The sequence below is a fragment of the Helianthus annuus genome, chromosome 4 (assembly GCF_002127325.2).
Source record: "Helianthus annuus cultivar XRQ/B chromosome 4, HanXRQr2.0-SUNRISE, whole genome shotgun sequence".
In the NCBI taxonomy this organism is placed as follows: domain Eukaryota; kingdom Viridiplantae; phylum Streptophyta; class Magnoliopsida; order Asterales; family Asteraceae; genus Helianthus; species Helianthus annuus.
In genome coordinates this window covers 172,054,271-172,126,359 of record NC_035436.2, presented here as the reverse complement: position 1 = coordinate 172,126,359, position 72,089 = coordinate 172,054,271, and the positions used below count along the sequence as shown (strand labels likewise).

The 72,089-nt window shown below is 35.7% G+C and overlaps 2 protein-coding genes and 1 pseudogene across 3 annotated transcripts; all 3 read left to right on the top strand.

Moving 5' to 3' along the window:
- The first annotated feature begins 41,951 nt into the window (after positions 1-41,951).
- Positions 41,952-44,441, top strand: LOC118491583. Its single transcript, XM_035989464.1, has 3 exons — positions 41,952-42,192; positions 42,404-43,672; positions 43,777-44,441. Exons 1-3 carry the CDS (start codon positions 41,952-41,954, stop codon positions 44,439-44,441), a joined length of 2,175 nt encoding a protein of 724 aa, XP_035845357.1.
- A 115-nt stretch (positions 44,442-44,556) lies between these two features.
- LOC110933353 lies at positions 44,557-45,437 on the top strand (annotated as a pseudogene).
- A 7,299-nt stretch (positions 45,438-52,736) lies between these two features.
- On the top strand, positions 52,737-62,691 carry LOC110936359 (probable glutamyl endopeptidase, chloroplastic). 2 transcript variants are annotated; one of them, XM_022178727.2, is made up of 15 exons: positions 52,737-53,034; positions 54,449-54,656; positions 54,742-54,852; positions 55,582-55,627; positions 55,771-55,880; positions 56,293-56,796; positions 57,472-57,600; positions 57,681-57,977; positions 58,122-58,580; positions 59,222-59,287; positions 59,387-59,447; positions 60,190-60,339; positions 60,412-60,549; positions 60,631-60,932; positions 62,406-62,691. In XM_022178727.2, coding segments are annotated over exons 1-15 (2,850 nt in total). In that variant the 5' UTR covers positions 52,737-52,766; the 3' UTR covers positions 62,407-62,691. The 2 variants fall into 2 exon arrangements, with proteins under 2 accessions (XP_022034419.1, XP_022034418.1); XM_022178726.2 differs by having other exon boundaries at positions 62,359-62,691.
- The last annotated feature ends 9,398 nt before the right edge of the window (positions 62,692-72,089 follow it).

Sequence of the window (72,089 nt, the reverse complement as noted above, 5' to 3'; positions counted from 1 at the left end):
AATATGTACGCCTTTATTTCGGTTACCTATACATGCTACTTATAACATGATCTAAAAAAAGATACATCGAGTCAATCAATTAAATCAAAACACTACCACAGTTTTGCCAAAAAAAATGACTAAAACGATGGCATGTAATTTAGAGCTGGGGGCAAAACAATAATTTGTTAGGACAAATTAGCGAGTGTTAGGCAGCTGTTTGGCACAAATAAAAACTACACTGAGTCAACCAAGTAAAATAAACATTACCATAGTTTTGTCTAAAAAAAACGATGGCAAGATTGCAATTTTGAACTGGGGTAAAACTGTAATTTTGAAATGGAGGCAAAATCATATTTTGAACTGAGGGCAAAACCATAATTTTAATTTGAACTGGGGGCAAAATCCTAATTTTTAACTGATGGCAAAATCGTAATTTTAAGTTGCGGGCAAAACGAAAATTTTATTTTGAACGGGGGTGAAACGGTAATTTTAAACTGGGGATAAATCGTAATTTGGAAGGACCATAGCTGGGGGCAAAAACCATAATTTTATGTTCAACTGGAGGCAAAAATTCGTAATTTTTAACTGTGGGCAAAATCGTACTTTTAAGCTAGGGCAAAACCAAAAGTTTATTTTGAAAAGGGGCAAAATCGTAATTTTAACTATTATATAGTAACTTAAAAAAAAGAACTTGTTGGTTGCCGCCATCTTTGGCCAACCAGAAAACAAAAGGAAAATATAAATGTAGTAAATAAATATGCCCTGCTTGTATGATTCTCTCTCTCTATATATATAATATAGATATTAAAATTAAAATTTGTTGTTGTTAATTGTTGTACTTAGTCTTAGAGACCGGCTAATTATATTTTATATATATATATATATATATATATATATATAGGGAGCCGCTAGAATGAGAACCATCTCGAGTTGTAAGAACCGCGAGAACTACACCCCACGGAGCGCCGTTCGCCGCGATTTTTTTTTACAAGTAGATGTGTGCATTATAAACACGGCCGTAAAAAATCACGGCGAACGGCGCTCCGTGGGGTGTACTTTTTTACACCTCAAGTTTGGTGAAAAAAAAAAGAAAAAAGAAAAAAAATTAAAAAACACCAAACTTGAGGTGTAAAAAAGTACACCCCACGGAGCGCCGTTCGCCGTGATTTTTTACGGCCGTGTTTATAACGCACACATCTACTTGTAAAAAAAAATCGCGGCGAACGGCGCTCCGTGGGGTGTAGTTCTCGCGGTTCTTACAACTCGGGGTGGTTCTCATTCTAGCAGCCCCCTATATATATATATATATATATATATATATATATATATATATATATATATATATATATATATATATATAAGTAGAGGATCCTGTAAAAAGTCCAACTTTTGTGAGAAGTGTGAGAAATAATTTGGGAATGACAAGTGTCCCTTATCTTAATTAATTCAAAAGGGTATATTAGTAATTGTCCATTCTTATCAATTAATTGATTTCCAAAGATAACTGCCAAAAATATCAGGCGATATATTAGGGATGTGATTCGAATTCAATTTGTTCTATACATTTAATTGTTTACGGTAAGTTCTTGTTGTAGTGTTATATTCCCCGTCAATAGTGTTATATTATGTACATGTATCTTTAATCTCCTTTTCATAGTGTTTTATCCCCATCAATAGTGTTTTATTCTGTATAGTGACTTACAGTAAACAGATAGTGTTATATCTTTCTATAGTGTTTTATCATGTAATATACTGTTCCTTTTTATAGTGTTTTATCCTCATCAATAGTGTTTTATTCTGCATAGTGTCTTACAGTAAACAGATAGTGTTATATCTTCCTATAGTGTTTTATCATTTAATATACTGTTCCTTTCCTATATTGTTTTATCATTTAATATACTGTTCCTTTTTATAGTGTTTTATCCTCATCAATAGTGTTTTATTCTGTATAGTGTCTTACAGTAAACAGATAGTGTTATATCTTCCTATAGTGTGTTGATGCACTACATCTGTCGACTTCGTCTTGTATCGAGTCTTAGATTGCATTGTATAGATTAGGGCACATTTTACGAGAAAATAGGAGAGTGTATGTGTATTATATGCTGATTTCGCTCCTGTGTGTTTAACAGGTGATTTCACCCGAAATCAACCTTGTGATTTCGCTCCTAGCAGCTGTTGTAGTTTGGGGCGAAATCAGGTGGCCTATATATAGGTCACCTGGAGCGAAATCTGTATCGATTGCCTTGTATTCCACGCCGAAGTGCTGCCGGTGTGAAGGCTGAGTGTAATTGCTTTCAGATCAATACAATCAGTAGTTAAAGTGAAGAATCAGTTGTTTCTAGCTTTGTTTCTTGTTTTCCGCACCTGAAACAGAGTAAAGCTCCTCTGAACGACTCATTCAGGTCAGATCACGATCCTACAAGTGGTATCAGAGCTCAGGAGGAGGAGTTCTGCAGAGATTAGCTGGAAATCATCAAGTTTTCTTACTTCTACACCTTCTTTCTTCACCAGAACGAGTTTTACCGGTCAAAATTGGATCATAATTTCACAGATTATAGATAATTGGACAAAGTTAAATCCCTGAAAGTTTGAGACTTAAAAACAGACTAAAAATGGACCAAATTGAACTCCGATCAGATTTCGCTCGAACAGGACACTCTTGAATTCGTTCATAGCTGCCAAAAACTTCCTAATTTCGCTCGAGATTGTGGTTAATTTCGCTCCTGGGAGACATAATTTGGTATTTCGCTCCTGTGCTAGTTATAATTTCGCTCCAGAGTGCAGGTTTTAAGGGATTTCGCTCCTGATAATCCTGAGGCTCCAAACTTGTTTGTCTAATTTCGCTCCAAGGGTGCTTAGATTCTAATTTCGCTCCAAAGTGTCTGTTTTTGAACAACGTGTTGACAAATCATGGATACCGAGTTCTATAACGCGTTTGCTACGCCGTCTGCTCCAACTGTTATTGCACAAACCATGAACTTAGAAAATGAGACGGGAACTACTCAAAAGCCCCCGAAACTGATGAGTATCGAAGAATACTACGGGTGGAAGGACAGATTAGAAAACTGGGTTCAGGCAAACCATCTTAGGTCATGGGAATGTATTCTGAAGAAATATGTATTGCCTCGAACAGATTTGCAGGTTATCAAAGATTTATCAGAGTTTACTGATCAAGAACGGAACATGTACAAAGCCGAAAAGATGATGATCAGTCTGCTTCAACAAGCCATCAAAGAAGACATCTTCATTCTGCTATAACATGACAAAACATCAAAATCAATCTGGGATGCTCTTCGTGTTAAATTTGAGGGTAGTGAGAACATGTAACAACTGCCACCAAAAACAATAGTTAGGACAATAATTAGTCAATAAGAAAACCCTAATTGAGACACCCAAGTAATTCTGCACTAGCCCTAAAATTTTCAGAACAATTGGAATCAGGATCAGGGCCCCTAAAACTTGAGGGGGGGGCAAACCCTACTTGATAATTATCTAAAAAATAACGTTGCTAACAGCTGATTGGTTGAAATTATTGATTCATGCAAGCTACTCCCGTGCATGGCATGTCTAGGGTCTATAGGTATCCCTTACGGACCGTAAGGGATCAGGCTTACGGTCCGTAAGCAAGGCCAAATTTTGGCTATAAATAGCCGACCTTGGGACTTGAACAGGGGACTTAGAACGACGTAAAACGCTTCTGTGTACGTCGAGTTCAGGCCAATATATCACAATTAAACACACACGATCACGAGGTGCTGCCGCAATCAGGGTAATAACTCGATCGCTATTACGATTCAACATCCGATCGATTATAACTATCCAACAATTGTCCGAGTGCTGCTCAAATTGAGCTTGTACTTTATTATTCATTGTGATTTCGACTTGAATGTTTGAGTGATGTTCGAATTCGGACTATGCTCTGTCATTCGTTGTGAATCCATTGAATTGTTAAGTATTGCACTTAATAATAGTTGTGAGGGTTTAATCTTGTGAATTGACGTAACTGCTGAATTAGTTACTAATCCCGTTTGTGTGTGCATTGTTATTTAAATTAGGTTAAAAGGCTAATCAGTAAAGCTTATACTCTGCTCGTAAATCGGCAATGTGAGTCATTCCTCTTTTATAAAACTCTTTTCTCACAGTTTGTGAGACAATGGCTTTACAAAACTCCAAACTATTTTCAGTTATAATTACAGGGATTAAGTCTATGTAATCACCAAATTACAGCCGGTATGTGGGGTTTTGTACACATTACTTATTTCCCGTCACACTTGGACAAACGGGTGGCCAAGGGGTGATCTGACCACAGTCACAGACACCATTGGACAAATGGGCTAGCCAATGGTTGGTCGAGTGACAAATACTGTGGGTAGTTGGTTTGATATCAGAAACATTGTAATTCCCCTTAATACTGTAGATTATAACAAATGTGTCGTTTTCAGTAAACTGAATGATTCACTCAGTATTTCCCTGCTGACAAAACCTTTTTCAAACATGTTTCAGGTGATCTGGTATGAGCAAAGAAAAGTGTCGTGGAGCACTCCCAGCTTAGAAAAGTGGCTCAATGTAAATAAATAAATGAACATGTTTTGAAAATAAAGATTTCCCTGAGGAATCACAATATTGTAAATTTTGGGAATTTATTCCTAAATTATGAAACGAGCAGTTTAAGTTATTAAAGAGATCCTGTTTTAAAAAGACTTCCGCTGTCGCCTAAATTAAATACCACGGGATTCCTGTCCCGCGGCTCCTGAAACGGGTCAAATCGGGTCGGGGGCCGTGACAGGAAAAGGTGGTATCAGAGCCACTGTTTTAAGCTTACTGATTAAGCTCACTATGTTAATTAGGAAAGTTTTATTTGTTATTCTGTGAATATATGCTTATTAACTGATTAATTGTTAAAATTACAGTATGGGTAAACAAAAGATTTCTGCTATCTATCGCAAATTAGATAGTACACCTACAGAACAGGGAACCTCTTCCTCCAAAACTCCCACCAATTTAGAAGAGAGAATCTTTGTCCGTAAGGCCAATTATGAAAACCCACTTACACCGGAGAAAAGGAATTCAATCCTTAGAAAAGGTCAAGAGAAAAAGAAACCCCGAACCAAGAGAGTGAGATTTAACCCAGAAATTCAGGAAATTAATAAAAATCCACCAAGGGAAAATAACTTAGATGAAAAATGGGCAAATCTGTATCTGCTCGCCACTGTAGCATAAAATGCAAATCTTTAAGCTTTAAAACCTAGAAATATTTACTTCCCAGTAAATAAATAAATAGATCTGAGTGTGTTCTGTTTGCTGTATGTTGTACAAATTGGTATGCAATAAAAATGTTTATTTGTTAAGCTTTGTTTCAAAGTTTTAACTTAGCATTTTGTGCATTTTGCATATATGCCGTACAGCATGAATGAGATGTCGGAAGCATTTCAGAATCTTAACCTCTATCCTGTGCCGATTGAAGTCTCCCACAACTTCACTGGTTACATTGCTGACATAGAGGAACCTCTGGAATTCCAAGCTCCACCGCTGGAAAAAGCCAAACCTAAAAAGAAGAGAAGATATGTAGGGTGGCGAAAAGTGCGTAGAAGGAAACCTAGGAGACTCCCTAAAATAGAAAATCCTGTGAGTGTGAGCAAGGGAAAAGAAATAGAAACCGGAGAAAGTTCCAAGCCAGCAGAACTAGGGATAGACCTAAAGCAAAAGGGAATAGAGATCGGAGAAAGCTCTAAACAGTCTGAGGAAATCACATTCCAGGACGAAATAGACCGCCTACTGGATAATTGTGATGTTCTAGAGCCTATCAACGATAATCTTTTCTCTTATCCTGCTACAGCCCAATTCCCAATAAACCTAGGACCAGCTATTCCAGACCCACTAGTTCACACCCGACCATTAGGCCAAATGGAGGAATGGTGGACCAATGACTGGCAATTCCAAAATATAATTAATAGTCCCTATAGTTTTCTCCCACAGTTTGATCCAGAACCTATCCCTAATCCGCCAATGAGCTATGAAAATTTAGCTGAGCTACGTCAGTTTGGTGAAGAACTGATAGGCACCGGGAATAGGATCAGGGAAATGGGGGAGCAGATTTCTTGGAAGTACGACGAGAGGGAGCGTCGTTACTGAAACTGCCAGCAAACCAAAAGATAGGAAAGGGTTGGAAAAGTTTGTTTGTACTATAACTAAAATAGTAAAACTGATTCTGTAAAATGGGCAATAAAACACTGTAAGATAAAAAGTGTGTATTGAAGCAGGTATAATATATGAAACAAAACAGAAGTCGAGGCATCGACAATTTTGACTATGCTTGCATGTTATGCTGATCTATGTGATTATATGTGTATGTATCTGTGATTTTGTTATTAATAATTAGACACTAATAATTTCTATTAATACTAATTAGCAGATGGAAAACGCTAATAGTGAACCAGTTAATGAAGTAAATCAGTCCGAGCAAAATCAGGAAGATCAATATATAACTAGACAAGATATTGAACACTTTATTGCTCAAGGGATAGCCAATGCTATTCCAGAAATTGTGGCTGCTGTTCAGAAACCTGCCGAACCACAATTAATTCCTAGTAAACGTATTCCGGAAGATAACGGCAGTAACAGCATAAATGGAGGCGGCAATTGTGACAACCGGTAATTTACGCTCTTAATTACGTGATTAACAGGAGATTTACGCGACATTAAATAGAGTTTACGACGCTAATTAACTTAATTAGGCCTTTGGAGTGCCTAGGAACGCTATCCGACTCTATAGTACGCGTATGAAGATTCGCGTGGAATCTGCGGAACAGCAAGTGACAACGGACTGAAACCGTACGAAATGCTGACGACACCGACAAATACGGATGTTACACGAATATTATATGCTCATGAAGCTTGGGTCGCGATATCGGGCCTCGCAGGAATTACGGGCCACTTACTCAGGAGGTGGACTTGTGGGCCCCGGGCCCAAGCCCAAAACCCACAAGCCTAAACCTACTCATAAATATTAGATTTTTATTAAATCTCTACAAAAGATTTTCACCCTAAAAATAAAACAAATGACCTGAATGTCATTCGTTTGCACAATAGACTTAAAAACACTGGGTTCTATAAATAAAGGCCATCCACCTCTCCTCACTTCACACCCAAACTCAAAGCAACCACAGACATAAGTCTGTGGTCTCTCCCTCTCGATAACATATACACAACATGGCAGACCAAACAAACACTCACACACCTCCCACTTTTGCTCTCTCTCTCCGGCGAACTGATGCGGCGGCGGAGCCACCGTACACGGCGGTGGTGGCCCTTTCCGGCAAGCCACCCCACACCGGTAAACCCCCCCTCCCCCCTCACCTTCTGTGTCCCTCCGATCTACACCCCCACCTCCTTTCTGGTTCTGAAACGAACCACCACCACCACTAACCGGTGGTGGTGCGGCGGCCACGAGCGGGAGAGAGAGAGACAGTAAGAGAGAAGAGATCGAGATGAGAGAGAGAGGCCAAGGAGAGAGAGCGGCGCCGCCGCTCACGGCGGCGGCAGTGATGCACGGCGACGGCGACTCAGACCGGCGGTCCGTGACTCGACCCAGCAGTCTGAGGTTTTATCCGACAAGTTCATCGGTTTGCTGAAGATGACGATGAATTCCGACACGAATCCGAAGATGGTTCGGCTCGACGGCAGGAGCTCCGGTAAGTCTCCTTGTATCGGATTTAGACATTCAAGTTCATTCATTCTTCAGGTGATGATGTTAGTTCGATTCGTGTTATGTTTGGCTCATGAGTCGGTTCGGATTACACAGGAGGCAACCGAGTCAACTCGGTCAAGCCGAGTTAACTCGGTTCGGGTCTGGTCAAACTTCAGTCAGCAGGTCGGTTCAGGTCAATGGCTCGGGTCAACAGTGGTCGAGTTTGGTTCGGGTCATGCGCGGATCGGACGGGTCAGATTTCACTCGACTCAACTCAGTCATCAAGAGCTGATTCGGTCAACTCGGTTGACCCGGTCAACTCGGTTGACCCGGTCAACTCAGTCAAATGGTTCGATGTTTCGACACGCGAAGACTCGGTAAAGGATCTATGACGATTATTATTCACTTGTTATTATTATACGCAAAACCGAGCTCGAACTGATTCATATTGATTATAGTTATATTCATGTCATGGAAATTAACATATTGATATTGATTATCTTGATTGAATTTTTGAAAAATAACGACAACTTGTGTTGTCGGGGCGTCCAAAAAGAGAGGAAACTCTGCCCGTTTTTCAAGAAAATCCGTAAAATAAAGCGACTTTTATAAAACAAATACAAATATAAATTTTTTTTTTCGACGACACTTTACTACATTCAAAAACAACGAAACAGAAATTATTTCGACAACAAATAAATATAGTATTTATATTTATTTTAAATATAGCGCAACATGAAGTTGTTTTACCAAAATAAACATAGTTTATATATTTATTTCAAAGATCGTACTACGCGAATGCTTTTATAAAAGAAATAAATATAGTTATATATTTATTTTCAAACACAATAACTCGACGATTCTTTTGAAAAATAAATATAACTTTTATATTTATTTCAAACGCCTAAACGGCATACGATATATAATACGAGTTTATTATATATTCCTTTCATAAAACACTCGTCACATACACGTACAACTCCTCAGGGCGATAAAGATTAACTTAATCATTAAGTTGACAACATACTGTCAAATCATTCGATTAACGACTCGGTAAAGCTCGGTGACACGTAGATTAGTTACCGCATTAATTCGAAACTTATTTAGATATTCTCTGTTAGGAATATTGTAGAATGCACGCTAGCGAGGCTCGTGTTGGAAACGACATCGCAAAGTCGTATATAGTTAGCTTTGCACAGGAATATTCAGGTGAGTTCATAACCCCACCTTTTTACGATTTTACATTTTTCTAAATGTTTTCGGGGTGGAAAGACATGCACTTTTTACAAAGCATACAAGGATTACATATTTTTAAACCATTTTACAAGCAAGTTTTAACTGACACAAATGGTTTACGAAAAGCTTATGTTTTTATACCGGTTTTTTTTTAAACAAGCATATTTTTCGAAGAATGCATACACACGAGTTCTAGTTTTCTAAACTACGGAAAAATACAAATACAAGAGTTTACAAGATACAAATGTTACAATGTTTACAAATGGTGAGATGGAGTACAAAAACATTCAAGTGAACCATTCTAGATCATGTCTCGAATAGGGTACCATAAGCACCATTAATCAACGTATACATTCAGTCCGCGGAACAAAAGGTTAGATCTAATGGGTTTCAGGCAACCCCACTCTTGGCCTACTTCTACCAATGAGTGCTTCTGTGTCTCACTCAAAGTCGACAAAAATGCCTAGGTTTGGTGGCTTCCTATGTCGTGACACATGTTAGTGGCCTTGCAAACCACTAGCGATCACAAACATTCATAGTACTCAGTTACAGATACATTCTACAGGATACATTCAAACAGTCATAGTACTCCATTACAGATGCATTTTACAAGTTACTTTCAAACATTCATACATTCTACAAGTTTCATATTATGTTTTCATTCAAGAAATTAAACATTCAAGTATTTAAACATTCAACAATACAACAAAAACCGGTCATTCAAAAAGACTTATTTCAAATCTTTTACAAATAAACTATGAACTCGCTCAACTTTATGTTGACTTTTTCGCATGTTTCTTTCTCAGGTTGCATTTTAAGATAAGGCACGGTTGGGATAGGAGGACCATGAAGAATCGAGTACTTAGTGGCGTTCAATTTCTAGAAGTCTTAGCTTTATTTGCTTCCGCTGTGCAATGAAGATACCCGTCCCGTCACGCCAATGCTCTGATATTTCGGGGTGTGACAGCAATCATGACGATCATGATCCGCAACAAGCCCCACTCCCTAAGAAAATGAAAGCTGGAACGCCTGGTTGCACTTACAAAGAATTTCTTGCCTGTAAACCCACAGAATTTGCAGGTAATGAAGGGGCAACTGCAACACTGCGTTGGTTAGAGAAAACCGAGGCAGTAATTGCAATAAGTAAATGTGCTGAAGAAAATCAAGTGATGTATGCATCAAACTTGTTCAAAGAAGGGGCGTTAGAATGGTGGAACACGGTGCTACAAGCAAAAGGAAGAAGGGTGGCCTATGCAATGAATTGGGAAGAATTTAAGCGTCTTGTCGAAAGAAAATTCTGTCCCGAATACGAGAAGGAACAAATGGCAAACAAGTTCCTGAGTCATCGTATGTTAGGTGTAGACTGTCGAGGATATACTTCGACATTCTTCGAATATGCGAGAGTGGTACCTTCCCTGGCTTCGCCAGAACCGGTACTTATTTCCCGTTATATTTGGGGATTAATTGGAGAAATCCGTAACATCGTTAAAGCTGCGAGACCACGCACGATTGACGATGCTGTGGAATTAGCTAATACCTTAACCGATGAATTAGTCCGCACCAGAGAAGAAGATCGCAAGAAGGAATTGGCTCAGAAGATTACCCAAGGACTTCGCGTGGGTAATAATAGCAATAAATTCAAGAAAAGAGGAACCGGGCAATACTCGTCACCTCCTTTCTGCAGAAATTGCAAAAAGAAACACTATGGACAGTGCAATATATTTTGCAACATCTGCAAGGCGAAAGGACATCGGGAGGAAGACTGCAGAAGGAAAACAAAAGTTTGTTATAACTGCAGAGAAACAGGGCATTTCCAGTCTGAATGTCCTAAGTTAGCTAAACCAGCAGACAGTAAAGCTAAAACGACTGAAGGAACTACTAAGAAAAATGCGCGAGCATTCCAGCTGACCACTCAAGAAGCCGAACTCATTCCAGACGTGATAGCGGGTATGTTCTTAGTGCATAACGTCTATGCAAAAGTATTATTTGATTTTGGTGCAAACCAAAGTTTCATTAATACTGCATTCTGCCAAGCTCTTAACTTACCTCTAAATACCCTTAGGCAGATCTTTTCTGTTGAAACGGCAGATGGAAATTCTGTCAACATAGACAAGGTTTTGCAAGAAGTAAGAATAGAATTGTTAGGTCATAAGTTTCTGCAAACCTGTTACCTATGTATTTAGCCGGATTCGATGTAGTGTTAGGAATGGATTGGTTAATAGCCAACCATGCTCGAATCCTGTGTGATAAGAATTCTGTAGAAATCCGTACTCCCACAGGAGAAGTAATTCTAATTATAGGAGATAGACCTCGGAAGCCACTGAAATTCATTTCAGTAATGAAATTGGCTAGTTATTCAAGGAAACAAGAAATGGTGTATATGATTTTTCAGTAATCATTAACACTAAAAGTAAGGAACTCCAGGACATCCCTATAGTTTCAGAATATCCAGATGTTTTTTCCTGAAGAATTACCTGGTTTACCACCTGATAGGGAAGTAGAGTTTAGAATTCATTTAATTCCAGGTATTGCACCAATAGCTAAGACACCTTATCGATTAGCACCTACTGAAATGCTAGAATTGAAAAAGCAATTAGATGAATTACTAAGCAAAGGATTCATACAACCTAGTTCATCCCCTTGGGGTGCACCAGTGTTGTTTGTAAAGAAGAAAGATGGATCAATGAGAATGTGTATCGATTATAGGGAATTGAATAAGGTTACAATTAAAAATCGATACCCATTACCTAGGATTGATGATCTTTTTGATCAATTGCAAGGAGCTAGGTATTTCTCTAAGATAGATTTAAGATCTGGATATCACCAGTTGAAAGTACAAGAGGAGGACATACCTAAAACTGCTTTTAGAACTAGGTATGGTCATTATGAGTTTACAGTCATGCCCTTTGGATTAACAAATGCTCTAGCTGCATTTATGGACATGATGAATAGGATCTGTAAACCATACTTGGATAAATTTGTGATCATTTTCATTGACGATATACTCATTTATTCCAAAAATCAGGAGGAACATTGTGAGCACTTGCATACACTCTTAACTTTGTTAAGAAAGAAAAAGCTTTATGCCAAATTCTCGAAGTGTGAATTCTGGCTACAAGAAGTGCAATTTTTAGGTCATATGGTGAATCACGAAGGAATTCACGTAGATCCTGCTAAAATAGAAGCAATCACGAATTGGAAAGCTCCACGAACGGCTATGGAAGTTAGAAGTTTTCTAGGCTTAGCTGGGTATTATAGACGATTTATTAAAGATTTCTCTAGGATAGCTGTACCTTTAACTAAGCTAACCTGTAAAGCCGTTAAGTTTGAATGGGGATCTAGACAAGAGGAAGCTTTTAGGATTCTAAAGCACAAATTGACAAATGCTCCAATTTTAGCTTTACCCGAAGGAATTGAGGATTTTGAAGTATACTGTGATGCTTCAAAATTAGGATTTGGAGGTGTGTTGATGCAACGCAAAAAGGTAATTGCGTATGCCTCTAGGCAATTGAAAAAGCACGAAGAAAATTATACAACTCATGATCTAGAGTTGGGAGCCATAATTTTCGCCCTTAAGATCTGGAGACATTATCTGTATGGAAGTAAGTTTACTATCTATACGGACCATAAGAGTTTAAGATATATATTTGGGCAAAAAGAGTTAAATATGAGGCAAAGAAGGTGGATGGAAATCCTAAGTGATTACGACTGTGATATTCAATATCACGAAGGGAAAGCGAACGTAGTAGCAGACGCTTTAAGTCGTAAATATCATGAAAAGCAAAAGCGAGTTCGTGCTCTTAGGTTAAATCTACAATTAGATTTAATGGAACAAATAAAGAAAATTCAAGAAACGGCAATCAAGGACGATGCCGAAGGAATGAAAGGTTACCTAAAAGAATTAGAACAAGGAAAAGATGGAATTTGGAGATTCCACAAGAAACGAATTTGGGTACCTAAGTAAGGAGAATTAAGAAATAAAATTTTAGAAGAATCTCATAAATCTAGGTATATTGTACATCCAGGAAATAATAAGATATACCAGGATTTAAGAAATAATTTTTGGTGGATAGGAATGAAAAAGGATATAGCCGAATACGTATCTAAGTGTTTAACCTGTTCACAAGTTAAAGCCGAACATCAGAAACCCTCAGGACTACTACAACAGTTAGAAATGCCTGTATGGAAATGGGAACTCATAACAATGGATTTTGTACTAAGTTACACAGAACCAGAAAAGGTAATGATGCTATTTGGGTAATTGTGGATCGATTAACCAAATCAGCTCATTTTCTACCAATGAAGGAAACCTTTAGCATGGAAAGGTTAGCCAAGTTGTATGTAGATGAAGTAGTATCCTTACATGGAGTCCCACTCTCCATTGTATCGGATAGAGATAGTCGTTTTACTTCCCGTTTCTGGACAAGTTTCCAAGAAGCAATGGGAACTCGACTTAAATTGAGTACCGCAAATCATCCTCAAACGGACGGACAAAGTGAAAGGACGATACAAACCCTGGAAGACATGCTCCGAGCATGTGTAATTGACTTTGGTGGTAATTGGGATAGCCATTTACCATTAATTGAATTCTCTTATAACAATAGTTATCATTCGAGCATCGAAGCTGCTCCATTCGAAGCACTGTATGGACGCAAGTGCAGAACTCCCGTTTGTTGGGCAGAGATAGGAGAAAGTCAATTATCGGGTCCAGAGATTGTGCAAGAAACTACTGACAAGATATCGCAAATCAAGGAAAGACTGAAGACTGCTAGAGATCGTCAGAAGAGCTATGCAGACAATCGCCGTAAGCCGTTAGAATTCCAAGTCGGAGACAACGTACTATTAAAAGTATCTCCTTGGAAAGGAGTAGTACGATTCGGTAAGAAAGGAAAACTGAGTCCTAGATATGTTGGACCATTCCCAGTGATCCAACGAATAGGACCGGTAGCTTATCGTTTACAACTACCAGAAGAATTAGCTGGAGTACATGATGTGTTTCATGTATCCAATCTCAAGAAATGTCTCTCAGACGAATCCCTGGTAGTACCTCTTCAAGATGTAGAGGTAAATGAAAAACTGAAATTCGTAGAGAAACCACTACAAATAGAAGATCGGAAGATTAAGTTTCTCAAACATAAACGACTGGTGTTGGTCAAAATCAAATGGGAATCCAAGAGAGGACCAGAATATACTTGGGAACTGGAATCAGAGATGAAGCAAAAGTATCCTCATCTATTTCAGTAAATCTCGAGGACGAGATTTTTCTCAAGGTGGGGAGGATGTAACAACTGCCACCAAAAACAATAGTTAGGACAATAATTAGTCAATAAGAAAACCCTAATTGAGACACCCAAGTAATTCTGCACTAGCCCTAAAATTTTCAGAACAATCGGAATCAGGATCAGGGCCCCTAAAACTCGAGGGGGGCAAACCCTAGTTGATAATTATCTAAAAAATAACGTTGCTAACAGCTGATTGGTTGAAATTATTGATTCATGCAAGCTACTCCCGTGCATGGCAAGTCTAGGGTCTATAGGTATCCCTTACGGACCGTAAGGGATCAGGCTTACGGTCCGTAAGCAAGGCCAAATTTTGGCTATAAATAGCCGACCTTGGGACTTGAACAGGGGACTTAGAACGACGTAAAACGCTTCTGTGTACGTCGAGTTCAGGCCAATATATCACAATTAAACACACACGATCACGAGGTGCTGCCGCAATCAGGGTAATAACTCGATCGCTATTACGATTCAACATCCGATCGATTATAACTATCCAACAATTGTCCGAGTGCTGCTCAAATTGAGCTTGTACTTTATTATTCATTGTGATTTCGACTTGAATGTTTGAGTGCTGTTCGAATTCGGACTATGCTCTGTCATTCGTTGTGAATCCATTGAATTGTTAAGTATTGCACTTAATAATAGTTGTGAGGGTTTAATCTCGTGAATTGACGTAACTGCTGAATTAGTTACTAATCCCGTTTGTGTGTGCATTGTTATTTAAATTAGGTTAAAAGGCTAATCAGTAAAGCTTATACTCTGCTCGTAAATCGGCAATGTGAGTCATTCCTCTTTTATAAAACTCTTTTCTCACAGTTTGTGAGACAATGGCTTTACAAAACTCCAAACTATTTTCAGTTATAATTACAGGGATTAAGTCTATGTAATCACCAAATTACAGCCGGTATGTGGGGTTTTGTATACATTACTTATTTCCCGTCACACTTGGACAAACGGGTGGCCAAGGGGTGATCTGACCACAGTCACAGACACCATTGGACAAATGGGCTAGCCAATGGATGGTCGAGTGACAAATACTGTGGGTAGTTGGTTTGATATCAGAAACATTGTAATTCCCCTTAATACTGTAGATTATAACAAATGTGTCGTTTTCAGTAAACTGAATGATTCACTCAGTATTTCCCTGCTGACAAAACCTTTTTCAAACATGTTTCAGGTGATCTGGTATGAGCAAAGAAAAGTGCCGTGGAGCACTCCCAGCTTAGAAAAGTGGCTCAATGTAAATAAATAAATGAACATGTTTTGAAAATAAAGATTTCCCTGAGGAATCACAATATTGTAAATTTTGGGAATTTATTCCTAAATTATGAAACGAGCAGTTTAAGTTATTAAAGAGATCCTGTTTTAAAAAGACTTCCGCTGTCGCCTAAATTAAATACCACGGGATTCCTGTCCCGCGGCTCCTGAAACGGGTCAAATCGGGTCGGGGGCCGTGACAGAACATGATAAAGAGCAAAAAGGCGTTGCTCAAGAAAGAGTTTGATCTGTTTAGCAGTCTACCGAGAGAGGATACGAAGAAGCTGATTGAACGATTCTGCCACCTAGTGCGATCCATGTCATTGCTGAGTATTACAAAAGATCGTGAAGAGTGGGTAGACAAGTTAGCTGATGCGTTACCACAGAAAGAGTGGGGAACGTATTTGATGATTCTGAAGAATACGGGTGTTTATGATGGGCTAACGATTTCTCAGTTTATTGAAAAGATCGAAAGTCAGGATTTGGAACAGCAGAAGATCGCTAGGATGAATAGTCCAAGTGGTCAACAGGACGTAAAGATGTACTACAAAGGTAGTGTTCCGGTTCCAGAAGCTGAGAGAAGTCCGAAAATCCAAACTGCATTTAGTGCTGGGGATTCAAAAGAAAAGGTTGATCAGGGTTCTAACAACAGCAGCAGCGGATTTTCATCATTTCCAAGTGTCAATCCAAAAGAGTCAAATACAAGCTTTCATTCTCATAGCACAAAGACAGGAAATGGTTATATGATTCAGTGCAACATAGCTCTAAATCTTCCAGAAGGTCAAAGTTTTTCAGAAGAAACTGCTAAAGACCACATGGCTTTACTTGGTTCTGTGTTACTCTCGTATGAAGGTCTAGTTGCTGGTCGGATCGGGAATCCTATGCTCACAAAGGAGGATTACGATCAGATAGACGCTGAAGAGATGGAATTAATGGATATCAAATGGTGTCTAGCGAGTGTTCTCAGACGAGCTGAAAAGTTCAAGCTTATTACTGGGAGAAATGACTTTCTCGATGCACATGTTTCTACTTTAGGTTTTGATAAATCTAAAGTTACTTATTTTCGATGCAGGGAGAAAGGCCATTTCAAGCGAGAGTGCAAGAACAGGGAAGCTAGTGGAGCTCAGAATCCGTTTGGAAAAGACGATTATTACCGGAAAGCCATTTATCAGCAGGTTGGTCAATCACAAGATTCACAGACGGCTCATGGTAGAAAGATTGAAGATTCAAAGAGAGCATGTTTGGTGGATTTTAACTGGAACAACTACATATCACCTGATAGCAAAGCTTGTTTAGTCGATCAAGATGATGAAAGATTACCTGAAGGCTTCAGCTGGGATATGTTTGTTGATGAAAAAGGAGAATTCAAAGCTTTCATCGCTAAGATTGTTAGAGAACCAGACATGTTTACTACATGGATGAAGTCTATTGGTGAGACTGTGAAGAATGTGGAGGAAGAATCTGTTGTTTCTGATGAAAATTCAGAAAGTGCTGATGATAACTCACAGAGTTCAGATGAGAGTGTACAAAACGATGTTAGCTCGGAAAAAGAAGTTGTTTTTGATCAAACACCATCAGATTCTGGTTTATCAGATGCTAGTTCTGAAAAATCTGTATAATTTGATCAGTCACCAACTGATGATAGCAGTAGTGATGATGAGGAGGAAAAACATATTAATGTTGCAAAATCTCATCTTTCTCCTGAAAGTTTCCATTTCTATTTTGCAGATCGCTTGGAGAAACTAAAGGAGAAACGAGCTATTAAAGAACAACAACAAAGGAAAACTGAAGATGTTGTTCAGAATGAGAATGTTGAAAGTGTTGCTGAGGAGATGGTTGAGACTGAGGAGATTACTGAAGCTGAAAAGGTGATTGAGTCAGAGAAAGTGGTAGAAGTGGTGAAAACAATCGAAGTTGAAAAGATTGTTGAAGTTATCAAGCCTTGCATGAAGTGTTTGGAAGCATGCAAGGAAAGTGCAGCAAAACAAAAGACGATATAACTGCTGAGTATGAAAAGAAGAAGGAGCAGTTGCTGTTCAATCTCAACTATGTAAAAGAATCTTATGATGTCTTGAACAAAACAGTAACTGGTCTCCAAAAGACAAATTCAGAAAGAGAACAAGCACTAACAATGATGAATGCTGTAATGATGACAAAGCAAAAAGCTATCAATTTTTACATCGAAGAGAGTGCAAAGTGGAAGCAAGAGTTGGAAACTGAAAAGATAGAGAATGAGAGAATCAGACGTTTATTGCAGAGTTACTCTAGTTCTGATTATCTTATTGATCGAATTTATCCAACTGTTGCAGGTATGGAAGCTTTCCAAGATGAAAAGTCAAAGAAGAAAGATACCGGTAAGAAACCGACTGTTAGCTATAACAAGTGTCCGCCTCCGATCTGGGAAGGTTATTCTCCTAAGAAACCAAATGAGGAACAACTTGAAAAAGCAGTCAATATAAAGCTTAAAACCGATACAACTGATGAATTACCAGAAAACATTGATGTCACGTTCACCTCGTCTGACACTGATCATGAGTCTGAGTTAATCAAAAAGGTGGTCGATCAGGTGTTGGATACTGATGAGGAGTCCGAGCCAAAGTCTGAGTCTGAAGGGTCAAATTCGTCAGTCAACAGTTCAAAGTCGTCGGTTAAACGGTCTTATAGTAAAGAATTTTTGTTATCAAAAGCAAATTTGGATGATGAAACATTTGAAGTCGCATACACTTTAAATGATTCGGACAAATTATACTCTGACAAAGAGTTTCCAATAAGAAGTGTTCGTTTTGACATGATCAAAAAGGTTTTCAAAATGACAGAAATTAATATTTCTGAAATAAAAGATTTAAATCTTATTGGAAAACCTAAAAAATACACTTCAAGAGTTCAACAACGTTTAAACAAGAAAAAGGGTTACAATTCTGGTCCTAGTTTTCAAAAGAAACCTAACCAAAATCGTAGCTACAAAAAGAAAGGTTTAGGATTTATTCCACCAGAAAATCATAAAAATATGAAAAATTCTAAAACAAAAACAGAATTTGTGTCAGGTGGAAGTGTCGAAGATGAACAGAAGAAACCATTCTGGAGACAATCAAACCAGGAGTTTCTTGCTGAAAAGAAGAGGAATGGAGCTGGCGTGTTTTATCCAAAGGAAACTCGAACCTGTTACAAATGCAATGAAGCTGGTCACATTGCATGGAACTGTCCAAAAAATGCCAAAACAAAACAGGGAGTTTCTAAAAAGTTGAAAGAAAAGGTTGTTGATGTTGAACCACCAACTGAAAGATTTTAAATTTTTGAAAATTCAACTTATGAGGTTGGTGAGTGTTCGGAAAAGAATTTTTGTAAAAAGAATGAAAAGAACAACCAAGCGTGGGTTGTTAAAAAGGTTGATGAGAAAGTCGGCGATGAATCTGGTTTCACAAAGCCAGAAGAGCCACATGATGAGGTAAAAATTTCAGTAAATGATGATGATTTTCCATCGCTGAAATATGAAGAGGTTAAAAAGAAAGTTGGAAAAGTTGAAATCTCGAATCAGTTTTACACAGAGAAAACTAAGTTTGATGTCGAGAAAACATTCAATGGGAGTGTAAAAAATTTTTTGGGAAAATGCTTAATGGGAAAGCAAAGGGGGTTAAAGATTTTTATGCAACTAAAAAGGCAACATACAACCCTACTGCGCAAGAATTAAAAACCATCAATTCTGAGAAGACTTGGATGGAAGTTTGTTTTCCTTGAAGTCTTAGGACTACGCCGGAGATCCCAAGTTTGTATCGTGGATCAGGAATCGGCATCTTTCATGTTTTATGAGTTTGTATGAAAATTTTTGATAATATTCAAATTTTACAGGCTGAATGACTACGCCGGAGCTTTCAGGTAGGTAATTGCAAAGCAGGAATCGGCATTCTGATTGGTAAAATGGTTTATGTAGATGTGACATTCCTACAGTTAGTATTGTGTGTATTTTCACAAGTGGTACAGAGGTTGCTGAACTGCAAATGGTAAATCAGGGACATTAAGTTGTACTTGATTTACTACATATGTGATTGATGAACAAGATGATGAACCATAACCCCAAATCGATTATTGATGATCCTACAAGTGTTTTGAGAAACAAACTCATTTTCCGGAAAAATCATTTTTATTAAAACAAACTTAAGTGTTTTGAGATCTAAATGAGAAAATGGTTTGTTGAAAGGGGGAGTTCTGATTGTTTATGTCTAGAGAATGGCGATTTGATGCGACTCGATGTCAGTTGTCAAGTTTCTGTATAGTTTATTTTACTTTCTGTGTTTACAATTGGGTCAAGAGTCTTGTCAAGTTTTCAAATTTCCTTTGAAATGTGTTTGCGTTTTAGGGGGAGTAGAAAATTTTCAGAAACTCCAAAAACATTAGAAAATTTGAAAAAGCCAAAAACATGATAAAAACAAAACTTGAGTTTTGTTGTGAAAAGAGGAAATGATAGTATATCAGTGAACTGTCACAGCATGCTAAAGAAATGTAAAGATAAAATGTGATAAACAATCTCACTGTGGATGTGTCGGTAGGTTTTTACACATTTAATAAATTGTGACGAGATATAAACCTAAAAATTCAAACTTGCTTATTCTGTGGGTTAACAACTTCTTGGATATATAGGCAACCCATGAAATCTTGTTTGAAAGGTCCCTTATTCTGAGATACTAGGTCTTTATGCTCAGTGATATCTGGGGTATTATCCCGGGACTTATGCTGTATGGAAGTACTGACCTAGTCCCCGGATAATACGTTCCGCAAAAGCTTGAAACATAGCTTCGCCCTCAGCATGTCGATGAAACAATAAAATTGATAGTCAGTGCTGTTGTAACAAAAGATCCTCTAAAGGGGACACACCGAAAAGTCGAAGCCGTCATCTCTTTGCGTATACGGAAGTATCGACCTGAGCTCTCACGGCCCTCGCAATTAACCCCTGAACATATATCAGCTGTGGTATACTCACCTGTAAGACTGAATATTGGGATCTGGATACGGGAGTATATTCAAGTAGTGGGACACACGGATAAGTTCAAGAAATTAAAACATTAACATCGTATCTCGGATCAATTGAAATTTGCGTGAAAATTTAAGTGGACAAATATACTGACAATCTAGGTGAATTGTTTAGAACTTAAAATGAAATCGCAGCTTAACGGTGTTAGTGACATGTCTCATAAACTGATATGATCCTCTTACACAAACTCACAAAATTATTGTTTGTAAATATTTCATTTCTGCATTCTTTTAATTTTTCAATTGGTGTCAGTTACTTTCTTTCAGAAAATCCAAAAAGATTTTGTGTGTGTTTTAGCATAAAGTTTGAAAAAGTCAAAAAGATTTTTGACAACTGATGTTAGAAAGCTGATTTTCAAAATTCCGAGTGCTAAACATGATGACATTGTTGTGAGGGGGAGTGTGTCTTAAACATCAAATGTGATTTTTAAATCAACAAGTGGTTCATCAAAGAGGAAGTTTTTCTGAGAGGGAGTCGTTGTTGGTGCATACGTTTATACTCAAATTGATAAATGTAAATCTTACTTTGAGGTAGAGTTTATGCAGGTTAAGTTGAGCCAGGTTAATTCAATCCTGAGATCTAAGCTAAACGAGAGCTAGGTTACGATACCTGAGGCTTCTGTGATTTTTACAAAGCCAGGCTGCGATCCCAGCAAATCGAGAGGGGGAGTCTGAAGATATTCAAGTAGCTATTGTTAAAGGGGAGTCTGTTGATGAAGATAGAGTGAGAGAAGCCCAGAGACTGATCAAGACTGAAGAAGTGAAGACATGACATTGTCAAAGACTCGATGGACGACTCGTCAACATCTGAGGGGGAGTCTGTTGGTGCACTACATCTGTCGACTTCGTCTTGTATCGAGTCTTAGATTGCATTGTATAGATTAGGGCACGTTTTACGAGAAAATAGGAGAGTGTATGTGTATTATATGCTAATTTCGCTGAGGTGATTTCGCCCGAAATCAACCCTGTGATTTCGCTCCTAGCAGCTATTGTAGTTTGGGGCGAAATCAGGTGGCCTATATATAGGTCACCTGGAGCGAAATCTGTATCAATTGCCTTGTATTCCACGCCGAAGTGCTGCCAGTGTAAAGACTGAGTGTAATTGCTTTCAGATCAATACAATCAGTAGTTAAAATGAAGAATTAGCTGTTTCTAGCTTTGTTTCTTGTTTTCCGCACCTGAAACAGAGTAAAGCTCCTCTGAACGACTCATTCGGGTCAGATCACGATCCTACATAGTGTTTTATCATTTAATATACTGTTCCTTTTCATAGTGTTTTATCCCCCATCAACAGTGTTTTATTTATGTATAGTGTCTTACAGTAAACAGATAGTGTTATATCATCCTATAGTGTTTTATCATGTAATATACTGTTCTTTATAGTGTTATAAAAAGTTGTTGTGAAGGAAATCGAAGAATTTATTTCAGTACGAGAAATTCGCTGATTTTTTAGGAGATTGATGGGGGTTTTGAAACAGTTACCATAAATTCGCTGATTTATAGGAGATTGATGGAGATTTTGAAACGGTTACCATATTTGAAACGTTGGAAAAGTCACTATTGCCCTTTAATTTTACATAAGGTCCTTCTAATTAAAACACAATTTACATTTTATGCCCTATTGATCTCAACCATTAGATCAAATATCCAATGGTTTAAAACACTTCGTACCCTTCTCACATTTTAGATACTTTTTACCATATCCCTACCATATATATATTAATTTAGACTCTTTATGAACAGTAACTGAAAAATTTTAATTCTTTTTTTTAGTGGTAATTATTTCTTAGTTAACTTGCTTTTTTATTAATACAAGTATCGATCTTCTTTGGTATGGTACGGTATGATTTCCTATTTTAATAAATAAGAAATCATAAAAATGACCACATACAAGTACCGATGTTATTCGGTTTAGTATGGTAGCGAGATGGGACGTGTTAGTTTATTGAAAGCAGAAACAAAAAAAATATCGACATAGATGTTGTTCAATAAGTTTCGATTCAGTTTGGTACGATAGAGGGAGAGTATCTGTTTGCATTAAAATTTATTTCGCAATGATGAAAAACATAAACATAAAAAACACAAACGAACCGAACTCATTCAAGTAAATAACATCGGTACCTAGCTAGAATGCAATATGAACAAAAAACATCGATACCGATATCGAGATTTGTTCTTATTGTTTTCGATCAATGTAAGGTTTTGTATTTTGATTACTATAGTGATTGTCAGTATCGCAACAAACCAAACTAATACCGATCGAATTCCTGCCGCGAAGTGCAAAGGAATCTCACTAGTTCAGATAAATTGGATATGCATCTAATGTTTTATTCTTATTGGATACGCATATTTTATTGCATAAAGTGAAGTAAGTTAAATGGGCTTGAAAGGGTCATCATGTGATCAAATTAGCCCATTTAAAACACTTATGATTTCACCAAAATAGACCACCAACTTAAGTATATACAATGAAATTAGCCAAAGATAAAGTGAATTTTAAACCTCTTCTTTCATAAAAGTAATTAACTACCTATGGTTAGAGAAGAAATATGTGACCGGTCTTTCAACACGAATTCTTTGCTTTTCTTTTGAGCCCCTGTTCATCATCAAATAAAAGAAGAAATCAGAAATAATCAAATCCAAATAAAAATTAAAGAATTGATTGACAAATGCATTTCATCAAACAGGTTGCTTGGATGAATATCGATGCTTTAAAGCTCCGGCGTGACACTCCTCACTATTTGGTCAGCAAAAGCATCTTTTGTTCCACCCTACTCTTAAAGAAACCATGCTCAACTTATCAACTGATGACAATAAAAGCAAATTTTTCCAAAATTTACATTACCGTCGGAGCGTTAAGGGGTAGCGGGGGCTACCCCTAGTAACATGCTAGGTCCGCCCCTACTTACTTCGTAAGTTTGTACCCAGGTAGTGATATAGTATAAATACTTTTAACATGCTTAAAACAATACACATTTGATGACCCCTTTCTTACCGAATATTAAAAATGCACGAATCAAGTATCTGTTTCCATTGCGCGTACCGAAGCGTACCGCGGTCCATGTGCCTATGACCCCAACAGCTCTTAGATTCATATGCTATACCTGTTTGGGATATACACTGCATTTTTGTGAAGTTTGGTCATATAAGTAGCTGCTTTTGTCCAAATAAACTTTTATTCCATAACTATAAACTTATTCCACTACTTTGATCTTCAAATTGTTTTGTTACGGTATCAAATCACTTAATTCATTAATTTCACATAAGCATATCAAATGTAAACTCCACTTAATCATGGAAATGTAATGAAATTCACAAATAGAAAGATAGTAATAAACAGGTCATTACATAAGCAAGAATTGCGTTACTAATAAACAGGTCATTGCAAATAAAGAAAACACATGGTATCAATTTAAATATAAGAAATATCATAATAAAAGGGGGTTTTACATATTACCTTCGTTAACAGAACCCTGTGAACATCTTGAACAGAGCAGTTAGCCTTGTCTTATAAGATCCAGGTGGCAAACCGTCTTCATATGAATGAACCACCCCGACCGCTTCAACTTCCCCCTCCTGCTCAAGAGAAAACGATAAAGACTGCTAATTAAGATTGGGTCAATTTGGATTGTATACATCGTTATCTGCAATAGATCAAGTACGTAAAAGTTTACCACTTAGCTAAAAAAGAAAAAAGTCAAATGGGTGAAATATTGTCCAAGTATTCTTATATGCTTAAAACCCTCTTAACAGGCTTTCTGAAGGAAGTAAAAGGATATAATGGTCATTGCACAATGACTTGACACATTTTTTAACGCCTGTTAAAAAGGGGCCAAACTTGCAATATGAACATACCATAATGACCATTCGTGTAATTTACTCTAAAATATATTAGATTTATATTTTAAGAATAACCATTATATTATCTCACATAAACATAAATATAAATATGACAGTAAGATTCTTTGAGCCTATCCAGCATCAACAAATCTATTGGTTTCGCAAGAGCATATGTACAAATAGGTGGTCGTGTCTGATGATGTCTCTGAGTCCACAAAAGGCATCTTGATACATCCTGACATGATCAAATAAATCATTATGTAAAATCGAGTCAAAGTTAACACTTCTGACACACACACGCGCACAAAAAAAACAACCAGGAAAAGGAAGGCCGGTGTCGGAATACGAAATTCACACCTCTCTGCCAAAACGTAACGTCATTTGTGTATGAGGAAGAGCAACTCCGTCCTGACAAAATTTATAATATAAGATGTTCGGTTTAAACAATTTATTATAATCTGATTGATAGTATACGTTAAGATCACCTCAACACAAATAACTGAAGTGACCTGAGCCCCAATATTCACAACACATGTTGTTGATAATCCATTTCCCAACACTGCAACAAGACCTTCCTGCATTTATAAGAAATCTTGTTAGGTTACCATCTAAGCAGTTATGATGTCATAAATAATAGTTTCATTAACTTATATTTGTACTAATATCACTTGCAAATTTAACCATTTTTAGCACATGATGCAACCCATATCTACACAAACATGTGTAAGGATATATAACAATAAATTCTCACCCGATGAACTACTGCTGAGCTAAAGATATATAACAATATCTACACTAACATGTGTAAGGATATATAGCACATGATCCAACCCATTTTGAGCCACACTTCAAATTATCTGTTTTTGACCCAAAGAGTTCTCAAACCCTCATGCTTTACAACATCTACAGAGATTAGAAAACCAACGGAGTTACCATACCTTCACTTCCGAAGAGTTGTTCAAGGTCTTCTTCTGCCTCTTGTCCAAAATCAATTAAATGCAAAACAGAAGAAGCAATCAGCCTTATACAGTCAGACATCCAAATTAAAACAAAATAGAAACGCAATTGATGCATAAATCAAATGTTTGGGAGTACGTACCTTCAAAGCCAATCGAGAAAAGCTTCCCATATACCCATGATGTTCCACAACATAACCCAATTCATGAATCTGCTGCAACATTAGAAACTTAAATACAAGCATGATATATAAAAATCATAAAATAACCCAACTTAGGGATGAGCTCGGTACCGTCCGGTACCGAACCGGTACCGAAAATCCCCAAAAATGGGTATCGGTACCGGTACCGAATATACCCGGTTCGGTACGGTTCGGTACCGGTATTTGAGGGTAAAAACCGGTACCGTACCGAACCGGTACTGAAAATACTAAAAGTCGGTACCGAATCGGTACCGAAAAAGTACCCGGCTCGGTAAATTCAGTACCGGTACCGGGAACGTTTTGCTCATCCCTAACCCAATTCATGAATATGTTTTAACAATTGTTCATAAGTCAAATTTTCAATTACCATTATGAATTAATAGATTCAAACTTCTCCAATATTATTGCCAGTGAATTAGATCCCCCCTCGCTCCATCTCCATTTACAACGTAACAACCAAAGATAGCCTAGAAATTGATGATAGATCTGTCTGAGAAATATTTTAGCATAAGATAAAAATTAAACATACCTGTATCTCTTTCCCATAGATTGCAACCACACAAAAAGTAAGAAATCGTGAGCGACCATTCCAGGAATTCAAAGATCCAGAAAGGAAACTTTGGTGGGCTGCTCGATCTCTCTATGTCTCTTGCATCTCCTAAAGTCGTGAATGTGAAAGGGGTAGATCTAGGGGTTTCCATTATCAATTCATTGAAAGGAATGTGAAAGAAGGGGCGGAGCAGGTGTAACAACTGTCACTAAAATCAATAATTAGGACGATAATTAGTCAATAAGAAAACCCTAATTGAGACACCCAAATAATTCTGCACTAGCCCTAAAATTTTCAGGACAATCGGAATTAGGATCAGGGCCCCTAAAACTCAAGGGGGGTAAACCCTAATTGAATGTTTATCTATTAAAAACGTTGTTAACCTCTGATTGGTTAAAATTCTTGACTCATCCAAGCTACTCCCGTGCATGGCAAGTCTAGGACATTTAGGTATCCCTTACGGACCGTAAGGGATCAGGCTTACGGTCCGTAACCGAGGCCAAATTTTGGCTATAAATAGCCGACCTTGGGTCTTGCACAGAACAATTGAAACGACGTCCAAATACTGTCTGTACGTCGAATTAGCTTAGAAACAATACAATTAAACACACACGATCACGAGGTGCTGCCGCAATCAGGGTAATAACTCGATCACTATTACGATTCAACGTCCGATCGATTATAACTATCCAACGATTGTCCGAGTGCTGCTCAAATTGAGCTTCTACTTTGATTATTCGTCGTGATTTCGACTTGAATATCTGAGTGCTGTTCGAATTCGGACTATGCTCTGTTATTCGTTGTGAATCCGATTGAATTATTAAGTATTGCACTTGTTAATCATTGTGAGGGTTAAATCTAGTGAATTGACGTAACTGCTGTATTAAGTTACTAACCTATTGTGTGTAAATTAGGTTAAATCAAGGCTAATCAGTAGGCTTATACCTTGCCCATTAAATCTGCAATGTGAGTCATTCTCTTTTTCCCAAACTATTTTACAATACCTCAAAGTATTTTCCAAACGTTAGAATTACAGGGATTAAGTCGTGGTTATCTTGACCGCTGGTTAGTGGGGTATTGTGCACATTACTAATTTCTCACAGTTAGGCAATAAGCCCTAACAGGGTTAGGCTACAAGACCTAACAGTGACAAAACGTCACTGATTGGGTGACTGGACCCAATAGTGGTATGACCATCGTCACACGGGTGGCAAGACCAGATATTAATTAAGATACTGCCATAGTAATCGCTCTTATGCTGTAATTTATAACTATGTGTCGTTTTTATCAAACTGAATGATTCACTCAGTATTTCCCCGCTGACAAAACCTTTTTACAACATGTTTCAGGTAACATACTGTGATTTCAGTACACGTGCTACGGAGCACCATCAAGCTTGAAATAGTGGCTCAATTAAATATATAAACATGTTTGTAAAATAATGAAATTATGAGGATTATGGGATTTATCCTGAAACGTAAATAAATAATGCTCGGGCATTTTTCAAATTTAAAACGATCCTGTTAAGACTTCCGCTATAAAAATAATTACCACGGGATTTTCTGTCCCGCGGCTCCTGAAACGGGTCAAACCGGGTCGGGGGCCGTGACAGAAAAAGGTGGTATCAGAGCCACTGATCAAGCCACTGATTTAAGCTTACTATTGATTTTAGCCTATTAAAGTAATTGAGAAATACTTAGGAATTACTAATTGTTAATTGATGATTATGTGTTTTATTATCTGACTAATTACATACCGCATAGGGCAGATCTTTATATACTAGCCAACATAGCAATTAATACAAATTTTAAATAAATTAGACCAAAGTTTTAGTACCTTTATTATCCACAGTCTAGAAGCCTTATTCAGTAAGTAAATAAACTTACAAATAAAAACCTAGGGTATTTTAAATTTTAGTTGTTTTGGTAGTTAAATAGTATGAAATAATATTTCAAAGTTTTCTATCAAATTTAACTTCTGACTTAGTAACTATGTTATGTTCAACAGCATGAGTGACTTGTCTGATGCCCTTCAGAAATTAAATCTCTATCCAGTAAGAATAGAAGTTTCCAGAGATTTCAATAGATATATAGCCGAAAAAGAAGAACCTATAGAATTCAACGCTGTACCTCTCAAAAAACCCACACCTAAGAAAATAGAAAGCAGGGAAAGCTCTAAGCAAATTGAGAGGTTACCATCCCAGGAAGAATTTGATTTTTCATTGACAGATTATAATTCTATCAAGTCTGTTAATGAAAAACAACTAGTAATAGATGTAGAACCAGCTATTCCAAACCCTTCGATCCACTCGCAACCTTTAGGAATAGACGAATGGTTGACTAATGAAATACAGATTCAAAATTATCCCTATAAGCTTTTTCCTCAGTTCGATCCAGAACCAAATCCACCAATAAGTAAACGAGAATATAGCTAGACTTCGCCACTTTGATTAAGAACTAATGAATGTTTGGAATAGGATCCAAGAGATTGAGAAACAGATCTCTTAGAAATACGATCAGAGGGAACACCATTACTAGAATATCATTTGACATAAGGATAGGGAATTTATAAAATTTGTATAATAGTAATAGTAAAATTAATATAAGTAATGGGACGATTGTATATAGAGGTATAATACCATGAAAATTTTAGAAAATTTACAACTTTTGGCTGTTTACGTAATTATGTGCAATTAAGGGTAACATTGAAATTACTTCGGGTATACTAATCATTTATCTATAAATTAGTTATCCGATGGAAAACACTAATAATGAACTTGTCAACGAGGTCAATCAATCCGAGCAACAATCAGGGGATCAATATATGACTAGGCAGGATATAGGAAATATTGTTGCTCAAGGGATAGCTAACACTATTCCAACAATGATAGCACAAGGGATAGCCAACGCTATTCCAGCAATCGTTGCTGCTGTTAAAAACCCAATAGAACCACAGCAAATCGTTCCTAGCAAACGTATTTCTGAAAATAACTTCAGTAATAGCGTAAACGGAGGCAATAATCATGTTAATCATGATGAGGAACTACGACAAACTCCGCTCTCTAAGAAAAAGAAAGCTGCAACGCCTGGTTGCACTTACAAGGAGTTCCTTGCCTGTAAACCTATAGAGTTCGCAGGCAATGAAGGGGCAACTGCAGCACTGCGTTGGTTAGAGAAAACCGAGGCAGTGATCAGAATAAGTAAATGTGTTGAGGAAGATAAGGTTATGTACGCTTCGCACCTTCTCAAGGAAGAAGCGTTAGAATGGTGGAATACAGTGTTACAAGCTAAAGGAAGTGACGTGGCCTATGCCATAAGTTGGGAAGAATTTAAGCAAATAATAGAAAGAAAATTTTGTCCCGAATATGAAAAAGAGCAGATGGCAAATAAGTTTTTAAGTCACCGAATGGTAGATGTAGATTGTCGAGGGTATACTTCAAAATTATTTGAATATGCCAGAATTGTACCTACTTTGGCTTCTCCAGAACCGGTACTTATCTCTCGCTATATCTGGGGTTTGATTAGCGAAATTCGTGACATTGTCAAAGCTGCGAGACCCCGCACGATTGACGATGCGGTAGAATTAGCTAACACTCTAACCGACGGATTGGTACGCACTCGGGAAGAAAATAGGAGGAAGGATTTAGCCCAGAAAATTTCCCAAGAATTTCATATAGGTACTAGTAACAATTTCAAGAAAAAAGAAAATGGGCGATTTTGCAATACCTGCAAGGGAAAACATTTTGGAAAATGCAGAGGATGCTGCAATTACTGCAAAATTCCAGGACATCAAGAAGAGGATTGCAGGAAAAAGAAGGCAATAACTTGCTACAATTGTGGAGAACCCGGACACTTCAGAACAAGCTGCCCGAAATTAGGCAATCCAGCAAACGAAAAGACTGCAGAAGGGAATACCAAGAAAAACACAAGAGCTTTTCAATTAACTACTCAGGAAGCTGAACTAATTCCTGACATCATAGTCGGTACATCTTAGTTCACTAACATTTATGCAAGTATTATTTGACTCTGATGCAAACCAAAGTTTTATAAATACTTCATTCTGCCAAACCTTTAAATTTCCCTTAATCAACCATAGGCATACTTTTACAATTGAAACGGCAGATGGGAATTCAGTTAGAATAAATAAAATTTTTACGAAAAGCAAAGATAAAATTTGGACATAAATTTTCTGCAAAACTTGTTACTAATTAATTTAGCCGGATTCGATGTTGTATTAGGAATAGATTGGTTAATAGCCAACTATGCTTGAGTTCTCTATGATCTAGGTTCCGTAGAAATCCATACACCGCAAGAAAATTTGTAATAATAACCAGAGATAAACCACAAAAGTTACTAAAATTAACATCAGTAATGAAGCTGGCCAGTTCTTTACAGAAACCAGGAATAGTATATATGGTATCAATAGTTGCTGATACCAAAAGATAAGAAAATAGAAGACATTCCGATTATATCGGAATATCCTAACATTTTCCCCAAAACCTACCAGGATTACCACCTAATAGCAGAGCAGAACTTAGAATTTATCTAAATCCAGGAACTATACCAATAGCTAAGGCACCCTATCAGTTAGCACTCACTAAAATGTTAAGAATTAAAGAAACAATTAGATAAATTATTAAGTAAAGGATTTATACGACCAAGTTCCTATGGGAATACTTCAGTATCAAGAAAAAGGAAATCCTAAGTGACTAACGACTGTCATATTTAGTATCACGAAGGAAAGGTTAAAGACAGTTAGAAAAGTGATACAAATAAATAAACAAAAGCCACTGAAGTTCGAGTTGGAGACAAAATGCTGTCAAAAGTATTTCCTTGGAAAGGAATTTATAAAAAGGGAAAGCTAAGTCTAAGGTACGTAGAACCATTCCAGTAATTCAACGAATAGGACCAGTAGCTTATCAACTACCAGAAGAGTTAGCAGGAGTACATGATGTGTTTCATGTATCCAACCTTAAGAAATGTCTATCAGATAAATCCCTGGTAATACCTCTCTAAAGTAAAGAGGTAAATGGTAAATTTTAAAATAATAGGGAATCTATTACAAATACGATAAGAAGATCAAGTTTTTCAAAGCACAAAACAACCAGTGTTGTTCACAGCCAAAGGAGGACCAGAATACACAATCAGAAATAAGGTGAAAATACTCTCATCTATCTCAGTAAATCTCGAGGACGAGATTTTTCGTAAGGTGGGGAGGATGTAACAACTGTCACTAAAATCAATAATTAGGACGATAATTAGTCAATAAGAAAACCCTAATTGAGACACCCAAATAATTCTGCACTAGCCCTAAAATTTTCAGGACAATCGGAATTAGGATCAGGGCCCCTAAAACTCAAGGGGGGTAAACCCTAATTGAATGTTTATCCATTAAAAACATTGTTAACCTCTGATTGGTTAAAATTCTTGACTCATCCAAGCTACTCCCGTGCATGGCAAGTCTAGGACATTTAGGTATCCCTTACGGACCGTAAGGGATCAGGCTTACGGTCCGTAAGCGAGGCCAAATTTTGGCTATAAATAGCCGACCTTGGGTCTTGCACAGAACAATTGAAACGACGTCCAAATACTGTCTGTACGTCGAATTAGCTTAGAAACAATACAATTAAACACACACGATCACGAGGTGCTGCCGCAATCAGGGTAATAACTCGATCACTATTACGATTCAACGTCCGATCGATTATAACTATCCAACGATTGTTCGAGTGCTGCTCAAATTGAGCTTCTACTTTGATTATTCGTCGTGATTTCGACTTGAATATCTGAGTGATGTTCGAATTCGGACTATGCTCTGTTATTCGTTGTGAATCCGATTGAATTATTAAGTATTGCACTTGTTAATCATTGTGAGGGTTAAATCTCGTGAATTGACGTAACTGCTGTATTAAGTTACTAACCTATTGTGTGTAAATTAGGTTAAATCAAGGCTAATCAGTAGGCTTATACCTTGCCCATTAAATCTGCAATGTGAGTCATTCTCTTTTTCCCAAACTATTTTACAATACCTCAAAGTATTTTCCAAACGTTATAATTACAGGGATTAAGTCGTGGTTATCTTGACCGCTGGTTAGTGGGGTATTGTGCACATTACTAATTTCTCACAGTTAGGCAATAAGCCTAACAGGGTTAGGCTACAAGACCTAACAGTGACAAAACGTCACTAATTGGGTGAATGGACCCAATAGTGGTATGACCATCGTCACACGGGTGGCAAGACCAGATATTAATTAAGATACTGCCATAGTAATCGCTCTTATGCTGTAATTTATAACTATGTGTCGTTTTTATCAAACTGAATGATTCACTCAGTATTTCCCCGCTGACAAAACCTTTTTACAACATGTTTCAGGTAACATACTGTGATTTCAGTACACGTGCTACGGAGCACCATCAAGCTTGAAATAGTGGCTCAATTAAATATATAAACATGTTTGTAAAATAATGAAATTATGAGGATTATGGGATTTATCCTGAAACGTAAATAAATAATACTCGGGCATTTTTCAAATTTAAAACAATCCTGTTAAGACTTCCGCTATAAAAATAATTACCACGGGATTTTCTGTCCCGCGGCTCCTGAAACGGGTCAAACCGGGTCGGGGGCCGTGACAGCTGGTGACAATAGTGTTTTTGAATATGAGGATGTCGATTGGGTTTCTTCAAAGCAGGATGAAAGGATTTTGAGTGTGAGGGTGTAGGTGCAATTTACTGTTATACCATCAGAGTGTCTTAAAATTTGACACTCATTCCAATTTTACCCTCACAAAACAAGCATTCATTGATTGTAAATATCGCTTTAAGTGTTGTACGCGATGTAAAATTACATGTTTGAACATCACATTTGCTTTATATAGTTATATAGATTGTTTTTATGCCTATTGACGCGTCTACAAAATTTATAAATTTTTTTTTTGCTCTGTCTTAAAACAAATTTTAACGATAATCACATAGTGAGTTTAAATCGGATCAGTATTACACGTATAGATGTGAATAATAGCACATTTGAATTCTTACGAGGTAACACGTACACTGATATCAACTCGAGTGAGCATGAGATTGGATGAATTTTCATTTTTTATATATGTTTTTGTTATACAATTAAATAACAATCTCGATTTATATAAATCTAACTATATATTAAAGGAGAAGTAGAGGTGATGTAAGTTTGCATACGTGTCAACTAACTAGACATGCCATGTAGGTTTTGCTGATGTCATAAATAACAATTAAAATGTTAATAAATTCTATTAATTTTTTTTTCTAATCCAATATATGTGTGTGTTTTAGAGATTAGATTGATATTGGGGGGAAATTTGAACTGCACGGGGAAGTGTTTTTTGCAATTAATGTTTCTGAACACCATCATCATCTTCTCCAACTTCCTCTCATATCTTCTGGACATATATCACATTCCAACTCATTCTCTCACACACACATATGCCGTCTCTTCTTCTTCTTCTTTAATCGCTTTTTTTCTTCAGACTTTAGGGCTCCATCTACAAGGAGATGTCAAAATCGGTGATGTTTGAAGGCAGAGGATCGTCTCTTTCTCTAAGTTTCATCGATGATCTCACCGGCGAAAGATATGTGGAATCTAAAGGCTCGAATCATCAGAAAATGGATGCAGGTGTTTCAGATGGATCTGATCTTGCTGGATGAGAAGGTATTTGCTTATTTAACTTTCTTTTTCATGAGTATTGTTTATAGTTTTGTGTAGTGGTACGAGTTAGGGTTTGCATACATTAGCACTTTATTTCCGTAATGTATTCTGGGTTGTAAGATTCGGTTGTAAGATTCAGGCTGCAAATCACCTTTGTAAGATTCAGTTGTAAGATTCGGTTGTAAGATTCAGGTTGCAAATCACCTTTGTAAGATTCAGTGGTACGAGTTAGGGTTTGGATACATTATGATATTAGGGTTTTTAACTTTGTAATGTATTCTGATATTAGGGTTTTTTTAAGAAATTCAGTTCCTTTGTACATGTAATGTATTCTGATATTAGGGTTTTTTTCGTACATTTCAGGGTTGTAAGATTCAGGTTGGTATCAAGGGCCCTTTGATACCTTATTTTGACTCTCAACTTCAGGAAGATTCGGTTGTTGTTTTGTCTAGGTTTGGTGTTGGTGAAAACCTGGACCCATACAAAGTTGTGAATCATGCTTATAAGATTAACTTTTATCGTTGTACAACTGTTAGACCTGCTTTTGGTTGGGAAGGTGTTGAATACGGTTTTAAGCTGATCTCACATTCACTTATTAACAAAGGAGAATGCAAAGACCTTTTGACTGTTGGTATGTATTTTGTTTAATTGCAGTTCTTATAACATTTCCTTATTATTTTTGAGCATGTAAATCATATGCAAGTGATCGTCCTTATTTTATAGCAGATGTTGCAGGTACTGTCGTTTGCTGTAGTGATGTGGACATATATGGAAAACCTCCTAAAGAAAGAAACAGGATGAACTTTGAACTCCAAGATGTGGAGTAAGTATTTTTCTGTGATATAAACATATGTGTTATATTTGTGTGATAATGTATATTGTTTTTCAAGAAATTCAGTTCCTTTGTTAACTTTGTTCACCATGAATATTGTTTAGATTTTTATGCTTGAGTAGGGTTCGCACGGAAAGTGTGTTTTTCTTAGAAAGTCAAGGAAGCGATCTGGTCCATCCGATTGGTGTGTTTAAGGGTTGAGATTAATCAATGGCAATCTTGTAATATTTGAGTAATATAATTAGAGACGTTTAATATAGTGAGGGTATTTTGGTAATTGGAAGTGTTTTAAATAAGTCAAGAAACTACCATATCAATAACCAATCCCTAAATTCATGCAATTTCCCATCTTTCTCTCTCTCTTTCTTTCTCTCCCTCTCTAAACCGATCTCTTTCCACTTGCTGCTGGCGACGCAAAACAGGACCCCACGAGCATTTAGATTTCGGTTCCAAGGCTTGTTCATACCCCTTTTCCTCACTAGGTATTCATATCTTGTGTTGTGATTAAAGTTCTTGAAGTGCATATACGTTTTCGGTCTTAATCTGCTTGTAACTTGGCTGCGTTTTTTCTGTTTTAATTGATGATTGTAGAGAGGCTTGTACCGCTGTTTCTGAGTCGTTCTTGATAAATGGAAGGATTACGAGCATGGATGGTAAAACACGGCGTCAAGAAATCTGCTTGCTGTTAAAACACAGCGTCAAGAAATCTGCTTGCTGTTAAAACACAATGTCAAGAATCCTCCAGCAATCTGCTTGCTGTTAAAACACAATGTCCAGAATCCTCTGGCAATCTGCTTGCTGTTAAAACACAGCGTCAAGAATCTGCTTGCTGTTAAAACACAGCGTCAAGAATCTGATTGCTGTTAAAACACAGCGTCAAGAATCTGCTTGCTGTTAAAACACAATGCATGCTTGCTGTTAAAACACAATGTGATGTAATGTGACATAGACAATAACATAAAACACATTCAGAGTGTTAAAATGCAAAAGAACTGTTAAAACACAACCTGATTATATATTGACTTTAGAGTATTAAAACACATTGACTTCAACCTCTATGACTGGTAAAACACATCACCAAGAACATGCTGATAGTTTTCAGATAAACACATTGACTTCCAGATTTGAATTCGAAAACAATAAAAATTCCGAAAATCATGGAATTTTAGTTAATGAAGATACATTCCAAAAATAAAATTAAAATGTGAAATTACATTATAGCCCTTCTACTTAAAATCCCTCAATAACACATGTCCAATTCTTATTCCTTCCTAGACTTTCTAGGAAAAATAGACTTTCCACCCAACTCCTACTCTTTATGCTTTGTATGCCTTATTGTTTGTATACATTCTGCAAGATGATTTGCATTTTTAATTTCATGGGTATTATTTATCTACATGTAGGTTCATCCAGGAGGAATTATTTGTGTTATTTGGATTTAAATGATTTGCATTTATTAAAAATGATGTGTATTTATTTGTTTTCTTTGCAATATAGTTCCAAAAATTAGAAAATGATTTGTATTTATTATAAGCAATCATCCAGTTGTGATTGTATTTTTGAGATTTGTAAGAGAATTGGTATTTATTTGTAACAGGAATGGTATTTATTATCAATGATTGTTGTCTATTTGTCATATATCATTTAAAGTATGGAGATATATTAATTGTTGTTAGGGTTCTCTCATTTGTTACAAAATTTGGTCTATTAAAAATACCAGTTAATTTTGAAGTTGTGTGAATTTTTTTTTTTTTTGTAGTAACAGCTATGTTTACACCTCTTTTTTTTTTTTCTTATGCAGTGGTAATATAGTGCGCTGTACAATGTGGAATGAATACGCTCAACAGTTTAAAGATTTATTGGATCAAAAAAATCGAATGAGAATGTGATGGCTGTCATTCAGCATGCAAAGATTAATGAATGGCAGGGTAATTTTGTCAATATAATTGATTCTTTTATTATTGTGGTTTAATAAATTGATGGTTATCTATATCCAAATTGTTTAGGAAAATTCACTGTTCAGAATGATAAGTTTGGAACACGTATCTTTCTTAATCCAGAAATTGATGAAGTTAGACAGCTCAGGAAGAGGTATTCATTCAATTCATGTGTTTGAATATTTCAGAATAGGGGAATTGGCCTATAATAATCCCACCTAGACCTTATTGGCCATTAATAATCCCACCTCAGAATATTCCCCCCACTAGTCCCACCTTTCACCTATTTTTCCTACAATAGTCCCCCGTTAAAAAAACTTAACGAAGTTAAGCTTTTTTTCCAAATTGCAAACAGGTTTTTTAGGGCTTTTGATCAGAACGATTATACGAGTCAATTGATGTAAAACCTACTTCGAAATGGTGCTCCAAGTGACTTGATTTTGGTTAATTGGAAATTTAAACACCCGAATTGAAGCGTCGTTTTAATCGTTTGGAGCACCATTTCGAGGCAAGTTTTACATCAATGGACTCGTACCGTCGTTCTAATCAAAAGTCCTAAAAATATGTTTGTAATTTGGAAAATTAACTACCTAGGCATGACAATAGTTTAAATAAAGTTTGGATTTTTATTCGGTTTTTGGCGTGGTCTATGGATTTTCTTGTATTGTAAAGGCTATGGAATTTTAACTTGGTGTATATGCATGCTTGATATTTGTTTCATCGTTGTTTATTGCTTCATATAATCCTTGGTGATGGTCTATATCACATAATAGGGTTGTGCTATGGTTCTTGATTTAGGTAAGTGTCTATATCACATAATAAATGTTTAACTCTTTAAGGTGAAATTACGTAACTAACCTTAGAAGTAATATTCGGTAATTTAATAAAGTCAAGTGTTCTGCTAATCTTGTCGCTGTGAGGCTCGAGGTTATTAATAGGTCTCGGTTTGGTTTATAGCTAGGTCTAAGAAATTGGTCTAGTCCTTAAACATTCTCTTGTCTATTAAACCAAGATTAAAACCCATAGTTGCCTTAGACTTTCGCGCTGTGAGGTAGATCGTTTTATTTAGGCACTTTCAAGAAGTTAGAGGACTGTGAGGAAATCTAAAAACCGGTAAGCGTAACAGCCTAGGTAGTGCCACAAGAATCACCTTGAGAGGGATTGAGGGGCTTAGTTGGTATCTTAATAGGTTCAGCATCTAAAGATCCCGGTTCCATACCACAAAACTATCGAATAGAAATCCATTCTGAGTTAAACTTGCGTCTAGCCTAGGTAGTCTTCATCGCCTTTGATTAAAGTCTTCGTCCACATTCGTGTTTAGTATTTTATTAATATTTTAGCTTAATATTTTATTTAGGATTTTTAGAAACCCCCCTCATCAAATAAACAATTAGTCAAGTCCGTGTCAGTCTAAATCTAGATAGAGTCGTTAGCGTAATCAGTAGAGTCTCTTGGGTTCGATACTCGGACTTCCTTAGGCTATACTGCATCTATCGGTACACTTGCCGGTCGTGTGGTTTAGGTTTTAGAGAGTCTTAGTTTTATAAATTTAAAACTTAGAGAGTCTAGTTTAGGGTTTAATTTAGTTAATTTAGTTAAACCACTTACAGCACATCAATTATTAATGGTCAATAAGGTCTAGGTGGGATTATTACAGGCCAATTTCCCTTCAGAATATTATTATTATTATTATTATTATTATTATTATTATTATTATTATTATTATACTTATTGTCATGTGATTTTCTTATTCATTGTACAATTAATTTTATTGCCTTTTGGTACAACAAGTCCAAGCTGGTGGTTCTTCTTCTCAATCGATATTGTCATCTCAAACTATTTTCCTGTCCGGCAAGAATTTCTGATAGATTTCCCGAAGAAACATGTTGATGACATTATTGAGATCGAATCGGTTTGAATAATTCACATACATATATAAACTTTCTACAATTTGAGATTTTATTTTATAATATATATATATATATATATCATATGCAATTTGAGATTTTATTTTATAATATATATATATAGGTAAAGAGTAAAATACAAATGCGTTTATCGTACGATACGTACGCGATCATCTCAGCCGTTCGATCAGGTGCAGATCTGGTGCGAATTCAATACATATCGCATGTGAAAAAATGGTTAGCATGGGGTAGTGTGAAAAATGGCATGGGGTGTGTAGATGGACAAAATCGCATGTGGAAGATTTGAATATCGCATGTGAAAAAATGGCATGGGGTAATGTGAAAAATGGCATGGGGTGTGTAGAATCGCATGTGGAAGATTGAATATCGCATGTGAAAAAATGGCTAGCATGTGGTAATGTGAAAAATGGCATGGGGTGTGTAGAATCGCATGTGGAAAATTGAATATCGCATGTGAAAAAATGGCATGGGGTAATGTGAAAAATGGCATGGGGTGTGTAGAATCGCATGTGGAAAATTGAATATCGCATGTGAAAAAATGGCTAGCATGGGGTAATGTGAAAAATGGCATGGGGGTGTAGAATCGCATGTGGAAAATTGAATATCGCATGTGAAAAAATGGTTAGCATGGGGTAATGTGAAAAATGAATGGGTTGTGTAGATGGAGAAAATCGCATGTGGAAGATTGAATTCGCACAGCTCGTACAGTTCGCATGGAGGTATTAAATCGCATGGGAGATGAAGATCTGACGGCTGGGGTTATCGCGTACGTAATGTACGATAAGCCCTATTGTACGTTAACCGGCCTCTATATATATATTTATATATATATATATATACACACTTTGAATAATACAGTTGAATTTATTGATATCATAGGCAATGTCATGTGTGGTAGTTGCAACCATCAAGATTGTTCAAGAAAACTATGGTTGATTTTATCCAACTTGTCGAAAGTGTTTCAAGAAGGTGCTGACTAAAACTGAATATTTGCAATATGCTCAAACTATTTCGGAGTCGGTGATGAACCTGGCGCCCACTTCTTTGGTATGTTCCAAGTGTGAAGAAGAATGTACATCCATAACCATAAAGTAAGATTACCTGGATGTTCCAATTATTTATGGTTTTTCAGCTATATACACTTTTTAGAATGATTTTCTAACTTTATAAAACATCGTCTATATATTTCAGGTTCAAGGTTCATGTGAGGGTTCAAGATGAAACCGGTAGTGTGTCGTTTGTTATGTTTGATAAAGATGTTATCAAGATCGTTGGTTCAAGTGCAAGTGACATAAGAGAACGCCAAGTGAAGTCTAATGATACTGAAAGTTTTCCATACGAGCTCACTCGGTTGCTCAAAAAGAAACTGGTGTTTAAGGTTGACATTTCTGAATACAATCTTAATCATGACTATCATGTTTACACAGTCCAAAAAATATGTGACGATCCGGATATATTAGATGAACTGGTTGCGGATAATGTAAATGCTGCTGATATTGCTGATGAGGTATGATGTTCCTAACCGTTCAAACATTAATGGTTTCAAACATGAAATCTGCTACTAAGTGTTCCATAGTAAAAATCAATTCCTTAACATTTTTTTATACTCTGTTATTAGGTTAGTCAAGAAGTTTCGGACTCGAAAGCCGTGCAACTATCTGAAGATTCACAGAGGGGCGGTGACTCGATTTCCAAGGTGAGTTTGTATTGTATAATAGCTTTTACTTCACTTTGTATTATATAAATCCTTATTTAATACTTTAGTAGTTGTTTTGTGATTTAATTCAAGGATGTGTTGTCTGTTACGGCCAACTCTTCTGCCGTTGAAGCCGAGAAGGATTCGGGAACCAGTCTGAATGGCAAGAGAAGCGTTCAGCATGTGGAAGGGATAAATGTTGGTGAGCTATCTTCGAACAACAAATGAAACCGCAAGAAGCCATCTAAGTTTAACAGTTAGAAGCTTAGAAGTGTTTGTTATATTTTGGTGTTTGTTTAAATGTCTTTTGGTGAATGGATTCCTAAGTAATGGTTTTTTGAACTGGTTTTTATGTTTTTGTTTTGTTAACCTTTTGAAACTGAATTATGTATGCATGTGTATGTACTTTGAAAAACATGTATTATGTAGTAAGCCTTTATGTGGTTTACGTTTTTTCGTATTATAAGCTCTTTTTAGGTTTGTGAAATTCAACATTAGTTACTCAATAGACTTTTAAATGACAACTTTGCGGACGATTTATCCCATGTTCTATAAATATGCAATAATGCAAAGTTGCGTTTTTCCGATTTCAACAATCTTATTAATTAATCATGTTTTAATATGTACTTACTTATTGATATCCAAGAACACACCTAAGATTGTATAGATAATCTGGTTTAAGACATCTTTTGTCGAGATCAAGTTTTGTAAAACATTTTCACTTGTCAAGCAATGTCATTTTTTTCGTTATGTTTGAACTGAGATCAAGTTTCGACGTCTTAATGAAAACACAATGTCATTTTTTTGGTTATGTTTGAATCGATATTTTCTACGTGATATTCAACAATCTATAATAACATGATAATGGTAGTTTCATTTCGAGTCATATACTTTTAAACTATTTTGTTGTAGTGATGTATATTATTATAGATACTTAAGTTTTTTTCTTAGTAAAATCATATAGTTGATTATAAAACAGGTTTAAACCATGGTTAAGAAGCCCAATAGGTAAATTATATTCACATGGTTAAGAAGACCAATAGGTAAATTAGGTGGCAAGGTTGACAAAAGTTTTAAAAATAGCAAAGGTCCTTATGTATTTGGATTACAAGGGCAAAACTATCATCGTATGGGTAATCTACTTCCGGATGATGGCGAAGAACCAAAGTTCTCACAACTTTACATATATGACTCAGAAAACGAGGAATTGAATCGTCAAAAGGCTGTAAGGTAGATAAACAATAGCATACATACTGTAGTTGTTTAACTATGACAAGTGTTATTTTTAATAACATCGTGAATTTTTCCTATAGTGTCGAGACAGGGTTCAAAAGATCAGCAAACACTTATCTTGATATTGGAATCATATCCAGTCTTAAGAAAATGTTGGATTCTTGCAATCCACTTGTGAAGTCATTTAGAATGGTAAGAGAATGTTTTAAAGAAAATGATTGGCGAAATGTAAGACTCAAGCTTATTGGTACAAAAGATAAAGACGGTAGAATTTACAACTTGCCAAGCGCATCGGAAGTTGCCGCTTTAGTAATTGGTGATTTTGATGGAGCATTTGATAAAATGGACATTGTTTTTCAGACAAAGTCTAGTGTTCTTCAAAGAATTAGTGAGCTTCATCCTTCTTATCTGGCATTGCAATATCCACTTATCTTCCAATTTGCTAAAGATGGTTTTATACTTGGTATTAAGCATAGAGGTGTTTCTGTTGACGGTGATATACTTAGAACCAGCACGACAATGAGAGAATTCTTTTGTTACAAAATACAAGACAGAGCCAATGAGTTTTCATTGTTACTTAATGCCCAAAAACTATTCCAATAATTTTTGGTAGATGCGTATACAATGATAGAATCGGCAAGGTTAGACTATATAAAGACGCAACAACCAAAACTTCGAAGTCAAACTTTTAAGAATCTAAATGAAAGTGTTGAAAGTGGAGAGAATGATGCTTCAAATTGTGGTAAACGAATATTGTTACCATCATCATTTACTGGTGGTTCTCGATATATGATGCAAAAGTATCTTGATGCTATGGCAATTTGCAAAGCTGTGGGATATCCAGATCTGTTCATAACAATTACATGTAATCCAAATTGGCCTGAGATTTATCGTTGTTTAAATGAAAAAGGCCTAAAACCTTAAGATAGACCGGACATTATCTCAAGGTTATTCAAGATTAAAATCAATCATCTAATACAAGATTTCAAGAGAAATAATTTTTTTTGTGAGATACAAGCAGGTAATTGATTGAAAATGTTTTCAATTGTTATTCATATAATTATCTTACTGACAAGGTTTCCTTTTCAATGTTACAATTATCTACACAATCGAATTTCAGAAACGTGGTTTACCTCATGCTCATATTTGTCTGTTCTTATGTGCGGAGAGTAAGTTTCCGACAGCCAAAGAGATCAATCGTGTAACTAGCGCCGAAATACCGGACAAAGAAACTGAACCGGAACTGTATGAACTTGTCAAACAGTTTATGATACATGGTCCTTGCGGTACAGATAACCCTAAATGTCCATGCATGGTTAATTTAAAATGTTCTAAAAAATTTCCTAAGAAATATGTAAACGAGACTTCCATTGATACCGAAGGATATCCTGTCTACCGTCGTCGTCCTACAGGAAACACAGTTGAAAAAAATCGCGTCATTCTTGATAACAGGTTTGTAGTCCCTTACAAGGCTCTTCTACTCAAGAGGTACCAATGCCATATAAATGTTGAGTGGTGTAACCAAACGGGCTCTATCAAATATCTGTTCAAATATATTAATAAGGGTCCGGATAGAGTGACTGCTTCTGTTTTCCAAGTCAATAAAACAAATGAAGTTGGGCCGATTACTGACACTCAGTTAAACAAAACAAAAGTAGATGAAGTTAAAGAATATCTCGATTGTAGGTACATTTGTGCCTGTGAAGCTGCTTGGAGAATATTCAAGTTTGATAGACATTATCGATATCCAGCAGTTAAAGTATTATCTTTTCATTGTGAAGATGGTCAAAGTATTGTTTATGACGATGATTCAAATCTCCGTGATGTGGTTGGTAACCCCACTGTCAAAATGTCAATGTTCATCGAATGGATGAAGTGTAACCAAGTGGATGAATTTGCTAGAACATTGAAGTACATAGATTTTCCAAGATACTATGTATGGATACGTAAACTACGAAAGTGGCACCGAAGAAAAAATCCTTATAGAGCAGTTGGTAGGATACATTATGTACCTCTGTCACTTGGTGACTGTTATTTCTTGAGAATTTTATTGAATCATGTAAAAGGACCAACCAGTTTTGATGATATTAAAACCGTTGATGGCCAACTTTATGATACATTTAAAGATGCATGTTTCGCACGTGTTTTCTTAGATGACGATAAGGAGTATATAATTGCAATGAGAGAAGCAAGCACATGGTCGACTTCTGATTTTTTGCGGACACTTTTTGTAACGTTACTGATGTCCAACTCCATTTCTAGGCCTGGATATTTTTGGACACAAAACAAAAGTCTATTATGTGAAGACATTTTATACCAGCAACGAAAGATTACTGGTATTCCAGGTAATGATAGAAGTTTATATAATTTGACAAATTTTATTCAACTATCATGGAATATTTGAGTAATACTATTTAACACTCAATCTTTTTTGTAATCAATTTTATAGATTTGGTTATTCAAGAGAAAGAAAGAGAAAACATTTGCTTATCACATATCCAGAAGTTGCTACTTTCTTATGGTAGTACATTAAGTAACTTTGATGATATGCCAAATGTTCCTAACAATTACATTTCTGTGTTGAAGAATCGACTGATAATGAAAGAACTTTCGTATGATCGGGCAGCTTTAGAAAAGGAACTTGCTTCTTATTTAAAGTGTTTAACTGTTGAACAGAAAAATGTTTACGAGACCGTTATGAATGCATTTGCAAAAGGTATCGGAGGTTTATACTTCATATATGGTTACGGCGGTACCGGTAAGACATTCCTTTGGAAAACCTTTGCAGCGGCATTACGATCGAAAGGCGAAGTGGTCTTAAATGTTGCATCCAGTGGGATTGCATTGCTTCTTTTAGACGGTGGTAGAACGGCCCATTCAAGGTTTGTAATCCCAATAAATATTAACGAAGATTCTATATGTTCCATAGAACCGAATAGTAAGTTAGGTGGCTTAATAAAAGAAACGAAGCTGATAATTTGGGATGAAGCTCCGATGACACACAAGCATTGTTTCGAAGCCCTTGATCGGACAATGAGAGATATCGCCTGTTCAAGTAATCCGAGGATGCAAAAAAAAGCCATTTGGAGGAAAGGTTGTTCTGTTGGGCGGTGATTTTAGGCAAATACTTCCAGTCATTCCAAAGGGTACTAGAAGCATGATTGTAAATTCTTCATTGAATTCGTCTTATCTATGGCAATATTGTAAGGTACTAAAACTAACTGAAAACATGAGGCTAAAAGCGGGTACCAAACCAAGTAATTTACCAGAAACCAAGGATTTTGCAGAATGGATATTAAAACTCGGTGATGGTTTGCTTGGTGATCCAAATGATGAAGAGGCAGAAATTGAAATCCCGGATGATTTACTTATCAAAGATGAAGTTAATCCTATTGATTCACTGATTCCATTCACATATCCGGAAATGGATAAATTTTTGGGTGATTCAAACTATTTCCATCGAAGAGCTATTCTTGCACCACCAATGGAGTCGTTGATTCAATTAATACACAATTGTTAGACAGTATACCTGGTGAGGAGAAGATATATCTCAGTTAAGACACTTTATGTGAATCTGAGCAACAGTCCGAACTTTACATGGCATTGTTTCCTTCGGACGTATTAAACAATCTGCGTTTGTCAGGGTTACCTAACCATAAATTGGTTCTCAAAGTTGGAGCTCCGGTAATGTTACTTAGAAACATTGATCAAGCAAATGGTTTGTGTAACGGCACACGACTACAAGTAACAAAGCTTGGAAAAGTTGTAATACAAGCAAAGATCATCACAGGAAACAATATAGGTCATCACACTTTGATTGCACGATTGAAAATGACTCCTTCCGATAAAAGAATTCCAGTGAAAATTGTTCGTCGACAATTCCCACTATCAGTCTGCTTTGCGATGACAATCAATAAAATTCAAGGACAGTCACTTGAATGTGTCGGATTGTACCTTCCACGTCCGGTTTTCACTCATGGACAACTATATGTTGCGGTATCTCGAGTAAAAAGCCGGAAGGGTTTGAAGATTTTAATCTGTGACACGGATCAAAAAGTTTGTAAAACTACTACTAATGTGGTCTACCAGGAAGTACTACAAAATCTATAAGTATGAATGTTGAATAGCCTTTTGACAGAAACTATGTTTTGTATATGATGTCATGTTATTTACATTGCCGATTTTTGGATTGTCGATCCCTATTTTGTGGTTCTTAATGATATTTTGTACAAGTTTTTATAGATACCATTTGTCTCTACATCAATCTTTATTTACACTTATGTTGGTTAAAGTATACCTAAAGATCAATACGAAATAATTAAATGAGGTACAAAGCACTAATAATATGTCGACGACCTCAACATCAATACCGGTTTTAAAACTAACATTAAAGGCTGCAAGTTTCTGACTTCATAAGACGGTCATTACAACAGCATTGGCTGCCTGCATTGTTTCCGTTAGACATGGACCCAATAATTTACATCTACATATATGTTTTAGAACCACAACTTCAAAACTAAACTAACAAGTCTACCATCGATTTCTAAAAGTGAACAACTACAACCCAAAAACTTGGTTCCATATATCCTTCTGCATTTGCCTTCCTCAATCCCATGAACATTCATCCGAACAACAAAAGCTTTTTACCTTTCACGAAGTTAAGTGTAAAAGCTTGACCTGGAGCCATGCTTTTATCATTCACAAACTTTCTCATTCCTTGCACATAATATCTTCATCGACCTTCTGATAAATATGTAGCAACTCGAACATCCCAAACATCACCTGCCGCGTCCACAATCATCAAACCGATCTTACAATTCAGTCCGAGATCTTTAGCCTGTCTTTTAAGAAGGCACTGTAACAAACAACGAACAATTCAATAAACAAAGAATTAACACATCTTTAAAATCTGACTAAACTATTATATATTAGTAAACTCATCATCACAAGCTTACAAAATGACCGTCCACACGGAAATAAATAGGTACGATCTCATCATCTTCATTCACAACAGCACAGACCTCCGGTGGAAGCACTAAATCGCAGGTAGCACAATTGAAAACCGTGATATGAAAAGTCTGAATATCCATCATCTCAAAGACAATCAGATGATCAGCAGTTATTGACAAGTCATTCTTTATCTGCTTCCATCCGGTAGTTATGTAAAGTTCATTGTTGAAATCTTCCATCCGTACAGACCAGTTCTGCTTTCTAGATCCCTTAATAAGAACCGGATATGAAGGAATAGTGTTTAACATCTTGTGATGAACAAAAGAACGATTAATACTCTACAATCTGAAAAAAACACATTATATAGCACATTAGTAAAAATATATCAGAAAATTAAGTAAATAAATAAAAAACAACAATCAAACAACTGTATCACGTAAAAAATTACATGATGAATATTGTTTGAAGTTACATACCACATAATCTTCGTTACCAGATGGTTTGTAGTAAAAATCATCACAAGGAGCAAGAGAAATGTCTTGATAAAAATATAATATTCTGAAACTTTCCAATGCTTCCTCATAGTGAAATATCAACCATGAATCTGAAGGTATTTTCAAACTGTCTACCAACTCAAACCATCCATTATAGAAATAATATCTGCTATTGCTTAGAGGATAGATCCTGACTTTAAAAACGTTTCCAGTTGTGGTCCCGATGTTTATATTTCCAGTTGGATAATTAAACTGTTGAATCCATTTTTCATATTGTTTTGGCAAAATCTAAGCATAAATAAACAAAACTCTTTTATTACTAGACATCATACGAAAAAAATAGAATTAAGTGTTAAAGTAGGATCGGATAAAATTCCTAACCAAACATTTCATTTTACAGTCTTGAAGGTAACACAGAAATCCATAAACCATTGTCACGTAAAACTACAACAGTATCAATTATATAGAATCAAAATCAATAACATTAAGAAACAAATGAATACAATCCATTAAGTTATGCAATACGTCTAAATAAAAGATGACACAACTAATATATATCAATATAACAATACAGAACATGGAAAAGGTGAGAATACATGTATTTTCTTAACATATCGAAATATATATATATTTTTTACAGCAAATCATATAATCAAAAGTTAAAACCTACTTTGTTCTTAAACTCATTAACTTATCCTATTTAATTTAGGCACATATAAACAAATAATACAAGTATCATGCAAGGCAACTAACCAATCAGTGTTATATATTTAACCTCTATACGATAATCTACAAGAATGATTATAAATACTAATGGGGACAAATCAGAACTGAATAAACAAACAAAAAATCTACCCAATTTATCAAATATTACATACATATACTACAATCGCCTTCAATTTCAAGAATACTAATACCAATTCTAAAAAACCAAAAAAAAGGCCATCAAAATCGGTATAAAAAAGGTTCAATGTTATTCTTAACATACCCAAATATTCACTAGAGAAACATAATCTATTAAACACTAAAAATCTAAATTCCATCAACGTATACATTAAAACCTATACCCAAACAACATCAATGTCAAGAACAGTTATAATCTTCCGATTAAGTATCACAAATAGACAAAATCTTTGTAATTTACATGTAAATAATCAACAACATTGACTCATACAATGTCAAAAGAAAGCCAAATTATAAGAAATTTTCGATCAAAGAAACCAAATATACTAAATTAGTAAAAGATGAAATTGAAGGTGAAGAGAATACTGTCGTGGATTCGGCAATGATTGTGCAGTATCGAATGATCTCTGTTCGTTATCTAAATCAAGGATTCTTCCGTCTGAATCGATAGAACTGGTGTAAGGGTTTTGAAGACTTCAACCGTCGATGATTCACAAAACCCAACGCGCCTAATTAAATATTTGGTTTTCAACATATGGGCTTGGGCTTGGACCAGATTTAATAAACAAGGCTTGGGCTTGGACCAGATTTAATAAACAAAGAATATTTGTGTTAGTGAACTGCATATTGGTTTGGAACAATGTTGGTTTGGAATATATTGGTTTGGAACTAAATGATGTATTAGATAATATATTTTTAATTACTGTGTTTTCTGTGTTAGTGAAATTAAATCATTTAGTGAAATTAAACATGTTTTGTGGGTTCGTTATGCTTCTTGTGTCTAAACTTAATCAGTCAACAAGTTTAATGTATTCTTAAGTATAATACGAATGTGAATTCATTAAATAATTTCACATCATATTTTACATACTTATAATACTAACAACAACACGTCCATCGGACACCCGTGACGGGGTGCAATATGGCTTCAAGTAGGTACACAAGTTTTTATGGTAATGAAGTTCAATTTTTAATCAATTAACCGAATGTTATTGAAGAAATTGGTAAAAGAAACATTATTCTGTCAGCTGATGTGAATTCATAAGTATAATGCGAATGTGAATTCATTAAATAATTTCACATCATATTTTACATATAAACGTAGGCTTACATTCAATATTTACGATGTACCCACGTCCATCGGACGGGTGTCCACCTAGTACTATATAATAAAAAAAATATTTATGGGACACTTGTCATTATATTAGGCCATGTCTTATGAATAATTATTATTTTAGTTTAATCTCTTGTAATTAATTATAGATAACCCTCCTAATAAATATTATTTAGTTTAATATATTATAGATAATTATTATTTAGTTTAGACTAAATTGGCAAAATCATCCCTGAGGTTTGGGTATGTTTGTCATTTTCATCTAAAACAACTTTTTTGTACCATATAGTCCTTTACTTTTGGGAATTTTTTGTCATTTTCATCCAAATGTTTGATAGAACATTTTCACCCAAAACAACTTTTTTGTACCATATAGTCCTTTACTTTTGAGATTTTTTGCCATTTTCATCCAAATGTTTGTTAGAACATTTTCATCCAAAACAATTTTTTGTACCATATAGTCCTTCACTTTTACGATTTTTTGCCATTTTCATCCAAATGTTTGATAGAAAAAATAAAGCAAATTAGATGTTTGGATGAAAATGACGAAAAGTCCCAAACGTGAATGACTATATAGTACAAAAAAGTTGTTTTTGATGAAAATGACAAATATACCCAAAACTCAGGGACGATTTTGGCAAGTAATCTTTAGTTTAATCTCTTCTAATCAATTATAGATGACTCTCCTACTAAATATTATTTTATTTAATCTTTTCTACTTAACTATAGATAATTATTATTTAGTTTAAATTTAATGTATAGATAATTATTATTTAGTTTAAATTTAATGTATACTTCTCATTTATAATATTAATATTACTTTATATATAAAATTAGATTTATTACGGGTTTTTAAATATAATTTGTATATTATCACTCAAATGGTTGCTTATTTACTTCTTGAATAACATGTTTGACTACTGTATTTTCTTTTCAATAATCATCTCCGCAATCACCATATCTATCGCGTACCGAATATATCAATTAGTTTTTTTAATATAATTTTCTTATTATTTGGTATATAAAATCATATTTATTCAAGCCGTGTAATACACGAGGGTTTTTTAAGATATAACTTTTTTATTATTTGGTAAACAATATTACATTTATTCAACCCATGTAATACATGTGGTTTTAAAGATATAATTTTTTTTATTATTTGTTATATAAAATTACATTTATTCAACCCGTACAATATGATTCTTATAGATATAGCTTTTTATTATTTAATATATAAAATTACATTTGTTTAACCCGTGCAATAAAGGATGTTTTAAAGATATATTATTTGATTATTTAGTATATAAAATTTATTTATTCAACCCGTGTAATACACGTGGTTATATCCTAACATAAGATAAAACAGAACTAAACTACACATGGCATACTCTTTGTATCAGCTTGGGCAATTAGGCTAATGATTTGCAAGTAATTATACAATTCTATCGAGACAATGAACAATGAACGAACTACATTCAAGTTTATCAATTTATACGAGGTGACATTTAGCCATTATTTTTAGAAATATTGGATTTTAATAATCCCAATTATTTGTCATTTGCCGTCAACAGTCGCAACTTCAAAAATAACTGCTGGCATTCTCAACTTTGACTTTGGCCATCACCACTCCCAACTTAACACTTCGTATGTACTGTCACCCCGTCGTTAACTAAACACTAACTTCATTTGTTTTAGAATCCTACGTGTCATAATCATCCAATGTGGCATGATGATGTGGAAATGGATCTTTTATACACCTTAACACCTTAAAAAAACCCAGTTCACCACCACTCATAGCCCACTGCAACCACCACTCATAGCCACTGCAACCACCACCATTCATCGTTCACCACCACTACTACCACTACCACAACCGTAAAACCACCACCATTGGATACGATAATCCATTTAAGCAATATAATTAAACAATTGTAACTCAAAATAGAGACACTTAGGCAAAAGAAATAAAGAAAATCAATTTATAATGAATTTCAAATCTTTAAATTAAGTGTAGAAAATTCTGCCATCTGATAGATTTTCACGCAATTTAAATTGTGTATATCAAGACAAATCAAAAGAGATAAACATTGACCAAGGATCCTATTTCCGTTCACCACCCATTTATGCCAGCAAAAAAAAAAAAAAAAAAAAAAAGAAAAAAGAACCCTATTTTCGCCAGCAAACCTCAAATCTCCAGATCTATCATCATTGGAACAGAAGAATCCGGTTTGTATACTGATTATGATTCATTGCCGCACCACCACTACCACAAAAACAATCACCACTGCACCAACTCCACCATCTAACAACTGTCGTTGTTGTATCGGACCACCGGAGAATAACAAGAATAACACTGCAATCCTCGATTTGAGAGCACAACAACTGATTTTGATCTCGTTGGTTGGCAACGCCGTCATTATTGAACCTGAATCTTTAACTTATTGGTTTAAGATATGAGATGGGGGCTTGGAGGGGGCTTGACTCAAGTGCATTTGAACCAGGCCAATTTATTTTTGAGCTCATGGTGACCGGAGAAGGTGGGTCTCGTGTGGCTGGCTATGAAGGTAAGTCTGGCGATGGTGGTGATAAAGCAGATGAAGGAAAGGAAGGGGGTTATGGGGATGGGTGGGTGGTTTATAATTGGGTGGGTGGAAGAGTAATAGACACGTAGGATAGTGAGTTATAAAGGATCCATTTCAACGTCATCATGCCACATCAGATGATTATGACACGTAAGATTCAAAAACAAACGAAGTTAATGTTTAGTTAACGATAGGATGACAGGACACACTAAGTGTTAAGTTGGGAGTGGTTGGAGCCAAAGTGAAAGTTGAGAGTGCCAGCGGACAAACGCGAATAGTTGGGGGTGAATAGATCCAATAACCCTTTTGTAAGAGCATTCACAGTCCGTTTCCCAAATTTTGTGAGGAAACTTTATATACTATGAAAAATGATTGTAGGTGGTTGTGAGTAGAGAAGAGAGAAAATATTACTGTTTATATTTGAGTGGATACTGTTCACCCTCTATAATTTTTTAATATAATTTGAAAGTGGTTGTAAGTGGAGGAGAGAGAATATTTTATGATAAAAGTAATAAAAAATATTATTTAATTAAAATGAGAGAGAAAATATAATTATTTTTAATAAAATTATAGAGTAAAAAAGATGAAAGGAATGTAAATACTCTTAAGACTTCATAATAAGTTTACCTTTATCCATAGTAACGAATATATCACGTATTTATTTATTTTGCTAACATTAAATTTTAAGCTTTAAATTAAAAGAAAAAATTTTGCAATGAATTTGAAAACAACTTATGCATTTCAGTTTGAGATGCCTTCACACGCGATTACAACATATAATCGTATAATAACATTTAAATAACATGAATATATAACTAATTTTAAGTAAAAAAATATGAGAATCAAATAACCACTTATTACTCAACTATCACACAAATGAATTACAATATCATGTAACCCCATAACCATTTCACTTTTGGCCAGGAGGGGTGCTCATCGAAGAAGACACCACCACCCACTGCCGCAACCGCTCGTTGCCACGTTATCTACCCGGCGACCATTGGTCAAAACCATGGGTCAAAACCATGGGTCAGGTACCACTAACACACTGTTGACACCTCTCACTCTTTTGCAACACGCACGCAATCTCACTCGTCGACTCGGTAAACAACATCCAAAATCACCACCTGAATACCCCTATTTGGTATACTGGTAACAGTATTACTGATCAGGTAGGGAGTGTCCGATCACCTGACCCAACGGTGTTCCGACCCCCTTATTATGGAAAAAGATATTTGTTTCATGCTACGTAAATACCAAACTCTTTCGGGTCGGGTGGATAGCAACGTCCAATAACTAAAAAGTCCCCAAATACGATGACGAGCACACTCACTTTATTTACGATACCCTTGCATTTGATTGGACGCATTACTTATCAAACCAATATTCGATCGTCATGCGATTACACAAAGTCTATCACCGTTTCTCTCTCTTCTCTCTCACTTCGCCCCCTTTTCTTCTTCCTCCTCCTTCTTCAACCCTTTTCTCACATTATTCTCCCCCCTTTCTCCTCTCCAAACGCTGTCGTTTTTCATCACGTTATCCTACACCCTCTCTTCAACCTATGTCTACCTCAAGATTACACAATCTTCTTCCTGTTGGTTCGATCGCCACCGAAGACGCAGCCGCTCCTAACGCCTCTCTACCTACATCTGAAGATGACGGTACTTGTTATTACTTTCATTGATTGTTTGTTTGTTTGTTATTGGAGTTCAATTATATCATCAATTACAGTAGTAGTTAAAACAATAGAATAATTGTGTGATAGATAGTGAGATCAATATGTTTACAGACCAAATCTAAGTTTAGACACTTCAAATTAGGATCAAGTTTATGAGTATTCAGTCTGTTACTCTGTTTTTATTTATTTTTGCAAATTGTTGATCGCTTTTGTTGGAAGATGTAATCAGAGTAAAAAAGTCAAAATTCAGGAGATAGTGTTTTGGATTGGGTTCAGCAGTATTAAAGATCAATAACTAGTAATTAGTTTGTTGGGATTAAACACACACAAACTGCACACAAATACGAAAGCAATAGGATTGAACGTGTTCGGTCTAAGTTGACTTACGTCCGTAGGTGGCAACCATAGCTGTCAAAAGTGGCTATAGCGCCCTACGTAGCGCATAGGTCATATGTTGTTGTATACTATATAGCGATAAATAGCAACATTTTTATTTTTATTGTATTTTTTTTTTCAACTCCACTGCTCGATCCCTCAGGTTTTGGTCTTATAACATGTATTTTTCTGTATGTTCCTCATCTCCACTACTTGATAACATGTATTTCTCTGTTTCTCTACTTTATCGCTAGACATGAAATAGTGGGCGTTATTACGTTGCTGTTGACCGCTATTCGCTATTGACAATGACAACTATGGTGGCAACTAGGTATTCTTTTATTGAGGTGATAGTCAAATTGGAAGTACGAGATTATATATAGAGACTAATTAGGATTTAGGGTTTAGCAAACGTGCTCCCAAAGTTAAGCCTATGCAAGGCCTTAATCAAATAGGGCTAGCTAGGGCTGGTTGCCCCATACCCGTGCACCTCTTGCAGTCTCGATCAAAACTAGTCTACAAGGCGTATGAGCCCAACACAGTTGTTTCAGTATTGGACAATTCTGCTCTCAAGGATCGAGATAAAGTAATCAAAACAAGATAAACAGTTTGAGCGAGCAACACCCAAACTGCTTATTCAAATCTGCTTATTTCGTTTTCAAATAAGTAGATAAGTTATAAGCAGTTTGATTCTATCCAAACACTCAAAACACAAAAGCAAGTATCCAGTTTTAATAAGCAATCCCAAACAACCTTATAAATAGAAGCATCAAACATGATGGCATGTATTTACTTGAATAAAATTTATATTAACTTACATTTAAAGTCAAAATAGAAAATCTCGAAAAACTTTCACACCTCGTGTAGGCAGTTGGTTGTAGTTTGTAGATCAAATTGCAATGAAGTGTTGAGTTCATTAATGACTTCCTTTAAAACAGGCACATGTTGGTTTATATATGCTTGAGATCTATTAACAGTAGTATACTAACACTCTCGTTTTTCTTTGAACGTGGTATGCTCAGACTTAAACAGTGGATATCGTCTTCCTCCACAAGAAATTAAAGATATTGTTGATGCACCACCACTTCCAGCTTTATCATTTTCTCCAAAAAGGGATAAAATTCTGTTCCTAAAACGAAGATCTTTACCTCCATTGTCCGAATTGGCAAAACCAGAGGACAAGCTTGCAGGCATTCGTATTGATGGCAACTCTAATACCCGTAGTAGGATGTGAGTCACAACTATAATCATTTTTTGATTCTCAAAATGCGGTTGATATGAATTCAATTGAATATAATTTGTTGTCTGATTACAGGTCATTTTATACTGGTATTGGGATCCATGATTTGAAGGATGATGGTACGTTAGGCCCAGAAAAATCGATACATGGCTTTCCAGAAGGATCTAAGATCAATTTTGTTACCTGGTAACCTCCATCATCTTTAATCTTTCAGGGCAAACTACATGAAATAGAAACGAACCTAATTCTAGCTACCGGCTTTATATTTTGGGATATCAGAAACCAACTCACACTTTATTACCGATTTTAGTAACCACGTTACATTGTATTACCCATAGTTGTTAAAAGCTATCGCCTCTTGCGCCTAGGCCCATTTTTCAGGCGAGGCGAGGCAGTTGCGCTTTAAGTCGACGAAATTGCGCTTTAACTCTCCAGGTGATGGTTCAGGCGCAGATTCCGGCAAGATTCCTAGATTCCGGAGAGTTTCCGGCTAAAATCCGATAAAATTCTAGCCAAATTTCTACTTTTAATAAAGGATAACTACTTTTCTACACTAATACACTAATATTTTGGTACTAATTAGATGATATAAAGTGTTACATAATAGACTTTGTTTATTTTATTTGAAGAATAGTATTCTTTTTCTAATACATAATGTATTTTTAAAAAAATTCATTATGCGCTTTATTTTTCTCAGGCCCTCGCTTTTTTTGCGCTTTGCGCCTAGGCCCCAGGCGAGGCCTATGCACCTTGAGTGCGCCTAGTGCCTTTAATAACTATGGTATTACCAATCGTAGCAACAGATGACCTGTTCAACCAGCAGTCATTTTTTGTTTGCTTATTTCTCAAAAATGGCTCACGTGGCATCATAAATTCATAATTTCTACTTAATGTAGTTTCTTTATTCTTAACAAGGTCAAAGGATGGCAAGCATTTAGCCTTAAGCATTCGGCAAGACCAGGTAATGCACAAAATACAACGAATATTGAAACCAATAAATAAATGTGTTCTAATATTAAGTTTTGTCATCCACTTATCTACAACATCGTGAACAAAATAATGTTTTGCTTATAACCTAACCATCTGAAGAATTGAGTGAAACAGGAGGATGGTGTTGGAAGTAAGCTTAGAGTATGGGTTGCAGATGTGGAAACAGGAAACGCTAGGCCCTTGTTTCAGTCACCAGATGTGTTTGTCAATGCAGTTTTTGATAAGTATGGGCCATTTTCTGTTAAGGTGGCGAAAATGGTGGGTCGGGTAATGGGCCAGTTGGGTTGGGCTGACGTGCAAACACTATTTTTTGAAATCTTCAAACAATAAAGTAATTAATATATCTTAAAAACTATAATTACATTAAATTAATAATAATCTAACTTATTTTTATCATATAACGAATTAGGAGTTTTTTATGCATTTGAATACACTTTAAATGACTTTGAACTCGTATGACCCGTTTCCTATTAGTAAAACCTTTTAGCTTAATTGAATTGACGCTTCAAGGATAAAAAAGAACCCAAATCAACCCATTCGTATTTAAGTAGGTTGAACTCGCCACTTCTAAATATTTATAGAAACAAATGACAGTTTTTTTTGCTAATAATATATTTTTTGTATTTTGAATTTCAGCTACGTATGGGTGAACGATTCAACTCTTTTAGTTTGTACAATCCCAGCATCTAGAGGAAGCCCACCAAAGAAACCATTAGTCCCCTCAGGTCCTAAAATTCAATCAAACGAACAGAAAACCGTTGTTCAAACGCGTACCTACCAAGATTTACTCAAAGACGAATACGATGAAGATTTGTTCGAATATTATGCCACATCACAGCTTGTTTTGGTGTCCTTAGATGGGAACGTGAAATTATTCGGGGAGCCATCTATATATACGTCACTAGACCCGTCTCCTGATCACAGATATATCTTACTTAGTTCGTATCACAGACCGTTTTCGTTTAACGTGCCATGTAGCAGATTTCCTAAAAAAGTTGATTTGTGGTCGGCTGATGGAAAGTTTGTTAGGACGCTTTGTGATTTGCCTGTTGCAGAGGATATTCCAATTGCATTTAATAGCGTTAGAAAAGGCATGCGGTCTTTAAATTGGAGGGCAGATAAGCCTTCTGATCTGTATTGGTATGTATGTTTTTTGCTTTGAATAATATCATGTGCTTTTAAGGGTTGTTTGGGATTTTGCTTATTTAAGCTGCGTATAAGGAGAAGCAGATTATCATCTTAATGAAAACTTATTTTACCCAAGGGTAAACCTGTAATTTTGAATCCACAAGAATAATCAGTTTGATATAAGCAATCTGACTTTGCTTACTGAAAACAGCTAATTTTACCATGTAAAGAAGCATATTGTATTGTTTCCTTCCTAATTGGTATATAGAGAGTTTAAATTACAGAAGTCACTTAATGTGCGACGGTATGCGACCGCCAGTATAACGTGCGTAATTAGTGTCAACCCAATCCGTGCGTAATTAGGGTTTAACCCAACCCATGCATAATTATGAAATAACTTGCGTATTTGTGTATTACAACGTGCGTAATTATGCAAATAACGTGCGTAATTAGGGTTTAACCCTACCTATGCATAATTATGAAATAACCTGCGTAATTGTGTATTATAACGTGCGTAGTTATGCAAAGTTAATTACTATTGTGCGACCGCGATCAATTGAAGGCCTAGGTTAGATCAGATGTGCGGTTGAGATGCTCGCGTACGCATCGCACGATAAGGTGGTCTTGTACGTTAACCGGCCTCTTGGTATATAAATGCTATTTTTATAAGTTATCTTTTAATTAAAGGGTGGAGACACAAGATGGTGGTGACGCTAAAGTAGAAGTTTCTCCTCGTGACATATTGTACACACAAGCTGCCGATGCCCCTGAAGGTGAACAGCCAACCATCTTTTTTAAGCTTGATCTTCGTTACGGGTAAGTGTCCATTTCACGCACGGACACACAGTAATTATGCTACAAAAGTTAATTAGCTTCCACATTTTAATTTTTTACAGAGGAATTAGCTGGTGTGATGATTCACTTGCACTGATATATGAATCTTGGTACAAAACACGACGTGTACGAACCTGGTTGGTTGCCCCAGGGTCCGACACGACCCCACGCTTATTATTTGATAGATCATCTGAAGATGTATACTCTGACCCTGGTTCTCCAATGTTGAGGAGAACGCCAGCTGGAACTTATATTATTGCTAAATTTCGGAAGGAAGATAAAGACGCAACATATTTGTTACTAAACGGAAGTGGTGCTACCCCAGAAGGAAACATACCTTTCCTAGATCTCTTTGATATGTAAGTGTTATTAGAATTAGAGGTGGGAATATAGGCAGGTTGGACGGGTTGGGTAACTAGTCAAAACAGATTTGGGTTGAACATGTCATTTCTTGTACCCCAAGTTTTATATTATCCTTTTTTATATGGTTCAACTTGTTTCAGAGATACGGGAGATAAAGAAAGAATATGGCAAAGCAACAAGGAGAAATATTACGAGAGTGTTGTGGCTTTAATGTCTGACCAAACTGAAGGTGACTTGAAGGTGAATGAGTTAAAAGTGTTGACTTCCAAAGAGTCAAAGACTGAAAACACCCAATATTATTTGCAACAATGGCCTGATAAAAATCCAGCTCAAATCACAAGCTTCCCACATCCATACCCTCAATTGGCATCATTGCAAAAGGAAATGATACGCTACCAAAGACGAGACGGGGTTCAATTGACCGCAACTTTGTACCTGCCACCTGGCTATGACCCGTCACGAGATGGCCCGTTACCATGTTTGGTATGGTCTTATCCTGGAGAGTTTAAAAACAAAGAAGCAGCAGGCCAAGTTCGTGGGTCCCCTAATGAGTTTGCTGGCATCGGTCCAACATCACCACTGCTTTGGTTGGCAAGGAAGTATGACTAAATTGTTTATTGTTAAAATGATTTCTCTTAAATTTGTTACTTCTTTGTTCTACATTTCTAATATAGGGGTGCAAACGAGCCAAGCCCGAGCTCGAGCTCGGCTCGTTGGTAGTTTCTCAAGCTCGAGCTCGGCTCGTTTATATTTATTAATTAATATATTAAATAAAAATAATATAAATACTAGACTTGAGAAGCTACTGAGCTCGAGCTTGAGAAACTAGACAAGTTAAAATATAACTCAGCTCGTAAACAAGTTAAAATAACTCAGCTCGAGCTAGACTTGAGAAACTACTTTAAACTTGGGTTTGGGCTCGGCTCGGCTCGGCTCGTAAACAAGTTAAAATAACTCAGCTCGGCTCGTTTGCTAGACAACTTTATATAAGGGGTAAATGTTATTAAATACTAATAAAAACTAATATTACACTAAGGCTCGATAAGGCTCGACGAGCTTCACATGCCAGGCTCGAGCTCGGGCTCAATAAATAAACGAGCTTTATTTTAGGCTCAAGCTCGAAAAGGCTCGGCTCGTTTCGAGCTTTTTTACTGAGCCGATTTCTAGCAGCTCGGCTCGTTTGCACCCCTAATTTCTATCACTATTTGAGTAATCTTGATGATTCCGGTAAGTTTTGCAGATTTGCTATATTATCTGGGCCAACAATTCCCATCATTGGTGAGGGCAAGGAAGAAGCAAACGACACGTAATGTTTTGTAGACACAGATATAATCTTTTTTTATTTTTTTGCGACTGTTTCCTCACAGTTTAGTGGCTAACGTTTTCTTAATGTATTGGTGAGCAGTTATGTTGAGCAACTGGTTGGGAGTGCAGAAGCTGCAGTGGAGGAAGTTATCCGCCGCGGGGTAAACTCTTTTCTTCTGACCCATTTGGTTTAAGTGGGTTGATTTGGACTATGGTTTATCTGACCCAATTCGGTACGTGGTATGTTGTACCATATAGTCAGGTACATCGTATCATATACAAAAAGTATAATATGGATTTTTCATTAAATTTCAATACAAAATGTCGTGTGAATTGGCGGCCATTAAAAACAGCAAGAAAAAACTCTTTGACATACAGACAAGCGTGTGAATTTGCGGCCATTAAAAACAGCAGGAAAAAACAATGACTCAATACATCCTTCCAATTTGGAGTGTAAATTGGCTTTTCATGTACCTCGAGCGATCTGGATCGCGTACCTTGAGCGATTGGTACGATTTTGTGCCCGTTTTCGGTACGAACGATCCGGAACGTAGATCGCGGCTAGTTCATTGTTTCCTGTGACTATGGATTAAACACGCTATGAGTTGTCGAAAGTGTATATTTAAAGCATATAACCTCATAAATCCATTTTAAGATAAACTATTATTGTCATGATAATTTTTTTTGTAAATCACTTTTAACGCATTAATTATTTATTAAGAAGTCTTTAAAATGGACAAAAAGTGGTTGTCGGCCGACCGGACATAACCAATTTCGTCCAAAACAAAAGTTATTCGTTTTTGCCTTGAACTCTATTTGACCCGTTACCCGACGACCCGCCAATCTTGCCACCTGTAATAGGAGATCTTTTAATTGGTGCTAATGTTTTCACAAATACTGAAGGTGGCTCATCCTGACAAAATTGCTATTGGGGGACATTCTTATGGGGCGTTCATGACTGCAAATCTTTTGGCACACGCCCCTCATCTTTTCTGTTGTGGAATTGCTCGCTCTGGGGCTTATAATAGAACCCTTACACCTTTTGGGTTTCAGGTAACATTTGTTTTTGCTCTATTAATGTTTGTATATAGATAATGTGTTTAAGAATTTAGTTTTCTTCATTAGAATGAGGATAGAACGCTGTGGGAAGCTACTGATACTTACATCAAGATGAGTCCTTTTATGGCTGCCAGTAAGATTAAGAAGCCCATTTTGCTTATTCATGGAGAAGAAGACAATAATTCAGGAACATTAACGATGCAGGTGAGGTTTCGCACCTTATTTCAAAATATTTAATTTTGAAAATATATAATAATTATTACTATTATTATTATGATGATGCAGTCGGACCGTTTCTTCAATGCTTTAAAAGGGCATGGGGCCCTCTCTCGTCTAGTCATCCTACCATTTGAGAGCCATGGTTATCAATCACGGGAAAGCATAATGCATGTCCTTTGGGAGACTGACAGGTGGCTGCAGAAATTTTGTGTTTCAAATTCTTCAGAAGATACTACGTCGAAAAATGATGAAAGTTTAGGAACTGAAGGCTCGGAGAATAAAGCTGTTGCCTCTGGTGGTGGTGCGGTTGCTGAGCTGGAAGATAATGGACTTGACAATCTTCATTATTACACAAGATCGTCACTTTGGTAATTTCTGATTCCACCTTTAATGAAATTATATGCTCAAGTTCAATATGTTGACCTACTAGACGTTTGCAATTTTGACCTGTTGACCTAAAGTTGTGTTGATTCGGGATGTCTGTCATCTCCAGCCCGTTAAGTCAGTAAAAATTTTGAATTTTGGCTATAAGTGAAATAAACATGTTAAAAGTTGCCCTAAGTGTATTCAAATGCTTACCGATGAATTAAATGGATTCTCAAAAGAGGTTAGGTTAACATTTTATAATTAGAAATTTTAAATCATGTTTGCTAGGATATTTATAAAACCCAAAAAATGTGGACAAAAAATAATGAAGATTTGTATTTAATGTCATAAAATAACAAAGTGTTTTCACTTTTGTTCTTTTTAGACTTTAGTCATGGTACTTTGCCGCGTCCCCTTTTGTTAGTTCGAGTCATGAAAAGTATTCCTTTTCTATCAAATTTTTTATTTAAAAGATGACCATAATACCGTTAATAGGGCTGTAAACGAACCGAACGAACACGAACAAGGCCTTGTTCGTGTTCGTTCGTTAAGGAAATTAACATGTTCGCGAACTGTTCACGAATGCTTACCGAACATAAGTTTATGTTCGTGTTCGTTCGTTAAGGAAATTCAGTTGTTCACGAACAGTTCGTGAACACTGGTCTCGGACACAAACAAACACAAGCAAATAAGGTCGAACGCAAACGAACATTTAACTTGAAAATAAAAAATAAAAACATTGTTATCCATAAACATTGTATATAAGCAGTTAAATAAAACCATCAAATGTAAATCAAAACAAAAGAAGTTTACTACACCACCAAACGATGAAGCAAGTTTAACTAACTTAGATATAATCATCCTCAAAAATGTCTTAGAATGTCTAAATTTTAACTATTTAGAAAAATAGGGTTTCAAGTTTTTAATATATTTAGATAAAAGGTTTATTATTTATTATTTTTAATATAATCAAACGCACGTAAACTAACGGACATGAACGAACGTAACCGAACATATTACCGAACGTTCACGAACGCAATCGAACGAACGAGACATGTATTCGTGTTCGTTCGCTAAGCTAACCGAACAAAAAAATTTGTCCGTGTTCGTTCGCTAAGCTAATCGAACGAACATAAACGAACTTCCCGCCGAACGGTTCACGAACTGTTCGCTGAACGTTCGGTTCGTTTACAGCCCTAACCGTTAAGGTGGAACAATTAAGCGGTATTAAGGTTATTTTGTTTTGAAAAATGAACAAAATGGAACGCTCATTGTAACTTTAATAACTAAAATGACGCGATAGAAGTACAAGGACAAAAATGGAACAAAACTGAAGGCGTGCTGCTATTTGTTGACATTAACCCTATTAAAACTTCTGACCCGACTCGGGTATTTTTCTAATATTTTTTTAATAATAACTTATTTCAGATGTATTTTTCGAGCAACGATTCTTATTTGAAGAAACTTGTTGCCAGACGTACAGGTGCGCCACCTCAGCACCTGAGAAAACATGATTGGCTGATGTTGAGGTGAAGGGGAGGCTGCATTACCATCCCTGTAATCTTGAAATAAAACAAAAACCTGCAGGGCAAAATCAGATACAAATTCTGTGTGATAATCTTGAGATTGTCAATATGTGAAATTTATTTGGAAAAAAATGGAATTCATTTTGATGATTGTTATATTGTTGGCTGCACATTATTAAAGCTAATATGCTACCTATTGGGTATTTTAAATATATGAATTTCGAATTTTATTGGATTCCAAAGTCCAAACAATATTTTATATAATGCTAGAATAAACTGTTTTTTTATGTTAATTTAACTAGCTCAAATGTGATGTGACAATGGTTTCATCAAAATGATGAAGAACAGTAAATTGTTATCGTATTTATATACCATGTAAAGAATCTTTTTTACTATTCCAAATATGCTGTATTTATATTAGTTTATAATTATAATTTATAATATAATTTATAATTATAATTATAATTACGAATAGAGTAAATTACGTTTTTGGCTCCTGTGGTTATATCACTTTTACTATATTATTCCAAAATAAGAATTTTTAACATATTTGTCCCCATGGTCTCTATAACTAACCATTTTGGCCCTTAAGTCTAGAGATCATGAGGGTCAAAAATGGTTAGTTATAGAGACCATGGGGGCCAAAATGGTTAGACTTAGGGGTCAAAATGGTTAGTTATAGAGACCATGGGGACATATATGTTAAAAATTTTTATTTTGAGCTAATATAGTAAAAGTGATATAACCACAGAGGACAAAAACGTAATTTACTCTTACGAATACGATTGTTCTTGTTCTAAACTATAAATACCAATATTTTGAAAACCGTACTGATTAATAAACCGGTTATTTTATTGATCTACTAGTCTAACCCAGACCAATTTAAAAAAAAAAACAAGCTCTAAAATGATAATTTAATATTAAAAAATAGTGTGATTTTAGCTGTTTTAAACAAAAATAAATGGTTTGGGAAAATAAATAAAAAATACGTTGCATGAAGCCAGTCTTTAAATTTAAATTAGGGTAAACTGTTTTTTGAGTACCTGTGTTTTAGTGGTTTTAACTAGTTGAGTCCAAAATCAAAAAGTTTAACGACCTGAGTCCCTATAAGCATTTTCATTAACCATTTAGTCATTTTGGGTCCAAATTCTAACCTTTTGAGTCCAATTTTTTGGACTCGAATCGTTACAAAATGAACAAAATTGGACTCAAAACGTTATAAAATAAATGACTAGGGACTCAGGGCGTTAAACTTTTTGATTTTAAACTCAAGCGGTTAAAACCACTAAAACACAAGGACTCAAAAAGTAATTTACTCTTTAAATTATGTCCCAAAACCCAATCTTTGAGAAAACTACAAAACCAAAACCCTATCTTTCGTGATGAGTCGGGTTCCCAGATCACTAGAAGTCAATTGAGAGGATAGACTGATTTAAAATCGTTTTTGGACCATCTTTCGTTAATTCCTATGTTCGTCTTAATCAAATAAAAAGGACTAATAAACTTTTGTTTGTTTATGATTTTAGTTATCGACAAAACCTAAGTTTAATATACTACATATTTGTACGTAAATTTGTTGTAGTTATTATTGTTATAGAACTGTAAGTTATAAGTTAACGTTTTAAAACTGTAATATATTAAAAAAAAACTAAATTTTATTACACGTATTAAGTTTGATACATTTTATATTTTAATGGAGTTCATTTTAACATATAAAAATAATCCTTTCTTTTGACCTTTACAATAACCAAATAAGATGTTTTGATTCCTACACCAATATCTACCGAATCAGTATCTTACACCTCCGGTTTAACCATCCAAAATTGACTAAGCATACAAATTGACCTTGAACGAATATGTCGTTTTTTAGATTAAGAGTTGGTTTTTATGTTGTTCTTTAATACACTCGCAATTCTTGTACCTCTACAAGGTGTGGTATAAAGTCTCTAGGGGCTTTATCACGTCACCTCACCTTCACGTCACACAATGCAATGGTTTAAAGCTCCCCTTTTAAACTATATTCACCTCGATCCCTTCAATTTGGCTCGTTAACACAATGGCGGACACCCTATAGCGCCTTCCGTTTAATTTCGATGGTATTGTTGATAGCGCCTAGGGGCGCCAAAATAGTTGAGGTGGCAGAGTGGCGTTAAGTCACACCTTGTGGCCTTATAGTTTCTTGAGTTAAATCAAAGATCTAATTTTGAAGTTTTGGATTTGGTCTGTCTTCCAGAGTTTGAAGGAAGGAAGGAAAGGAAATCCATAGAAACTAAAAATTATTTGTGTTCCTGAGTTTTATTAAGGCTCTCACTATTTTCATACTTTTAAAAATTACCCATACACATATATGGGTTTTCTCACACCTTTAAAATTTACCCATACACCTATACGTCCCGTATAAAGCTATATGGGTTGTATAGGAGAATCTTGCACAAAAAAAGGTCAGATAACGTTTTTTTTTTGTTTCCATATATACGAGCCATATACAATGTTATACGACTCATATAATGTTACACGACACAAACCTCATATAATGTTATACGACCTAATATTTTCTACATTTATATGAGTCATATAACATTATACGACCCAATATTGTCATGTCAGACTATTCTATACGGATCGTATAACCCTATACGACCCGTACGAAAGGTGTGAAAATAAGATTTTGGGATGTGACTTTATTAAGACCTTAAAGGAAAAGAAGAAAGGAAGGAAGTGGAAAGAAATGAAGGGAAAATCTTTATTAAAAACCTCCTTTCCAAATTGGAAGGAAGTTGAATGAAGGAAAAGGAAAACTAATATAAGGTTTTTGCATTTATTATATTACCCTCTTACTTAACTTATTATAACATCCAACTCGGAAACACATAAAGTCTTTACTTTCTTCCCCTTTACTTCGAACTTGGGAACACAAATTAAAATAAGATTTTTCCTATATCTTTTTTTCTTTTCTCTCCTAAATTCTCTTTCTTTTTTTTTCCTCCCTTTAGTAAACTCGGGAACACAAATATAAGATAAGGTACAGTAGTCATTGATCTCAATTGTCAAGTTATAAATAAATATAGCACAAATGGTTTCTAGTAGGGTTGTAAACGAACCGAACGTCCAGCGAACAGTTCGTGAATCGTTCGACAGGAAGTTCGTTTAGTAAACGAACGAACATGAACAAGAAATTTCGTTCGATTGGTTAAATGAACGAAGATTGGTTAAATGAACGAACACGAACAGAGATCTTGTTCGTTCAATTGTGTTCGTGAACTTTCGGTAATGTATTTGTGAACGTTTGTTCATGTTCGTTTATTTATGTCGTTTATTAAAAAATTTTGTACATTTATTTATTGGGGTAACTTTGTAGAATAGTAACCAAGTTTTAAAAGTGTTCCAATTAGGTCACTCAAGTTTCAAAAGTGTTACAATCAGGTCACTTAACATTCATTTTCCATTAAAATTAAAGGGTTTTCCATCCATCTGATAGGTAACCGTGGTTATATGGATTTTTGTTTATTTTTTCCCTTTTATTTGAAGCTAACGTCGAATGATGACGTTGATTTTAACTTGTTATTTTAATTTTTAATGTAATTAAAGTGTTTTAAATTTTTATAAATATAATTTCATATATTAAAATATTCCGACCCAGCATCTTATGCTTCATTTTTTTTCTTGACACATGGAAAAAAGGACATGACTCGATTTGAATTTTAAGTTATTTAATTGGGACAAAAATGATACGAGTGACCTAATTAGAACACTTTTAAAACTTGTTTACTATCTGTGACATTTTCAAATTATTTTATCTAAACTTTTCATATTCTTTAACTCTTATTTATTTTTATTATCTTAACAAATAGAATATGAAACCTCATTTCCATCATGTTTATGCACCGTTCCCCTTTTCTTCTCATTATTCAAATCAATGAATACTATCGAAATTTGTTAAACGATTAGGGCTTTACCAAAACTAAAGTTCCAGCACTTCTTCCCCTGTCATCGACCTCTAGCCTCTGCCGATTTAGTTAGAGTTTGTTTGTGTTCGTAAACACGTTCATTTCCTTAACAAACGAGCACGAACATGACGTCTCGTTTGGTAAGTGTTCATGAACTGTTCACGAACACATTATTTCCTTAGCGAACGAACACGAACAAGGCTTTGTTCGTGTTCATTCGGTTTGTTTACAGCCCTAATTCCTAGCATGAATGAAGGTTAATTTTTTATGTTAAATGAGTACAAAGTGATTAAAATACTAATTCAAAAAATTAGACATACCATACACATCATTTATGTTAACTTTATACATAACTTGGGACAAGTGGTGTACATTTCCATAATTAGAAATCAAATCCAAAACTTTAACATATCACACGCACCATCCATATAGTTTAACTCTAATTTCTTTAAAGAAAATTAAAATAAACCCTGAATTATTGTCTAAATATATTAATCCAATAAATACACATGCTTTGCATGAATAGTCCAAATTGTGGTTTATATCATTTTAATTCCAAATCCTAACCCATGCACCTTGTCATTACATTTGTAAACGGAATATGTCTCCTTATTTGAAACGAAGAAAAAAGCCACAAACAGTACGATTTCATAATTCAAAAAGAAATTTAAAGATCTTCATAGACAAAACGATCATTATCTCAAGGTTACATGCACCACATAATTAATGTTACACTTCAACATATAAAACGTGTAAAAGATCTTACATGTGGATTTCAACATTCAGTGTTTAAACAATATACAATATCCCAATTTCATTACTTTACTATTACTATTAAATATTAAATTAAAATTATCATTATTATTATTATATATACTATTAAAACACAAACCTTATAAATAGTATCTGTCACCTGTCTGACTGGTCTTAATTGGGCCGCATACACTGATGCCCATGTGTATCACCATGAAGTCTTCACCACTACACCTCTACATCAGCTCTTCCCTCACACTTTCCACCATCCGAGGGAGACCCCGGGGGGGGGGGGGGGGGGCTAGTGATATTAAAATGAAACAAGGGACGTCATACCTTCGCTCTATTTTTTCTCTAGGTGTAAATTGTTTATTCAATATTTTTTGCACTTTAGACTTTACTTTCTTTTTTTGCAACATATTAAAAAATTACTTAAGTGTATTATTGTTTTTAATCAAGTTAGTAATATATATGGTTCAAATCATAGTTATTAAAGGTGTTAGGCGGATAGGGCTAGTGATATTAGGGTGTCCGGGGCACTTAGCGGGTAGACGTGCGGTGAGTGAAATCTCTGAGCGGGAACACCGCCGCCATCAAATCAGGGAGCGTAAGCGGGGAGGTGGATCGGTGGGTGTTCACCGCGTGAGAGATGCCATTTTCTTTTTTTTTTTCTTGTGAGGTAATGAAGGAGGATGAAGAACAAATGGAGGTAATGAAGAAGGAGATGTAGGAGGATGAGAGATGCCATTTTCTTTTTTGTTTTTTGTTTTTTTTTTGTTTTTTCCTTTTTTTTTCCTTTGTAATTTTTTCGTTGTGATTTTTTTATTACTTTTAAAAATACCCCTCAAACTTGTTTTTAATTAAATGAAATGTTCTATTTTTTATTTTTATTTAGTTTTAATTTATTTAAATTATGTTTTACTTTTATAAAAATATTTATATAAAAAAAATAAAACCAAGTCCCCAAGAGAGGAGTGTCGCCATCAAATTGAGGGTGTGAGGAGAGTTAAGAGGGGAGTTGACGTGGCGTGTGCTGATTGGCCGTGCGTAAGAGAGGGGACTGCCCTAAGAGAGGAGTGTCCCTCTCACCCTTAAAATTAAACAAGGGACGTCATACCTTCCCTCTATTTTTTCTCCAGGTGTAAATTGTTTATTCAATATTTTTTGCACTTTAGACTTTACTTTCTTTTTTTGCAACATATTAAAAAATTACTTAAGTGTATTATTTTTTTATCAAGTTAGTAATATATATGGTTCAAATCATAGTTATTAAAGGTGTTAGGCGCACTCAAGGCGCATAGGTCTAGCATGTGGCCTAGGCGCAAGGCGCAAAAAATTGCACGGGCCTGAAAAAAAAAAGCGCACAACAAAAAAAAACTTAAAATATTTTTATATAATAGAAAGTTAATACTATTCTTCAAATAAAACTAAAGCTATTGCATAACATTTTATATCGTGTATTTAGTACCAAAAGTTATAAATGCTTGTTTATAAGTGTAGAAAAATAGTTTTCGTTAGATAAAAATAGGAAATCTAGCTAGAATCTTGCCAGAACTTAAAGAATTTGGCCGTAAACTCTCCAGAATCTAGGAATCTCACTGGAATATGCGCATGAACCATCACCTGGAGATTTAAAGCGCAATTGCCTTGACCTTAAGGCGCAATTGCCTCGCCTTGCTAGGAAATTGGGCCTAGGCGCAAGGCGATGGCTTTTAACAACTATGGTTCAAATACAAAGGTTGTTAACATGCGAAACTGTAACACCGTACACCTTTTGATCGTGAATACGCAGCGGAAATACGTACCATAAAATTTCTTTCTTTATAATATTCCTTTAAACTTGAAAACCATTTAAAAACAACTTCTTTAGAAGGATCGCATCATTTATCCTTCATTTACGTATTAAATATAACACACTAATACTAATTACATGACTACCCATTCCGTACAATCCATGTCTCTTTATCTCGATCTTCAATCACTTGTCTTTCATAATGTTGATCCATAATTCTTTACAACCTGCACTCACCACGTACATTCGCAACATTAGCACACATTATATATACATATATATATATATATATCTAAGATTCATAATTATAGGGTCTCATCACATTCTATCCTTGTATACTTTCTATTGCGTTATCTTTCTAAATTCAAGCATTTCATCTCCATGTCTGATATTCGGTGACTCAACAATAATGTACCTGCGTAACATTTCATTCTCAAAGGTAACCCGATTAGCATCGTTACTACTCGTGTATTTAACACCATACATACTTACAAGTTACATATGAGAATTCGTACATTCGAATACCTATGGATCCATAACGAACTTCCCTCTTATCTAATCCAACTCTTTCTCATTTAACAACTTCTAATAAAATACCTATTTGCGCTTACCAAAGGGTTCCATCTACTGGAATGCCATTAGATCTATACATACATGCCCACAAACTTATTTCGTTCCACACATACTTGCCTACACGCCCCATTCTTACTCGTACCTCATGAACACTTTTTAATGACTTTCGGATACATTACGGGATCGTAAAAATGAGTTCAATACTCACCCATACTTCACAAAACCATTTGGTAAGGTTGAGTTACAATATGGAAGTATAACGGGGCTTGGAATGGGTTCACGGGGTCCGAGATCGAAGAAAAACGAAGAAAACAACCTTGCTGGGGGAAACCCCACCGTAACCTACGGCAGTCACCGTAGCTTACGGTGTCTAGGAAGTCCCTACGGTGTGGAGATACTGTCTTACGGTGGAAATTGTGGCATCACCACCTATCGTAGCTTACAGTGGCTGCCGTAAGCTACGGTAAAGCCCAGTACAAACAACCTGTGTTCTATTTTTACTTTCGTAAACGACCGTTAGGCCCCGAACTTCTTTCTTCCCCGTTTTTCATGCTTCCATAACGTATATTAACCATATTCAAGTCCAATGTCCTTCTAATTCTTAATCATAAGATCAAATCAACTATTACATCTCACCAAATTACTTTTCGTGTTTTGACCCGTTTGATTCCACCATGCACTTTCCGTTACTTTTGAACTATAAACAACTTACTAAAACATTATTTCCCATTTACTTACCTTTCTCAATCATTCCCACATGACTCCTAACCTTCATACAACAGACTTTAATTATGTACTAAGAAGTGAGGTTCTGGAATTCACTTACCTTAAGCGTCCGTATTCGTGCTTGTCTCCTTGCTTCCTCTTGACCCGTTAGCCTTTCATGCTTGAGTCTATGCTGGTGTGGTTCCTATCCTTTCATGTCATCATGCCCATAATAATGTTAGTATTCATGCTCATTCATATCAACATACATTTTCCAACTCTTATCTACATTGACTTTCCCTAATACGCATACGACATGAATTGTCAACCACACCACATCGTTCAATATCTTCGAAATCCAAATTCATTATCACACATAACACATAATTGGTCTAACACATATCTCATGATCTCTCAATTCTTACATTTGTGTCAAAATGCCTAACCATGCTATTAATACTTAGTTGACTTTCAGAAAGTCAACCTTCTAGCATATAACTTCCAACTTTTGATCACACATCCATGTTGATATGGTAGACCGTAATAATGTCATCATATCCATTTCATACATGATCACTTAGTTACATACACAATATACACATAATCAATTTACATATACTTATGCTTTCATGATCATACATTTGACAACCACATTCTATGTTAGTCAACTTAACATAATCATAACATCATCCTTTACTAGTAAGGTCATATGCTATATATTTAGTACACATTCACTTCTTAATCACAATTAAGTAATTAATAGAACACATGGAGAGCATCATCCATTCAAGCACAATGTACAAGCTCCTAATGCATAATCTTGACCAAAACATACATTCAGCTTGAATTCTTGTACGCGTTCCATCTAAAGCACATTCTTCAAGTTAGTTTACTATTAATTACATCATTATCATATTTCATTCATATATGTCAAGCCATTTCTTACAATCTCACATCCTAACTTCACTTAGACATTTCATCACACACTTGGTGTGCATACTACTTTCTAAGAATGATGTACAACCCATTCATGCTTTAATTCCCACTTCTTGCATTCATCTTATCAACATAACTATAATCAAATAAATTTCATACTATACTTTAAACTAACTAACATATATGCATCACACGCCACATAATTCATCAAATTTACACTAGGATTAAACATGGGTGACACACCCATGTCACCATCTTCATCATCCCAAATGAGTGTCACTTCCAAATATCGAATTAATCAAAATCATGCATAACACATGTTCTATATGATGATTTTAACACATAATCATGCTTAATTTCATACCAATTTACGGATTTGATCATAACCCATTTCTAAAAAGATAATCAAATGAGAATCTACAACTTACCAAGTAATTTATAGGGCTAGATGATCAAGGATTCAAGTACATGCATGAGTTTTAGCTTGAATCCACCTTCAATTTGGACAAAAGGGGCTGAATTGAGAGTATCTTCATTTTTTCCTTGTGGGTGTCGACACACACCCCCAACACACACATATAAATTCTCACATCATAAACTAAGGGGCTGAATTGAGGGTTTCTATACTACTAAGAAGATATTTAATCACCACACATATAAATTCTCACATCCTAAACAAGACCATAAAGTGTTTAACACAAAATCAAACATTTTCACATTCAAGCCATTTCATGAAACACTGGGCGGGCAACATTTCAAAAACACATAATAGGTTATATGTCATGGTATTAGTCACCATAATTCCAACTAAAATCCAACACCAAGTATCAATTATCATCATGTTAGCATAATTTCAAATTATTTAAGCCAATACACCAATTTAATCAATGAACAACTATGGGTTCAACCCCAATATCGAAAACCATT

Bases quoted from the DNA above. Each gene is read 5' to 3' on its own strand.
- LOC118491583 (XM_035989464.1), top strand. From the start codon at position 41,952: ATGATAGAATCGGCAAGGTTAGACTATATAAAGACGCAACAACCAAAA. The intron at 42,193-42,403 runs GTAATCCAAATT...CTTACTGACAAG, and splicing joins TCTGTTCATAACAATTACAT to GTTTCCTTTTCAATGTTACA. The intron at 43,673-43,776 runs GTAATGATAGAA...TCAATTTTATAG, and splicing joins AAAGATTACTGGTATTCCAG to ATTTGGTTATTCAAGAGAAA.
- LOC110936359 (XM_022178727.2), top strand. From the start codon at position 52,767: ATGCGATTACACAAAGTCTATCACCGTTTCTCTCTCTTCTCTCTCACT. The intron at 53,035-54,448 runs GTACTTGTTATT...TGGTATGCTCAG, and splicing joins ACCTACATCTGAAGATGACG to ACTTAAACAGTGGATATCGT. The intron at 54,853-55,581 runs GTAACCTCCATC...ATTCTTAACAAG, and splicing joins AAGATCAATTTTGTTACCTG to GTCAAAGGATGGCAAGCATT.